Source organism: Onychomys torridus, chromosome 1 (genome assembly GCF_903995425.1).
Source record: "Onychomys torridus chromosome 1, mOncTor1.1, whole genome shotgun sequence".
Taxonomy (NCBI): Eukaryota; Metazoa; Chordata; class Mammalia; order Rodentia; family Cricetidae; genus Onychomys; species Onychomys torridus.
Genome location: NC_050443.1, coordinates 130,095,073 through 130,167,161, shown reverse-complemented (window position 1 = coordinate 130,167,161; position 72,089 = coordinate 130,095,073). Strand labels below are relative to the sequence as shown.

Genomic DNA, 72,089 nt, shown 5'->3' with positions numbered 1-72,089 from the left:
ATCTTGTCAGAATAGTTAGAATCTTGTGAACCTTCTGACTCAATACACAGCTGGTGAGATTTTCATTTTGGCTAAATTTTTTTAAATAATTTATTTATTTGTATTTTGTGTGCATTGGTGTTTTGCCTGTATGTATGTTTATGTGAGGGTATTGGCTTCTGGTGCAAGAGTCACAGACAATTGTGAGCTATCATGTGGGTGCTGGGAATTCAACCTGAATTCCCTGGAAGAGCAGCTAATGCTCTTAGCCATTGAACCATCCCTCTAGCTCTTGGCTAAAATTTTAAAAAACATTTTATTGATTGATTTTATGTTTCAGCTTTTATTATTTTTATTTGACTACCTTTTTAAAGATTTAATTATTTTTAATCATCTGTAGTGTGTGTGTGTGTGTGTGTGTGTGTGTGTGTGTATGTGTGTGTGTGTGTAAGTATATACATATTGAGTTCAGATGCCCTTGGAGGCTGGAGGAGTCAATCTCTCTGGAACTGTAGCTACTGGCAGTTGTGAGACATCTGATATAAGTGCTGAGAACTGGATTTGGGTCCTCTACAATTACAGCAGTCTTAACTGTTAATCCCTTTCTTCTCCAGCCCCTTTATGGTATCATTTTAAAAACATTTGTGTGTGTGTGTGTGTGTGTGTGTGTGTGTGTGTGTGTGTGTGTGTGTGAGAGAGAGAGAGAGAGAGAGAGAGAGAGAGAGAGAGAGAGAGAGAGAGAGAGAGAGAGAGAGAGAGAGAGAGAGAGAACCCTTACAGTTTGGCCAGCCATAAGAGCTGCAGGAATTCTGTTCACTCGGACACCAGCTCTATCATGGCCACTAAGGGAAACTAAATCTCTGACCTTCTATAGAACTTAGGATTCAAAGGTTGAGGTGAAATCCTCCTAGCTCAGAAAGGCTGAAAAGCAAATAGCTAACTTTCTGCCCTTGCTCCTGTCTCCAGAACAGGGGGCATCCTTCTGCTCAGGCCCCACTAAAGAACCCTTGCTACACTTAGTTCCTTTCTATCACTTCCTGTCATCTAGTTGCTGACTTAGCCTCCTGCCCCTAGGTATTTTATTTCATAATAATAATAATAAAAGCAACATCTTTGCATTGTTAACAAAAGCAGCAGAAACAAATGTAACACACCTTTACACAGTTAAAATAATATTTCACAACAGTAGGGATCTGTATGATCTCAATTCCTGAGCTTGGGACAAGCTCAGAGATTGGTTGGATTTTGATTCCTGAGTTGGTTAGGGGTAGGATGTGTTTCCTTGGCTCTGGTTTTAGAGCCAGGGTGTTCTTTCACTGGCTCTTTTAACTGGAGTGAGGGTGAGTTATCAAGGATGCTTTTAAAGTAAATTGAAGCATGATAAATTTTAAGAATTTTATTGTAGTCATGATTTGTGAAGCTCCAAATGAAAGACAGTCAGTGGCCCCATTGAAGGAACATCTGGGACCTTGTAGGGCTTTCACAGGGCAGTCACCGAAGTGAAGGAGGGTTTGGTTATACTTATACAGTTGCCTTATCTTATTTTTTATTATTAGAAAATGCCTATTCTATGGCTGTCTCCAACTCTTGTACTAACTTTTGGAACACTATCCCTTATACTGGGTCACCTTACCCAGCATTAATACATGGGGAGGTGCTTAGTCTTACTGCAACTTGATATGCCATGTTTTGTTGATACTCATGGGAGACCTGCCCATTCCTAGATGGGTACAGAGGGGTTTGGGGGTTGGGAGCGGGGTGGGGGTGGGTAATGAGGAAGCGACTGGGAGGGGATATAAAATAAATAGATGAATTTTTAAAAAAGAAAATGCTATAAGTGTACGTTTGTTAGATACTTAGGGTATATCAGGCCCATTCCCACCCAACCTGGTTCTCAGAAGATATATGTCATGATCAGCAGTGGGGGGGGGGGTGTGTGTCTCAAACTGCATGGCTTAGTCCTACATACCCTAGATTTTTTTCATATACATATATAGAACAATTATAATATGCTGTGGGTGGTTAACATAAATTCTCATTCTGTCTTTCTGTCTCACTTATGGTACAATTTCATCACACTTCAGGGAACAGAAACTTAAAACTAATGAATATTTATTTTTACAGTTACCTATGAACATTTTAAAACACAGTGAACTGTGAGTAAAGAAACCACAGAAAGCAAGACTACAGATTAAGTGTGGGTGCTATCATATGAAATTAAAACAAAACAAACCAAATTAATTTGTGCTTATGTTTGCAACAAAGTCATGCTGAGGGCCCACATAAAGCCTGACCATTGATGGTTTTGTTTGCTCAGAATGTCTTAGAGCCATGGTAACAACAGTTTTAGTTTCTCGTACACTAGCAGTGTATGAACATCCATCGTGGTATTGGTATCTTTGTCTTTCTCTTCATCTCTGCATCATTCTTCTGCCTAGTCAGTCCTCTTTTAGACTAACACAATGGATGTGGTTTGGTTTTCTGTTTATTTGTTTGTGTTTTTAATTATTTTGGGGACTTTTTTATTAAAAATATTTTTATTGAAAACAAAATTTTCTACAATATATTCACTGTTTCCTCTTCTTTTTCTCCCAGATTTCCTCTACCTCCCTACTCATGCAACTCCACATCTTCTTTCTGTCTTTAAAAAACAAACAGATTTAAAAAAAAGAATAAAACAAAGCAAACAGAAGAAATAAAAAAATCATAGGAAACACATGCACGTGCTCACTAGATATTCTTGATCAATTTGGAGTTGACTTTCATGCAGGGTAATAGATCTGGATCTATTTTCATTCTTCTACATGAAGCCATCCAGTTGGATCAGCACCATATATTGAAGATGTTTTTCACACACACACACACACACACACACACACACACACACACACACACACATCTTCTTTGTCAAAAAACATGTGTTCCGTACTTGTGTGGGGTTATGTCTGTGTCTTCAATTCTATTATGTTGATTGAGAAGTCTATTTTCAATCCCATGTTGTTTTATCACTACAGTTATGTAATACAAATTGGAATATGGGGTGGTGATGCCTCTAGCAGTTTTTTTAAATTTGGGATTGTATTAGCTATACTGAGTTGTTTTATGTTTCTATATGAAGTTGAAGAATTGTGCTGGAATTTTGATGGGGATTGCATTGAATCTATAGATTGCCTTTGGTAGGATGGCCATTTTCACAACATTAATGATCCGTGAGCATGGGAGCTCCTTCCATCTTCTGGTGTCTTCTTCCACTTCTTTCTTCTAGAAATGATTACACAAAGAAAATTTTGAAATTCTCTCAAATCCAAATGTACCATTGTTATTAGCAATAATTCCCTTTTATAAACTCTTCCTTTTTTTCTCATTATTTCTGCAACAGCCAGATGGCCGATTTACTAATATCCATCCTTCATTCAGCAGATAAGAAGAAAGACTTAATATAACCAATGTGCTTACTTCAGTCCATATAGAAGCACAGGGGATTATTTCTCATGGAACTCTTTGTTTCATGAAATGGTTTCATTTTGTGTTATTTTCCCAAACCTCAAAACTGAGAAAGGGGAAGGAGAGCAGCTTTTCATTTGCCAACTGCTTGTAACAACCATAAATTCACACCCTGAGTAGTCATGAATACCTTCCGGGGAAAGCACACAGACCGCCTGAGTTTCAAAACTTCTGGAGGAAAGAGCTGGTGGGAGGTTGTGCCTGAGAGCTCCCTGGACCTGAGTGAGCAGGCACAGGAGTCCACAGCACAGGGCTGTGAGGACAGGTAGGTACACTAGGTTGAATTAGAAGCCCTGGGGGAGATTGTGCTTCTGACAGACAGACAGGAAACTGGGTTCTCATCCTGTCTTTTCCATTGACCACCTGGTGCCTTGATTTGGACTGTAACCCCTGGGGGAGATTAAGCTCTGAACAGACAGCCAGAGAACTAGATTAGCATTCTGACCTTTCTATTGACCACCTGCATGAACTGGTGAGTCAGATACCCATTTGGGGGCCTTCACTTACTTACTTGCCAAAAGGCAAACTACCCTTTGATTTCACTTGAGATCTGAAGTGATGACCTTCTAGAATTACCTGCATTTCCTCGCTGTTGCCACTCAGTCTTACAAAAACATGTTCTCAAGGAAGACTGGGATTTGATCAAATGTTGAATTTGAAAACTATAGTTCTAATCTAATATTATAACACAGAAAAGTATTGTGCAGAGCTGTTTGCCTGAATAGTAGGAATTTTTGAACTTTTTCAAATGCTGTGGGCCATTCCCATTCACCTCGTTATAACGAATGCTGAAGGGCAAAGCATCCCCTCTCCATTGCTAGATTTCGAGGTGATGGTGTCAGTTGGCAGACATATGCAACTCAAAAAAACCCACTTCATTTTTTAGAGTTGTCCCTAAAATAATGACACATATCTAAATTTAAATACAATAGTTTAAATTCTATTAAAAAACCCCACCTCTATATGCTATCATAAGAATATAACTTCATAGATAAAATAAACAAATTCTACATTTTAAATGCACAGATGTTCATAGCAGTAAAAAAAATAACCAAAATAATCATGAACATGTATCAGGTTTAATGAATCCAGAAATATGCATTCATTTGGATTTTTTAATTAGAGTTAAACTCTGCTTACATAATTGTAGCATTCTAACCACAGGAACTGTACAGTTCAGTGGCATCAAATCCATTCATGTTGTGACACCCTCACTCCCATCCAACTCCAGAACTTGGTCATCTTTACAAAGTGGAACCATATGCACTAAACAGCTGCTCCTCAGCCCTTCCCCAGTCCATAAGTAGAACAGCACAGAATCTGACTTTCTCTGTCTGACTGACTGCATATTTTGTTTTGCCAGAATCTAGCATTTGGCTTTTATACTTAAGGCTCTTATATAAATTAAGGGTGTCCACCAAAAAATCAGTGGTTCTAAATGGATGGAATGACCATTTGTATGGTGTTATAATTTGGGTAAAATCATATACAAAGAGGAGAGAGAATCGATGAAAGGAAAAAGGAACATAAAGTAAACTGTGAAACTGATGATTTCATATTAATTGTTGGGGAGCTGGAAACATTTAGATTCATGCAAACTTTATTTCTTTTTAGTTGAAATTGTTGTTTGATGTTCTCTAAAAAAAAAAAAAAAAAAACCAAGAAATAACAACCAACTCAGTCAATTTAAGAATAACAGAAAATAAATGCACACAATGTTGACAGGCTAGAGAGAACCAACTAGGCTTCCAGTTCCTAACATAGAGCTTAGAATAACACATAAGATAGAGTTCTTGGATATGAGACCTGACAAACCTAGGAAAGAAATCAGAACCAGAGAGATTAGTTCTTAGACTGGGTAAAAGGGAGTGCGCTGATATATTTAACAACAAAAATCAAGTCAAAATCCAGGTTCCCCAATATGGGAATAGTTCAGGAAAGAGACACCTTTAACACACTTCCCCAGGGTTACTGCCATTCCTACGGGTGCTCCAGTGCCTGGAATTCAACGTGAGTTTTAAAAAACAAAAGTGATGCACATTCTAGATTAGATGTGTTCTTTTTATAGACAGAAAAGCACTCACCTAATCATTTAATGGAGAGAATATGAACAGTGGAGGATTAGACAGCATAAATGTATATGTATAGCTTCAGTATAAGGTTCTGGGAGATGTGACAGAGGATTGTACTATAAAGAAGCAGGGTTACAAGAGGTAGAGAACGGGACCTAAAACTAAAGGCAGGGAAGGCAGTGAGGTGAATACACTCAGGGCTGCAGAGCAAATTCTGTTTGAATTACTAACTCCAAATTGTGGGGTTCCTTGAAATGTTTGCAATTTTCCCCAATAGCATGTTTCTTTTCCATCATGGATGAAGTGCAGCAAACTGACTAGCTCTCCTATGCTCTCCCTGAAACTCAGATCCAGTTCTGTTTGTAGGAAACAAGCCAGTCTATGGCCATCACACCCTACATGTACCCAATTCTCATCTAAAGAAAAGTCATCCTTCTTCACTCCCTGTGGACTCTGGTGCCTGTGAGTGTCTGTCAGTCGAGCCCCAGGAGCTAATGAGTTCTGTGCTTCTTCTAGCCTCGTCAGTATCACACTTGTACGATTTTGGATTTGGGTGCCTGCCTTCCAATGGACATCCTTATTCACAAAAGAGAGAAAGCTGGACACACATACCAAAATGGAGATGACATGCTGGTTGGTGTGCCTAAGGAAGCCACAGTTCTTGGGGTAAGTCCATCTTGTTGGAAGGAGAACACCGAAGAGAGATATACAGAGACTATAGAGGTTTAGTAGGTCTGGGAGCATCCTTGACTTGTTTCTGGCTGACTCCACAAGCTAACCAGAATGTGAAATACAGCTTTTCTGGAAACTATACTCTCCTAGGGGCTTTCATTTAATTAAATAATTAAGTAATTAAACCCACTTGTACTTTTTTTCACCATAACACTGCAAAATTAAGAAATTAGCTTCTTCTCATTTGTCTTTAGTGCAGATTTCTGACTTAGACGCATGATTTTATTTAGTCTGATTAAATTAGGTCTTCTTACTTGAAGTTTGGTTTTCAAACTAGATGACACCATCTAGATCGCCTTTATCCACACATTTCTCTGTGTCCACATGAGCTGCTGTAAGACATCCAAGTATCAACATCATTATCCCTAATAAGCTGGACACTATTCATCATAGGGTTCTAAATATTTCCTTTTAAGACCCAACCTCTATTCCTTCCCATCTTCAGAAACCTTACCAAATGTGTCTTCTGGGATTTGGGTTAAGCAAGGTAGACTAAGTGACTCTCAAAACAATATAGATAATTGATGTAGCCCCTTGGTGCTTCTCAGGGTTTGGGGGAGGGTCCTTACTGCTGAAGACACTGCGGATTTAGGAGACAGGACTCAGGTGATTCAAGCTGGTTCTGAAAGTGTCTTTCCTTTGGTTTAGTTTCCATGGTTCCAGAAAATACTATGCCAAGGAAAGGAAACAAACAGTCCTATCCAACTACAATACTATGATCCACAACTAACCAGCATAACAAGATATGAATAGAGGTGAAATGAATGGCACTCACAAGTCAGTGGCAACCAACAGCCATCTAATTGGACTTAAGGCCAATTCAGCAGGAGGGAAATCACACCTGGTAGGGGAAACCTAGCCAGCCTCCTGAGACGAGTGAGGTTATGGGTCTTAGAAAAATAATCTACTATAGCCACTTAGCCATACCAGCATAATTCCTTACCACATCTTAAATCTTAATCATTAGATTCTTTATCCCTCTTTCTTTTCTCCAAATGCCTCTTCTTTGTTGAGTCAGCAGCACATTGCTTCTAGAAGACACTCTGTCAGCAATTCTCACCCCAAGTCGTTGAAAGGAAGTCAGCACTGTCTTTGCTTCTCAGGACTCTGAGATCAATCCTTTAGCTGTCTTCTCACCCCTGGAAATTCCCACTTTAGAAATTCTTGTCATCCTACTCGGTGATCATTTCACTACCTGCATACCAAGACCTTGGCCCTTATATCACGACCACTGCTTATGATAGATAGATAGACAGACAGACAGATGGATAGGTATATAGACGACAAATATAAAGAGATATATAATGATACATACGTATGTATATATACTTGCCTCCTGACTACATTCCTGATGCTCCCACCCTCTTGGTGGTTTTCTTTCTCTCACAAATATTTTCTCTTTGCTTTTTAACCATGAGCATGTGCAAAAGGGGTGTGTGTGTGTGCGTGTGCGTGTGCGTGTGCGTGTGCGTGTGCATGTGCGTGCGTGTGCGTGTGCGTGTGTGTGTGTGTGTGTGTGTGTGTGCGTGTGCGTGTGTGTGTACATACAGTGCACAACTTCAGATTCTGTATATGAAAGGAGAGTACAGCATTTGTCTTTCTCCTCTCATTGTCTTCTATTATCTCCCACCTCTTGGACCACTTCCTCTCCCCTGGCAGTGATTCTTCTATTCTCATGTTTATGTATATACGCATATATATATATATATATATGTATATTTTTCATAATAGAGAAAAGACATTATTTGTCTTTCTGAGCTTGTCTTATTTTATTTAATATGATGATCCTTTGTTCTACTTATTTCATAATAAACAACATTATTTTATTCTTCTTCATGGTTGAATAAAATCACATTGTGTGTAAAGACCACATTTTGTTTTTCCATTCATCTGCTGATAGACTAAATTGTCCCATGCCTTGGCTATTGTGAGGCAATGAGCTTGGCTGTGCAGGTCTCTCTGTGATATGCTGACTTTGATTCCCTTGGGAACATACCCAGGACTCATCCTCTGGATCATATGCTGGTTCTAATTTAGTTTTACTTGTTCCAGGAACCACCATGTTGATTTCCACAGTAGCCACACCGGTTTATGTTCCTATCAGCAGCATTTAACAGTTCCTCTTTCCTCACATCCTCATCAGATGTGTGGTCATTTGTTTTCTGGATGATAGCCAATCTGACTGGGATGAGAAGAAATCTGAAATCAGCTTTTATTTACATTGCTCTAATTAGTCATTAGGATAATGAGTGTTATTTAAAAATACTTGTAGTCTATCCTTATTTCTTCTTTTGAGAATTGTTTATTCCACTCACGAGCCTATTTGTTGGTTGCTTTGGTTTTCTTGGTGTTTAACTTTTGGGGCTATTCATAGTATATATAGTCGTCAATGGTTTTCCCCCATTTTTCAGAGTGTAATTTCACTCTTCTGTTGGTTTCCACTGCTAGGCAGAAACTTTTCCATCCCATGCAATCTTGTTGATTCTTCCCATTGTTGTCTGAATTTTTGGGCTCCTTTTCATAAAACCCCTTCATCTTGGAGTGTTTTCCTGGTGTTTGCCTCTGGCAGTTTCTGAGCTCCAGATCTTACCTTAACACATTTGTTCTGTTTGGAATTATTTTTGAGCAGGTGAGAGATGGGACTCTAACTTCATTCTTTGACATGTGGGTTTCCAGTTTTCCCAACACCATTTGCAGATCTTCTGTTCTATTACAATGCCTCCCATCTATTTAGCCACCAATCTCTATCCCTGATGGCCCCATCCTTGATAACATGCTCCAGTAACACTTCATCCCAGTTGCCACGAAACTATTTGTCTTTACATGGTGCGTGTAAGAGGTAAGAGTCTACCACAATGACTTTCATTTGTTTCATGCCTGCCTCTTGGTACATGGTTATTCAATGATGAATTGTGGATATTCAATGGTGAACTGTGGTAATAGATGACGTCTCATACTTTTGAGTTACCTTGTTTGTGTGTAAATTACAATATGTACCCAGCGGTGAATTAAAATATGGATTCCCATTCAAACTGGAGAGTCCAAACAACATTGCAGGTCTTTGACATTTGTGCAGTTTTGTACAACTTAACCCCCTCCTGTTCCTCATCTGTAACACAGATGTGCGGAATGCTGCTGAGAATGCAGACACTTCAAACACGTTAACTAGTCTGACACTTGGTTCTGTGACAATCAGAGTGACTCTTAAATGAAAATACAATCAAAATGGAAGAGAGGCGGCCCTGGAAATGCGACGCTCCCCAACTCTCAGCCGAAGCTGAGGCCGGCACCGACTCTCCCGTGGGAAGTCCCTTCTCCGTATTTTCTTTCTTGTGCTCTAGTCCAAACAACTTTTCCCAATGACTTTTCCAAACATGATCACTTTCTGAGTTTAATGAGCCTTTCAAAATATAAAAGAGGTAAATGTTGGATTTTTTTCTCTTAGAATAGGCATATTTGGTACTTGTGGGGTTTACCCCTTTTAATACAGGAAATCATAACATATTTTACACTCCTTATAAGTCAGTGTATATTCAAATAATCCTTTGCATCTACTTAAAAACATGTTCTAGGGGTCCTTGCTTTGTCTGTTGCAGACCATCCAGATACTATGTGCCCTGACGATTGCAGGCTTGGGAGGCATTTTGGTGTCAGTTTCCTACTCTCCCTACTTCCATCCAGCAGCCTCCACCACTTTGATGTCCGGGTACCCATTTGTTGGATCCCTGTGTGTAAGTAAAGTTTGATCTCTGAAAGCATTTATGCCTCCTAAATACATACCAGGCATTCAGTCATAGAATAGCTTCCTCTTCAAGAGGAAAGAATGCAAGAGGGAGCCAGCTCAGCATTCCTATCATCATCTCATGTCCTGTCTCACTTATTCAAAATCAGCACCTCAGGAGGGATCAGATTAGACAGGAGGCCAGAGAAGACAACACACTGTGTATATAAGCACATCCTGTTAGATAAGAGGGATATTATTACAGCCCTCTTTGGGGCTTTGAAGAGGCCATTGGATTCTAGCCATTTTAAGAGTAATTCTCAGGTAGAGAGTGAGAAACACTGGTTAAACAGTAACCTGGGACCTCTATCAGATGTCACAGGTTTGCAGACATTTATCTCAGTAATGACAAAATTCATAGGGAATAGAGGCATTCTTCTGCTTCCAGGTAACCCTGGACATCTGTAGAGTTTTGGGGCTTCTTCTCGTATATGGCTCACGGGCAAGGGCCCTACAGCAGTTTATTTTCAGAGTAGCTAGGCATAATGTGTACCTCCTACCAACGATCATTTCTCCTCATAGAAAATCTTGTAAAAATGAGGGAAAGAGACACATTCTGAGAAGACAAATTATACAAAGGGCTTATACACAGTATGCAAGAAAGTCTGCTCCTGTCCCCAAAGCACATTTTGTCCTGGAGTTCACTGTCCAACCAGTGGTAGTAGCCTCTGTATTTCATTAGTGAATCTACTGCTAGTTCATTTTTGTCTCTTGTTATCTGTGACTACCCAATACTCAAGCCACAGGCATAATCAATGTCTCGGCTTTCCAGAACACCATATCTCTGCCTGCTGGGACCCTAGTACCACTGGGATCAAAAACTGCCTTCTGGGCAGTTATAATAAAGGTTTCATGTTGGATCTTGTCCTCCTGGTTTCCTAAACTAATATTCATTCCACAGACACCAATCACTTCAACTCCACATTTTTCTGTCCCTTGCCATATGAGAGGCTCTTTCTTAGGTGCTTCTGTTGGTTTCCTTATCTCTACATTGTCTCAGGTCATTGATCCCCCAACCTCCTCTTTCAATATTAGCAGCATCTGCCAGGCATCTGCTGCATCTTGCCTGCAGCAACTGCTGCTTTCCAATAACGTAAACTCAACCTCCCTGAGCAGATGCCTGTTCTTTACAGTCAGCATACATAACCATCCCAAGTATATATGAAGCCTCCCTAGCAATATGGACATGTCATTTCTGCAGGATTGTCTCCATAGAGGTTTCCCACTGCTTTCTGTGAGTGGTTTGAAAGCAGTTTAGGCCAACTCTTTCTTTCTTTTCTCTCTTTCCTGAACAGTTTGCCATTGCTGGATCTCTCTCAATTATCTCTGGGAAAACCTCAATCAAACCCTTTGTAAGTACGAAGACCATCAATCTCCAGTTGATTGTATTAGTTGGAACCACATAGGTAATTCTTCCAGTTCCAACCCTCCACTGTACAGTTTAGGGAAACAAAGCTCAGAACAGGTTAGAGGGCATGTATTCTTCCGCTGGCCCACTGACACACTTGGGACGTCACTTCTGAGGTGAATGTGTTCATTTTCCACATGTGATGGGAGAAAAACTGAAACACAGAGTAGAAAGGAGCTTGCTTAGTCACACACAGAGAGATTAGCAACAACAGAGATGGGAGTCTACATTTCTTCACTCCGAGCCTAGAACTATGACCCCATTCAGTGCTGGGAGCTCTTCAACCCAGGACTCCTGGGTTTAGACGGCAGCTTCAGTCATCAGGAACATGTGCCAGCTCCTAAAGCACCTTGTGTTCTCAGCCATAGCTAGCCAGACCCTGTGGCTTCTGGAGTCAGGGTGTGCTTTTCCCACCTGGGTAGATATGTGGCAGGAAGTAGGGAGGGCTGCAACCCACAGGAGCAGCAGTGTTACTGCTTCCTCCTACTGTGTTTTCAAGGCTACTGTCTGCTCATTATGTTGTTTGAGGGTAGACATAGCTAGAACCACAGGAACTAAGCCCACACACCAATACTTCTTTCCCTTTCTTGGAAGGTAAAAGAAGGTGCAAATTTGTCAACTGCTTGTCAGATGAAAGTACATTATCTTCCCTTTGGCCTGATCACCCTGTATGGACTGTATTAAAGGGTCTCAGCATTAGGAAGGTGGAGAACCACTGCTCTAGGGTATTCAACCTCTTCAGGTTGCTTCCATTATTCTCTAAAGCTCCTTTTTACGTGAGGTAAAACTACAGTCTGGGTTCTCCAGAGGGTGCCAAAGGCCATATTATAAGAGGTCTTCAGAAGACAGATCTGAGAGCTTTGGGGAAGTCAGTGGAGATACTGACAGCAGGTTGAGGAGCTCCACCTCAGTGTCCAGTGTCATAGAGAGTCGGGAAGCCAGACTGTGGGGAGCTGCTCACATTCTCCCATTCAAGACACATTTTCTAACTGTCTCATGGGACAAACTGCAGAGCCCTGAGTGATACAATGACAAATTATCCACAGTCTGCCTTATATGAGGCCACAGATTATATTAGAAAAAACTCTGTGGAAGTACCATTGGAGTATAACAGGCAAAGAATGGAGCATCCTGCAAAAATCTGTGATGGGACTGTGATGCAGACTCTGTCTTCCAGGCACTGAGCAGTCTGGCCTCCAATGCTGCAAGCTCTGTTGTTGCTACAACTGGTTTCTTCCTCCTCACCCACGGCCTCATCACCCTGGGGACTGCCTCTCCACACTGTAATTCAGAAAAGAAATTTCTGTCATTATTATCTTCTCCGGAATCCCACCACTGGATGAATGAAGACAAGAACTGTCTCCTTGCTGATGTCAGTATCATGGTAAGTCATTCCAGACTAAATAACTTGTCATGTAAAACCCCAGTTTCTCCCCTTGGGGTAATTTCTGCTTTTTCAGCAATCTCTGGTTTTGTTGGTCTGACTATCTGGGGCAGACAGGAAAAAAAAAAAAAACCAAGTATGACAGAAAGTTAGCAGATTGTGTGTTGGGGATGCATGAAACACAGCAGAAAGGGGAAGGAGGTGAATAGATGAGGAAAATACAATGGAGAGCTTTAAATCACAACAGGCAAAGCTATTCTTTGGTATTTGTGTTGAGCTTGAACTTGGGAAGTTCTTTAGGGTTGTTTCATGGCGCTGGAAAGCTCCACACATTAGAGAGGTTTGCCTTCTGGTCACATGTACTCTGAGACTTGGAACAGACACAAAGTGGCTTTCTGTCCTCAAGTGCCTGTCTGCTCAGGGTCAGCAAAAGGAAGAGAGGGTAGGAAGCAGCTAACCAGTAGATCTGACTCCTATGAAAAACGTCAGTGTTCCTGGGCAGAATTTTCTTGGCACTTTTCACCCAAATGTGACAGCCACCACCTACTGATAATGACAAGCCTGGTTTAGTCCATGTTCTAAATGTAGGGTTAGAGTGTCTAAACCCTAACAACGAGTCTTTTAAAGAAGAAGATTGTTCCTTCATGACTTCTCCTAGTGGGAGACAAAGGCGATATCTTTCATTCCCTTGTGTCCATCTGACTCAGGAGTCTTAGAGAATGTGTGAAAGTTTTTGGACTCACATCCCTCTATGTGTCTGATCATGTGAGTAGATCAAAAGTGTTGACCTGGGAGCTTGAGGAAGTGAAAGAATGGAGTCTTATCTGGTTAGAAGTGAGCATGAGAAAGCCCATGAGGTCATACTGCAAGACAAACAGGTAAAGCTATGTGAGAGACACATCCTTCCACTGGGATACTGGGGGTAGGGGTTGCTTTAATTAGGATTGATTTCAGTATATCAAATTGTCTCCTGTGCTCATACAAGTAGAGTCAGAAAGAACTTCCTCAACTTCAGGAAAGCTGTAGCATGGCAGAGTAAGCCAACTTCAAAGAGATGCTAGTACTTAATAAATATAGCATTAAACTGAATAAAATAAATAATGATGATGTGGGCTGCAGAAGCTAATAAGGACTCTAAAGTCAAATTATCAAAGCAGAAAACTGGGAGTCTACACATAAACAGGGGCTAGAGACAAGGATCCAAAACTGTTAATGCCTGGGTCAAGGTTTAGGGCTATCAGGCTCAGCTGCACACACCAAGAGCCCTGCAGGTGTATTAGAAACAGAGATTGAAAAGCCATTTGACTTGTGATGACTGGACAAGGAAATGGTACTCAATACCACAGGACATCCCTGCCCTCAGCTCACCCAACCTCGTACAGATGACACATGTAAACTCACAGTTCCATAGATGACAGAGATGCTAGGAGGGATTCTAATAAAGGGATTTTAAAACTGCTTCTGTATCCTTAAAAAATCAGACTTAAAGCAACTGTCTAGGGACATATCAATAAATCCCACTTATAAGATTCTTACATATTGAAGACATGCACTAATACCATCACCATCGCATATGCACTTAAACTATATAATGATAAATGTATGGGAAATGTGAGAAAGCTGCTCAACCCTTGTTGAGTGCTATAAAAAAGCAGGCTGAGCAAGCAAATAAGCAATGTTCCTTCATGGCCTCTGCTTCAGTTCCTGCCTCCAGGCTCCTTCCTTGAGTTCCTACCTTGAGTTCCCTCAGTGATGGTCTGTTACCTAGAAGTACAAGCTAAAATTAACCCTTTCCTCTCCAAGGTGTTCTTGGACTTGGTGTTTTATAATAGTAATAGGAACCCTGACTAGGACAAAACCAAAACATAAGAACAGGAAGTATGATCCAGAGGACAGGGGACTTGATAAAGAGGAACTATGACTAGAAATGAAAAAAAATCTTAGAAATTAAAAACTGAGATTGGTGAAAAGCAGATTTCATGCCTCTAAAGAAATATCTTATTAAATCGTATCAAATTTGAAAAACATGAGTGACACAAAGGCTGAAGTTACAAGAAAAGATTGAACATGAATGTAAGTTCTAAGAGGAAAATGTGGGAGAGAGAGAGACTACGAAAAAATAATTATCTAAGAAATTTTCATGAAATTGCACGCTGAAGGAACCCAGTGAAAACCCTACAGGGTGAGTGTGAATCCTCACCTGAAAACAGAATGAATGAAAAGCACCCAGGACAAAAGGAACTGGTGAAAACAAGCAGAGGCAGACGGCCAGTCGTCACTCTTCTCATCTCTGTGTGATCACCAAGAAACCTGAATGAGAAAGCAGAGAAAAGGACTGAGCTATTGCCTCTGCTCCTTCTGGTCTCTATTGCTGAGGGCTTCAGTGCGCACCCTGCCCCACCCTGTCCCACCCCGCCCCGCCCCGCCGCGCCCCGCCCCTATCTCCTCTTAGTAGGGCCCAAAGGCTTTGTGTGTGGTCCCACCCAGGTCTGTGTTCCTTTGCAGAGTGGACTGGTGGTGATGCTCGCCTTCACTGTGCTGGAGCTTTTGCTAGCTGTCTACAGTTCTGTCTTTTGGTGGAATCGAGTCTACTTCAACAAGCCTGGGGTAAGCAAGCTGATCTCTCTGTGACGCCCCCGGTGTCCCCACTCTGAGCTACAATGATTCAGGCCCAAAGGATCAGATGGAAACCGACGTTAATAATGAAAATCAGAGTTCACTGAATGGTCACCTGGGATCAGAGAGTGCCTACAGGGCAGCAGGGCTGAAAGAGAATCCCTCTCCAAGAAACTAGCTGGCTCTAGAAGTTAGCTCATGAAATTTCATGAATGAACCAAAACTTAGATAAAAATACACGGGGAAGAATAAGAGTTTATACAGCCTTGTTCTTATCGTGGACACTGACATCTGTCTCCACAGCCAAGCCCTTGCTAATGTGACTTTACCAAGATTATACTGTTTTGTTTATGTTTTTTGCTCTTCCCCTTGCTTTTTCTTAGCCTCTTACATTATAATTTCAAACTGTTTTCTTTTCTCCTAAATACTACAGCAAAAAAGAAAATGTTATAATTTCAACAAATTATGCTTCAACACCGAGGCTACTATAAATCAACAAGATGAGGAAATGGGGAGTGATATTTGCTTGAATATTCCTCCAACTATATATTATGATAAAGCTGCAAAAGTATTATTATGAAATATTACTATAATGTATAATATATATTATATATCATGTATTTGAGGGAAAGATATGAAAATATTTTAAACCTTATCCCCAAAATCAAAGTGTTAAAATCTATTAATAAATTTTATTCTTCTAGAGCGTATTTTTCATGTTTGAGTCACAAGATCATACCCAACTTAACAAAAGCAGTTTGTTGAGGCCATGAATGTGAAATACAGAAGAAGAAGGAAGAAATCCAGTGCCCGTGGCAGAGCACAGCTAGACATTCCTGAAATCCCAGCCTTGGTAGATCCCAATAAACTTCTGAAGAAAAGTTTTCCTGTGGTTCTTTCAGTATGAGTCACTTCATTTCCATTGAAAATCATTTCCTCAAAGTCTAAGTCAGCAAGATTCTATCATCCAACAGTCCACAATGACCACAGACTTTATAAATGTCTCTGAACAGACAATGTTTCATTTGTCTGATGTTACTTGCCCATTCCTGTTGCTAAAATATCAGACATTATGCATTACAAGAACATTTGAGATCCTTTGAAAATATGGCAGCCTGTGCAAGGACCTGGGTTTGATCCCCAACAATGGAAAGTAATAATAAATCATAGCTAGGCATGATGGTTCACACCTGTAATCCTAGCATTTGAGAGGCTGAAACAGGATTGTCCTGAGTTCAAGGTCAGCTTGGCTGCAGAGTAAGACTCTGTTGCAAGAAAATGACTTATTTCTGTCTCACATGTATTAGGAATGGGGTATTGCATTTAGGACCTTGGACATGCTAAGAAAGTACTCTACCACTGAGTTAGCTCCCCAACACACTGGCTTTATTTTTTATTTGAATTCAAAGACTATAATTAATCATAGTATACTCTCTCATCTAAGTACTAGAAAGAATAAGTCATTGGACATAGATAAGCAATAGCAACTTCAATCCTGGATTGGAAAAAATTAACATTGCTCATCTGTGGTGATATATTTGTACTCTAATAAAATTTGCCTGAAGATCAGAGAACAGAACAAGCCACTAGATTAAACATAGATGCCAGGCAGTGGTGGCACACACCTTTAATGCTAGCACTCGAGAGGCAGAGATCTGTTCGGATCTCTGTGAGTTCAAAGCCACCCTGGACTACATGAAATTGACTCATGGGAGAGGAACAGAGCCAAGCAGTGGTAGCACACACCTTTAATCCCAGCACTTGAGAGCTCATGCCTTTGCTTGGGAAGCACACAGGCCTTTGATCCCAGCACTAAGAAGGAAGTGATATGCTGGGCAGAGAAAGGTGGTGAGGAGAAACCTTTGAGCTAGAAGCCTTATGGCTAAAAAGCTTTTTCAGGCTGAGGAGTGCTAGAGGCGAGACGTGGCAGTGGCTTGTTCCTTTGTCTCTCTGATCTTTCAGCATTTACCCCATTATCTGGCTCTGTTTTTTTTTTTTAAATTAAAAGACCTGTTAGAATTTGTGTTATACTTGCCAAAGAAAGAGAGCTTTCAATATTGCTCCCCACAAAGAAAAGTGCAACTGAAATAAATACATAAGGTTTCCAAACATACAAATGTACTATGGAAATGCAGCAGTACATAGATTAGTCCTCTACATGCCTGAGAACTCTTAAAAAATACAACTAAAATCTATAGAGAACTCAAAAAGCAGGGTGTAAACAGAGTTGGTCTCTTTTTCTTAACTTCATTTTATTTATTTATTTATTTATTTATTTATTTATTTATTTATTTATTTATTGTGTGTGTGTGTGTGTGTGTGTGTGTGTGTGTGTGTGTGTGTACATATGTGTATGTGAATGCATGTGCCTCAAAGGCTAGATGTGTCAGATGTCCCTTACAGACAGTTATGAGGCACTAGATATCAGTGCTAGGAACTGAACTCTAGCCCTCTGAAAGAGCAGTACACACTCTTTCATCATCATCATCATCATCATCATCATCATCATCATCATCATTATCATCAGTTATATATAATGGCATGGGTGATGACAATGAGGGAAAGCTGGTGGGATGACCAATCCAGCTACCACCCAGGCCCAGTACCAGGCTGTGAGTTAGCTCATCCCAACATCCACCTCGTCTATGGACTGCTGGAGGATTGAAGGGGCCAGACCTGCAGATCCAAAGTTGCAGGATCTCCATGATTCAAGACAACAAAAAGATATCCAAGAGGAGTTCCAGTGAGGGTCCAGTGTCAATAGTATAGCAGGACCCAGAGGCCTCGAACCAGACCAATGACTCATTGCAATGAACACTTACAAGTAATGACCTGTGAACTAAAGGGTATGCTGTGTGACTCACTGTGATACACTACAGCTTCCTCATTGATAGCTTGTTTGATTGATTGATTGATTTTGGCCTTTAAATTTTGGTTTATTTGGAGGGGTGAGATTGCAAGGTCAGATGGCAGAATCAAGGGGACAGGAAGATGAGTATGATCAGGATGCATGATGTGAAATTCAGGAAGAATCAATAAAAAGTTTTTAAAAAATATATAATGGCATCACTTCTCTCCTTCCTTTTCTCCCTCCAGCCTCTCCCAAGTCCCCTCCTTTGAACTCCTTCCATGTCTCCTCCCTCCAAAATTGATAGCCTTTGCCTTCCTGATTACCACTGGTATATAGAGCATATATGCACAAATATATTAATACAATTATTATAATAATTGTATATTATTATATATTCATAATAAAAATGGCTGTGTATATATGGTTTCAGGGCTGACCCCTTTGTATTGGACAACCAGTTAGAGGACACATCCCTAGGAGAGGCTAACTCTTCCTATCCTAGCAGCCATTAGTTGCCAGTTGGTCTCTGTCTAGGATTAGGACCACATGAGATTTTCTCCCTCTCACAGTGACATGTCTACTGATACTTCCATTCTTCAGATCTTGTTCATGCAGCCATTTCTATCAATGACTGTTTCAAGCAGATACCCTGGTATTCTGTATCTTACAGTCTTTCTATCCCCCACTCTTAAGATGTTCTCTGAGCAGAGATGCAGGAGCTGTGATTCAGATGTATTCACTGGAGATGGGATTCCTACAATCCACTGATCTCTGTATTGTATCCAGTTTTGGTTTTCTGTGACAGTCGCCACTTGCTGTAAAGAGAAGTTTATTTGATGAGAGGTGATAGCTACACTTATCTGTGAGTAAGATTTACAGTGTGGTTAGGAATTACACTGATCCAGCAAAGTGGAGGTAGTAGTTTTATCCTAATGTCCTGACCTCACTAGCCCTGAAGGGAAAATACATAAATTGTTTGTCTTTCTGGGTCTGAGTTCCTTCACTCAATATAATCTTTCCTAGGTCCATCCATTTATCTGCGAGTTTCATGACTTCATTTTTTAAGGCTAAATAGTATTTCATTTTGTATATGTACCACATTGTCATTATCCATTTTTCTGTTGAAGGACATTCATGTTGTTTCCATTTCTTGGCAATTGTGAATAGGACAGCAATGCACACTGCTGAGTATACGTGGAGTAGGATGCCAACTCCTTTGAGCATATGTCAAGGACTGGTATAGCTAGGTAATAGGGTAGATTTACTTTTTGTTTATTGAAGATTCTCCATAGTGATTTCCAGAATGACTGCACCAATTTGCATTTCCAACAGTGACTGAAGATTCCCCTTCCCCCATGACCTCACTAGCATTTCTTGTCAATTGTTTTTATTGATCATTGCCATTCTTATTGGAATAAGATGAAGTCTTAAGGTTGTTTTAATTTTCATTTCCCTAATTGCTAATAATGATGAACACTTTCTGAGTTATTTCTTAGCCATTTTTACTTCTTCTATTGAGACCTCTCTGTTTTGATCCCTTGCCCATTTTTTTTTTTTAATTCCAAATACTCTCTTTATTGGCTTTCTAAGAAAACAAACAGCTGCTAAATGGCTAAGTCATCAAAAAGGTTGCCTGTATTTACAACTTAAAGAACGGTTCACAGGGTTTTCACAGTGGCAGTATCATAGCCAATGAGGTTTACTCTTGCCCATTTTTAATTTTTTTAATTGGATCATTTGTTTCTATGACTTTCTGTTTTTTGAAATCTTCATGTTGTGGACATTAATCCTCTATCAGACATGTAGCTGGTCAAGATTCCCTCCAACTCTTTTTTTCTTTTTTCTTTCTTTCTTTTTTTTGGGGGCGGGGAGGCTGAGGATCTAAACCGGGGCCTTACTCTTGCTAGGCAAGCGCTCTACCACTGAACTAAATCCCCAACCCCTCCCTCCAACTCTGGATCTCTTCACTCAACTGATTGTTTCCTCAGCTTCTGCACAAACTCTTCACCGCTGAGCTTTCTCTTCAGCCCTGAGCAATGGATCTTTAGTTTCTCACCACAAGAAGGAAAAACAATTAACAATATAAGGTGATGGATACATTAATTGCCATTATTATGGTCATCTTTATGCAGTGTATATGTGTATTAAAACATTACCCTGGGAGTACCTGGGTTATAGTCAGAGAGGCAACTGCGCCTGGGTCCCACCACTGGACACAGGCCACCCTGGGAGGACCTGACCAACTTGGCCCCAGTTTCCTGCCAATCGCGGGCCCTGGAGGAAGGCTCTCCTTTTCCCAAGACTGCAGGCAGACACTGCAGTCTCCACACCCTGCCCCCAAACCCATTTGCCCGAGACCCCAGCCACTTACTGAGACTCAGAGACCAACCCCAGCTCCTGTCTGCCCTGGAACTCCCATCTGGAGCAGAGGTGAGTGCCTGGGGTTATAGCCAGAGAGGCAAATGCCCCTGGGTCACACCTCTGGACATAGGCCACTCCAGGAGGACCTGACCAACTTGGCCCCAGTTTCCTGCCAATTGGTGGGCCCTGTGGGAAGGCTCCCCTTTTCCAAGACTGCAGGCAGACACTGCAGTCTCCACACCCTGCCCCCACACCCATCTGCTGGAGACCCCAGCCACTTCCTGAGAATCAGAGACCAGCTCCCAGCTTCCATCCTGCCCTGGAACTCCCATCTGGACCAGAGACCAGAGCAACTCCCATCTGGACAAGAGGAGCTCCCATCTGGACAAATAAGGAGACATTAGGGACTTCCCGAAACTCAGAGTCCAGCACCCCAGCTCCTATCCAGCCAGCACTCTCATCTGGACCAGCACTCCCATCTGGCCCAGAGCTTCCATCTGGACCAGAGAGAGGCTCCCTAAATCTGTCAACTCTCTCTGGACCAAGGACACTGATAAGACCAAGAACGAACACAAGAGGAGATGGGCAGACGTCAAGGCAGAAGTACATACAACAAAATAAAGAGCAATACAGCATCACCAGAACCTAGCCCTTCTCCAACAGCTAGACCTGAACATCACGGAATGGAAGAAGAAGAAGAAGAAGAAGAAGAAGAAGAAGAAGAAGAAGAAGAAGAAGAAGAAGAAGAAAACAACCTTATAAGTAACATCATGAAGAGGCTAGAGCCTTATATAGAAGAAATCAAAAATAAAGTAGAGGAACAGACAAACAAAAAATGGGAAGAACACTATAAAAAAACCAGAGGAAAAGACAATTAAAGCAGAAGAAAACAATAAATCCTTGAATGAAAATCATGAAAAAGCAAGGGAGACAAACCAAGACCTGAAGAGGGAAATAGAAAAAATGAAGACACTAGCAGAAGGAATGTTGGAAATAGAAAATCTGAGTAAACAAACAGGAACTTCAGAGGCAAGTATAACCAACAGAATGCAAGAGATGGAGGAGAGGATCTCTGATGTTGAAGATACAATAGAAGAAATAGATTCATCAGTCAAAGAAAACACTAAAACCAACAAAGTCATGACCCAAAATGTCTAAGAAATTTGGGCCACCATGTAAAGACCAAACATACGAATAATAGGGATAGAGGAAGGAGAAGAATACCAACTCAAAGGCACAGAGAATATATTTAATAAGATCATACAAGAAAACTTTCCCAACTTAAAGAAGGAAATGCCTATGAAGATACAAGAAGCCTATAGAACACCAAACAGACTAGACCCCCCAAAAAAGTACCCTCGCCACATAATAATTAAACAACTAAACACACAGAATAAAGAAAGAATATTAAGGGCAGCAAAGGAAAAAGACCAAGTGACTTAAAAAGGCAAACCCATCAGAATAACACCCAATTTCTCAATGGAGACTTTGAAAGCCAGAAGGACCTGGACAGATATAATGCAGACACTAAGAGACCATGGATGCCAGCCTAGACTAATATACCCAGCAAAACTTTCAATCATCATAGATGGAGTGAACAAGACCTTCCAAGACAAAACCAGATTTAAACAATACTTATACACAAACCCAGGCCTACAGAAAGCACCAGAAGGAAAATTCCAACCTAAGGAAGGCAGATAAACCCATGAAAACACAGGCAATAGTTCACCACAGCAGTAAATCCCAAAGAAGAGAAGTACACACACACTACCACCAAAAAATAAAAATAACAACAGGAACGAACAATCACTAGTCATTAATATCCCTTAATATCAATGGACTTAATTCACCTATAAAAAGACACAAACTAACAGAATGGATACGAAAACAGGACCCATCTTTCTGCTGCATACAAGAAACACACCTCAAATTCAAAGACAGACACCTCCTAAGAATAAAAGGCTGGGAAAAGACTTTGCAATCAAATGGTCTTAAGAAGCAAGCTGGTGTAGCCATACTAATATCCAGCAAAATAGACTTCAAACTAAAATCAATCAAAAGAAATGATGAAGGACATTACATCCTCATCGCAGGAAAGATCCACCAAGATGAAGTCTCAATTCTGAACATTTATGCCCCAAACACAAGGGCACCCACATATGTAAAAGAAAGATTACTAAAGCTTAAATCACATATAAAACCCCACACATTAATAGTGGGAGACTTTAACACCCCACTTTCACCTCTGGACAGATCGGCCATATTGAAACTTAACACAGACATAATGGACTTAACTGATGTTATGGCTCAAATGGACTTAATCAATATCTACAGAACATTTCACCCAAACAAAAAATAATATACCTTCTTCTCAGAACCCCATGGAACCTTCTCTAAAATCGACCACATAGTTGGCCACAAAGCAAATCTCAACAGATACAAAACAATTGGAATAACCTCCTGTGTTCTATCAGACCACCATGGTTTAAAGTTAGATTTCAACAACAGAAAAAACTACAGAAATCCTACAGTCTCATGGAAACTGAATAATGCTCAACTGAATCACCAATGGGTTAAGGAAGAAATAAAGAAATAAATTAAAGACTTCCTAGAGATCAATGAAAATGAATACACCACATACCCAAACTTACGGCATACTATGAAAGCAGTGCTAAGAGGGAAATTCATAGCACTGAACACCCACATAAAGAAGCTGGAGAAATCTCACTCTAGTGACTTGACAGCACACCTGAAAGCCCTTGAACAGGAAGAAGCAAAGTCTCCCAGGAGGAATAGACACTAGGAAATTATCAAATTGAGAACTGAAATCAATAAAATGGAAATAAAGAGAACAATACAAAGGATTAATGAAACAAAGAGTTGGTTCTTTGAGAAGATCAACAAGATAGACAAGCCCTTATCCAAACTAACCAAAAGACAGAGAGAGCGCATCCAAATTAACAAAATCAGAAATTAAAAGGGGGACATAACAACAGACAAAGAGGAATTCCAGAGAATCATCAGGTCATAGTTCAAAAAACCTCTACTCCACAAAACTGGAAAATCTAAAAGAAATGGATAATTTTCTGGATAGGTGCCACATAACTAAGTTAAATCAAGACCAGATAAACCATTTAAGTAGTCCAATAACCCCTAAGGAAATAGAATCAGTCATTAAAAGTCTCCCAACCAAAAAAACCCCTGGACCAGATGGTTTCACTGCAGAATTTTACCAGATCTTCAAAGAAGACTTAATACCAATACGCTTTAAATTGTTCCACACAATAGAAGCAGAAGATATATTACCAAACTCCTTCTTTGAGGCTATAATTACCCTGATTCCTAAACCAAACAAAGATGCAACAAAGAAAGAGAACTACAGACCAATCTCCCTCATGAACATTGATGCAAAAATACTCAATAAAATCCTGGCAAACAGACTCCAAGAACACATCAAAACAATTATCCGCCATGATCAAGTAGGCTTCATACCAGGGATGCAAGGGTGGCTCAACATACGAAAGTCCGTCAATGTAATACACCATATAAACAAACTCAAAGAAAAAAACCACATGATCATCTCACTAGATGCAGAAAAGGCATTTGACAAAATCCAATACCCCTTCATGATAAAGGTCTTGGAGAGATCAGGAATACAGGGAACATACCTAAACATAATAAAGGCAATCTACAGCAAGCCAACAGCCAACATCAAATTAAATGGAGAGAAACTCAAAGCAATACCACTAAAATCAGGAACAAGGCAAGGCTGTCTCCTCTCCCCCTACTTATTCAATATAGTACTTGAAGTTCTAGCCAGAGTTATAAGACAATATAAAGAGATTAAGGGGATACAAATTAGAAAGGAAGAAGTCAAGCTCTCCCTACTTGCAGATGACATGTTAGTATACATGAGTGACCCAAAAAATTCAACCAAGGAACTGATACAGCTAATAAAAACCTTCAGCAACATTGCAGGATACAAGATCAACTCAAAAAAATCAGTAGCCCTCATATATACAGTAGACAAACAGGCTGAGAAGGAAATCAGAGATACATCACCCTTTACAATAGCCACAAATGATATAAAATACCTTGGGGTTAAGCTAACTAAGCATGTGAAGGACCTATATGACAAGAACTTTAAGTCCCTGAAAAAAGAAATTGAAGATGTCAGAAAATGGAAAGATCTCCCATGCTCATGGATAGGCAAGATTAACATAGTAAAAATGGCGATCTTACCAAAAGCAATCTACAGATTCAATGCAATTCCCATCAAATTACCAACACAATTCTTCACAGATCTGGAAAGAATAATACTCAACTTCATATGGAAAAACAAAAACCCAGGATAGCCAAAAGAATCCCATACAATAAAACAACCTCTGGAGGCATCACAATCCCCAACCTCAAGCTCTACTATAGAACTACTGTAATAAAACCAGCTTGGTATTGGCAAAAAAACCGACATGTGGACCAATGGAATCGAACTGAAGACCCTGATATTAACCCGAACACCTATGAACATATAATTTTTGACAAAGAAGCCAAAAGTGTACAATGGAAAAAAGAAAGCATCTTCAACAAATGGTGCTGGCATAACTGGATGTCAATGTGTAGAAGGCTGCAAATAGATCCATATCTGTCACCGTGCACAAAACTTAAATCCAAGTGGATCAAAGACCTCAACATAAATCCATCTACTCTGAACCTGATAGTAGAGAAAGTAGGAAGTACTCTTGAAAGCATTGGCACTGGAGATCACTTTCTAAATATAACACCAGTAGCACAGACACTGAGAGAAACAGTCAATCAATGGGACCTGTTGAAACTGAGAAGCTTTTGTAGAGCAAAGGACACAGTCAACAAGACAAAGCGACAGCCTACAGAATGGGAAAAGATCTTCACCAACCCCACATCTGACAGAGGGCTGATAGCCAGAATATATAAAGAACTCAAGAAATTAGACATCAAAATGCCCAACAGTCCAATTAAGAAAGTGGCTATAGAACTAAACAGAGAATTCTCAACAGAGGAAGTTCAAATGGCTGAAAGACATTTAAGGAATTGCTCAACATCACTAATTATCTGAGAAATGCAAATCAAAATAACTCTGAGATAACACCTTATACCTGTCAGAATGGCTAAGATCAAAAGCACAGAAGACAGCTTATGCTGGAGAGGATGTGGAGCAAGGGTAACTCTCCTCCACTGCTGGTGGGAATGCAAGCTTGTACAGCCACTTTGGAAATCAATATGGTGCTTCCTTAGAAAATTGGGAATCCATCTCTCCCAAGACCCAGCTCAATCATACCACAAGGGCATTTGCTCAGCTATGTTCATATCAGCACTGTTTGTAATAGCCAGAACCTGGAAACAACTTAGGTGCCCTTCAACTGAAGAATAGATAAAGAAAATATGGTACATATACACAATGGAGTACTACTCAGCAAAGAAAAACAATGACATCATGAGGTTTGCAGGCAAATGGATGCATCTAGAAAAAATTATCCTGAGTGAGGTGACCCAGACTCAGAAGGACAAACATGGTATGTACTCACTCATAGGAGGATACTAGATGTAAAACAAAGATGACTAGACTGCTACACAACTCCAGGGAGGCTACCTAGAAAACGGGACCCTAGGAAAGACCCAGGGATCACCCAATGACAGAGAAATGGATGAGATCTACATGAACCACCTGGACGACAGTGGGAGTAATGAAGGGCAAGATTTGAGGGAAAGAAAGCTTAGGGGAGCAGGAGATCCCAGCTGGATCAAGAACAGAAAGGGAGAACAAGGAATAACAGACCATGATAAATGAAGACCACATGAGAACAGGAATAGGCAGAGTGCTCAAGAGGTCCCCAAAAATCCACAATGATACATCCTCTATAGACTGCTGGCAATGGTCGAGAGAAAGCCTGATCTGACCTAGTCCGGTGATCAGATGGCTAAACACCCTAACTGTCGTGCTGGAACTCTAGTCCAATAACTGATGGAAGTGGATACAGAGATCTTCAGCCAGGCCCCAGGTAGAGCTCCAGGTGTCCAACTGTTGAGAAAGAGGAGGGTCTGCAAGAGCGTGAATTGTTGAATCCAAGATTGCAAAAACACAGGGACAAATAGCCAAAGAATGGAAGCACATGAATTATGAACCAAAGGCTGTGGATCAGGCCCTCTGGATAAGTGAGACAAATGAATAGCTTGATCTGCTTGGGAGGCACCCAGTCTGTGGGACCAGGATCTGTCCTTAGTGCATGAGCTGGCTGTTTGAAACCTTGGGCTTACCCAGAGACACTTTGCTCAGTCTGGAAGGAGGTGACAGGACCTGCCTGTACTGAATCCACCAGGTTTAAATGAATCCCCGGGGGTGCCTTGATCCTGGAGGACATGGGAATGGAGGGGAGGGGCTAGGGGGAAGGTGGGTGTGGGTGTGGGAGGGGGAGGACAGGGGAACCCATGGCTGATGTATAAAATTTAAAACACATAATAATAAAGAAAAGAAACATTACCCTGAACACTGTAAGTATATGCAAGTTTTAAACTTGAAAACGTAATCACAATTTACTGTTTTTATACTATTAAGAGATGTTGCAGCTGGGCAGTGGTGGGGCACGCCTTACTCCCAGCACTCTGGAGGCAGAGGCAGGTGGATCTCTGTGAGTTTGAGGCCAGCCTGGGCTACACAGTGAGTTCCAGGAAAGGCAAAACTACACAGAGAAACCCTGTCTTGAAAAACCAAAGAGAGAGAGAGAGAGAGAGAGAGAGAGAGAGAGAGAAAGATTGTTAAACAAGAACATTTTTCCTAAAAGAAGGAAATTCCATTTGCAAAAGGATGTAAGTACGGTTGAACAGTAAAAACAGAGGCTTTGGAGACAGAAGGACAGCCTCCTTCACCTATTTGTCCCTTGGCAGTCTGGCCTTTCTGCTTCTAGGTTTGAGCCCTGTTCACTGTCAGATGCGCCACTGCAGTGCACATTGAAGTGAAGCGCTTTACATGGTGCCTGGGACACAGCAGATGTGCCGAAGGCTTAGTTCCTTTATGTTTCACAAGTCCATGAAAGTTCAAGAGTTGTAGTGGGTCCAAACAACAGCATGCAACAGTTAAGAAACCCTGGTATTTGTGATTGCTGCAAGCGAGGAAATAGCTGAGATGATTCTTGCATATATTGTTTGGCCTTATTAAATTGCTTACCTCGGTTATTTAGCAGTTGAAATCATGACAAATACATAAATATAGAAGATTGACCTGGAAAAACAAAGTTCTAAACCATGTATAATTATAATTAGTATTTGGTAGATACCAGAGCATAATTGTGAAATATATATGTGCACATATGTATGTATATATGTATGTGTATATATGTATATGTGTGTATATATATATTAATACAGATACAGGCACTTGTTTTGTGGGCACCATCTATCAAATTTTGTGTTTACTACATGCTTTTTAAGCAAGCTGATAACAGTAACTTTTCCAGGTTCTGTGAGAATCGAGAGGGCTGGTACACTCTAGAATTCTCAGATTCTATGACTCAATGACTGGGATTCTGTGGTTCTAGTACTATGTAATTGCTAGGGGCTCATTGCGGAGGACTCCATGTGGCCCTAGGGGGAAATACATCATGATTATGGCTACAATATCCTTTCACTCCTTCCCCTAACAGAGCTCTGCCACTGAATCATGGCGTCACCATCTGAGGAGAAAAGAAGGAGCCATGTCATCACTATAGATCCAGATGAAACTGTCTTGACTGCCTTTCCCTATAGACCTCATAACTCTCTGCTGGATTTCCTGAAGGGGGAGCCAAAAGTTTTGGGGGTGAGTTTTGCCTTATCATGGATCATCCCAGAAGGGAGGAAAGGGGCCGCATCTCCATTTTTTTCTACAGAGGTAGTTCTGTACAATAATATTCAGGGAAGGAGTTGATCTCCCTTCCTTCCTGAAATTTCATCTGCAGCGTAACCTTCTACAGTCAAGGAAGCTCACTAGTCTCTATCCTTCCCAGAGGAGCTATTGACAACTAATGGTTGCTGGGGACAGCAAAGAAATCAGTAATTTTCTTCAAAAAATGTAACTACTAATAAGTTTTGCTCATGCTCTAAAAAATAAGCCCATAGCCCTGCTTATATAAGCAACTCTAATTAAAGTCAGTAAGTCATCAAAAAAAAAAAAAAAAGAGAGAGACCTGAAAATTAAGGACTAGTTGGAAAGAAGAAAGGGTCAGCATGAGAGGAGGATGGGAGGAGGATAAAAGGGTTAATATGATAAATACATTGTATACACATATGAAATATTTTTTAAAAGGCCGCACATCTAAGACAGTTTCTTGTGAAAAAAATGGATCCTCCAGAGAAGAGTCATCACATGCTATTTCCCTGAATTTTGATTAAAAGAGAGAGAGAGAAACAAAAGATCTCTTTAGAAGTGCAACACACAGTTTGCCTTGGGTGTATATTATACATTAACTCGCAGCAGTCAGTGAAGAAATGTTTCTGAGGTGGTGGACTAAGTGAATTAACTGGTCTACTAACTCACCTAACCCCAGGGAAGTCCCATGGCTACTTCATGGGGACCTAGTTCTCATCTTTGATTTCCAACACAGGGGAAGTAGGAAAATATGTAATTTTTCCAAATATCTTCTTGAGGAAGTGACCCAAGGGTATGGCAGTGCCTCTCATGGAACTAAGAAGCCAGTGAAGGTGAGGTCAAAGTCCATCACTGGAGTATAGGTCTAAAGGATGCATAACCACAGGCTAAAACATCATGGAATGAAAATATCTTTTAGTTACTCCTGTACTGAACAAGTACAGCTAGTTTTCTTGTGCCCACTCCACAGACAGTATAATAAAAAGCTACTTCCTGCTTTTACATTCTATTAAGTATTTTGTTCACTCCTAGGCAGATGATGCTAAAAGTTTCTGGTGCTCATATGTATGGTACATTGCATATTACCATCCTAGGAGAACATTTAAAGTGTACAGAAGGAGAAGGATGTGGTGACACAAACGTGTCAACCCAGCTTTGGGAAGGGGAGGCACAAGAGAAGGTAACTACAATCATTCTGTGCTCCATAGTGAGTCTGAGAACAGTTTGGAATGCAGGAGATCCTGAGAAAAAATGTACAAAGAAGAGGATATGTGCAGATTATCTACAAATATTATGATGTAAGAGACTTAAGCATCCTCAGATGGATGGAATCAAGCCTCCTACGCACTTTCCCATGCAAACCAAGGAATGACAACACTTAACACTGATAATGTGGAGGATAATTGTGAGGATAATCCTAAGACTTCAGTACCACGGAGGAGGAAGGGGTGTGAGGAAGTAGTTTGTGGGGCCTACCATTACAAAGTTTGCCATCTAGGTTTAGTCACACGTGAATTCAAATATGTCTGCTACAAGATATACTGGTGACTCTGAGAAATAGTAAAGAACAAGAGTGAAGAATTAAAATTTGGAGGGATTCAGCATGACGGAGACATGGGAGATGTTTATATTGGGGTAGTGGGCAGCCGCAAGTGTGTCTGGGGCAGCCCGCAGGCCGGGGGGCTTCTTATCTCATGGTCATCTCTCTCTTCCCAGGCTATCCAGATTCTTCTTTCTCTGATCATTGCGGGCCTTGGGATTATATTAGCATTTAATTTCATCTTTTTCTCCAAAAAATTTCCAATTGTGATCCTCACAGGATATCCATTCTGGGGAGCATTTATTGTGAGTACCACTTACTAAGAACTTGACAGAAATTGCTATAAAGACTAATGTGAATTGGATTAAGCTCTATGACAATAAATTTCATAATGTGTTCTCATTTGAATACATTATGGGTTTCTGAGTGGGAAATGAATTCAAGGATGACAGCCATCCTGGGGAAATCAATTGGAAAGAAGTTGCAATTACCCAGAGAAGGAAGGTGATTCTGTGTGGCACTGAGAGAAGAGCTTTGAGAGGGACTGGAGGTGGACGGGCCAGGGGGAGCAGAGGAAGATGCCAGCAGTAACTTCCCAATGTCAGTACTGCATCAGAAGGATTTTAGATTCTAAGACCCAAATGTCCCCAAGTACCGACACCTCCAACTCCTATAGATGGAATTTTAAAAAGTACCTTCCTCATTAGCACTCAGGTTAGAAAGACTAGATGCTGGGGCTCGGGGGGGGGGGGGGGGGGTTAGTACTAAAGTTTGAAAACCCAAAGGGGACTGTGTTGTAGACCAATTAGGTGTACCACCTGTTAACCATCGCCTCTTGTCTTCTGAACAGTTTTTCCTGACAGGATTCATCTCAGTGTTCAATGATAAATCAAGACAGATTCTGGTAAGTAGTTGTTATGACTTCTGATTTCAAATCTCTTTTCTTTGTAGCATCTTTGGCCTTGAGCTTCAAGATTTCTTTGGAGGATCAAACCCATTTGTGGATGATTATCCCTGCATTCTTTCCCCTTCTCCCACTTCTCTGGTCAAGCAAACTGAAAGTTACTCTTGGGAACCATCCTATATTGATGTAATTAAATGATTCTTAATTGGGAGTAGATTTTTGCTTCTTCTATTTCCACGGGGAATAGTTCACAATGTCCAAAGATATTTTTGATTGTCATAACTGGGTAGTGTATACTATTGGCAGGTAGAGGGTAAGAACCAGGGTTGCCTCTAAGCATCTTCTTTTCTTTTTAGGTTTATTGCTTTTATTTTATGTGCAGGAGTGTTTTACCTGGTGCCCACAGAGGCCAGAAGAGGGTGTCAGATCCCCTGAAACTAGAGTTCACAGATATTTTGCAAGCCACTATGTGGAACTGAACCTGGGTCCTCTGAAAGAGCAGCTAGTGCTCTTCACTACTGAGCCATCTCTCCAGTCCCCTCTAAACACCCTTTAAAACAACGGAAGCAAGGAAAGGCCTCCTAACAAAAGAAAAATTATCTGACTGAAACATCTACAATCTCAAAGTTGAGAAGCCATACCTCAACCAAAGTTCATCCCAGAACCCTGTCAGCCTCACTTTCTATCTCCAGCCCCACCTCCAATGCCAACAGAGAGACCTGCCCAAGGACCAGACAAGAAGTGTAGCACTGATGCCACACGGTTGTAGGAGTGAGTCAGAGCTGCTTGGCTCTCTTTGCTCTGTCAACTTGAAGGGAGATTACCTAGGAGCTACTTTGAGAATTAAAATATTACTTACAAAAGACATGGTGATGTTTAAATGTTCCTATTCTCATCTAATAATTGCAGAAAACCCTAGAGTTGTGGGCTTCCTCTCAAAGTCACCTAATCCATTTTCATGGCGTTCTGTCAGTTTTGTTGGGGACAGTTACAAACTCTAGTAAAATCCTAGGGAGAGGGATGAATGCTCCATCTGCTCCTCTGGAGATAAATGCTGATGGTTCCTATAAGTGTTCAGCCCTAAACAAACACACGAATGAACAACACTAAATTAACTCTGTAGGTTGTATTATAAATTTATATATACATATATGTAAAAATAATCATGAAATAGTAAGAGGCCATGAATTTGAGGAGTGAAGGGACAGAACATGGGAGAAGTTGGAGTTGGGGTAGGGGGATGATGTAAACCTATTAAATTCTCAAAAAAGAAATAAAATAATTTTAAAAATTAAAAGGAATTAAGCAGATCAATCAGGTTTTTTTATGCCTCCCATGTTGGAGCACTAAGATCAAAACAGGGCAACTTTAAGTCCTAGTCTGAATTTTACCATCTTTAACCATCTGGTTCTGTCGGTCATTATTTGACTCTTCCTGGGGAATATAAGGGAGCCAGATGGTGAGCTGTCAGTTCCCACGTGAATCTGTATATCTGGGGCCTAATGTGGTAATGATACATATTTAGTATACACTAAATTTTTAGAAAATAAATGAACACAACACTAAAGGCATTCTCCTTTTTAAAGGTAGAAATTGAGACTCAGACAGATTAAATAGTTGGTATAAGTTCTAATGAAAGCAGGACTCACAATCAAGGCTGATCTCCACGTTGTGATACTTTCCAAGGCACCATGTCCTTTCAGGGATAAAAGATGGTTTGTGCTGAGATGAGATGGACATTTTCAGGAGCATTAACCACACAGTGTCATTGGCCCATTCTACAGTGGGCTTTGTCTCCTGACTTTGACCAGTCAGAACTGAACTTCTCAAGCCTTCCAATCACCTGGATCTGATGAGGCCTCTAGAACTAAAGAAGTTCTGAGAATTTCCAGCAAGGTATCTTTACCTTCAGGTTTTTATTTACTTTCTCATATTTTAAATCTATTTTCCAGGAACAAGGAATCATGACCATGAATATCTTCAGCTCATTGGTTGCGTTAGCTGGGATGGCCTTGATCTTCATCAGCTTCACACAGCAGCACAAATTCTGTCAGATGCCCTCCCTCGAAGGAACATGTGTTATAGGCAGAACACTTCTCCTTGTGAGTGACCTGATTCTGGATGAGGAGGCTGAGTAACCTTAGCCAGGTTGTGTCCATGACACAATGATGAATTGATTTTTACTCCTGACCTCACATACAGGTGGTTCTGGAACTCTAGACTCTTGATTTTAACCCTAATTTTAGCTCCTGGGAGCTTGTGATTTTGGCATAACATTGTAGAGTCTCCACATCTTGGTTTTTTCCTCTTGAAAAAAACTTAAGATAGTAATATAATAGCTGCCTCACAGACCTGTTGTAAGGATTACTTCAAATAATACCTGGAAAATTATAAATACTCAATAGTTTTGGCTATTACAACTGTTATTACTTCAATTGTATTAAATTTTACCTTTTTACTAATCAAAAGAATTACTCTAGTGGTGTGTGTGAAACAAAGTATGGTGGAAGACAGTACTTAAGTGAGGTGTTTCAATCTTTATTTATATACAAGCCATTTTATATAATTATGTAATTTTTACTCAGTATGGTAAACTTACCAGGAAATATAATCATACATGATGTTTTTATTTTACTTTTGTTAACGTGTGTAGGTGTTTTAGCTGAATGTGGGGCAGTGTACCACACACATGCCTAGTGTTCTCTGAGGTTAAAAGATGGCAATGGATGCTCTGGAACTAGAATTACAGATGTTTATGAGCTGCAGTGTGGGTTCTGGGAATTGAACACAGCTTCTCCAGGAGAAAGAGCCAGTGCTCAAAAATTCTGAGCTATCTCCAGCCCCTAACGATAGTTAAGGTTTTAGAAGTCTATTGTATAAGTAATACATGACATTATAATTATTTTAATTATTTTTTACACTTACTTATTTGAGGTGTGTGTAGTCTGCAATGCCACAGCTTATATGTGGACATTGGAGAACAACTTGCAGGAGTTCTTTATCTCTTTCCAACATGTGGATCCTGAAGCTTAACCTCAGGTTGTCAGGCTTAATAGCAAGTGCCGTCACCCTAGCAGCCCTGACACCATTTTCAGTCATGTCAAAGATTCCAGTGAGTCTTTTCCTCTGGTCCCAAAGCAAACTCCGCGCTTTTAATCTGTTTCTGATAGCAACATCTTGAAGTCTTTGGTCCTAGAACTTGAAAATTTGAACTAGTAAGGACAAAAGTGAAGTAGACTCATGGGAAATGATCTCCCATGATGTAATCCCTGTAACCACATGTTGAAGTGAACTAGAGGACCTCTTTGTGTGTGCTGAAATGAATTTCAGAATTAGGCTCAGGTTCCTAAGGATTGTCTAAAAACAATTATAAGGGATAAAATCCTGTTCTACTTGATCCAAGTGCATATGATGAAAGTTTTGCAAGGACTGGGGCCAATTCTTTCCTGCTATAGGACAGACAGTGTTGAAAGACAGACAGACAGTGCTGGAGGACAGACAGACAGTGGGGAGAACAGACAGTGGGGAGGACAGACAGACAGTGGGGAGGACAGGCAGTGGGGAGCTTCCCACAGCAGAATGTGCACACACTTCAGCTTCAGCAACACGGTAGTCACCTAAGCTTCTGCATGTGCTCAAAGGAAACTGAGAAGTAAAGAGCTGTAGTCACTTTCCTAGTGTGAGTGTGACCTTGGGACCAGTTGTACCCAACTTGTGTTGACTGTGATAGTTAAGCTTTTTTGAATACCACTGCACCATCTTGCTTCTCAATTAAAACATTACCTTAAAGTAGTGCCGGCAAAATGCCGATCTAGATACTAGATCCATCTTGCAGGTTTGTTTTATTTGACACATAGGGGAATACATAGCTGAAACTTACACTTCAAAAAATATGCACTACCAGCTTCCTCAGGGAAGAAAAAGCAGGTGTTGGGGTACTATATTCCCACACTGAAACAAGTTATTTTAATGAAATGGCAGATATTTATAGGAATGCTGTTTCTCTCTACTGTCCCTCTCGTTTCACTCTAGCGACTATCTTAGCTCACTCCTTACCAGAAAGACATTAAAATGATGCAATATTTAATAGCTACAGAACAACATGAATATGAGTTTTCCCAAACTTGGTCATAGGGTGTAAAGTGTTCTTGGCTTCTGTTTTTAAAGTGATGCAGCTTTTGTCCTAAATATGATTTCTTTCTCTTCCTTATTTGCAGGGAATTCTGTCAGTCTTATTAATCATCACTATAGCAGAGTTCAGCATCTCTGTGACTATTGCATCCTTAAGAAGCAGGTGCTGGACCAGTTCAAGAGAGGTGCGCCCAAGGTTGTCACAAGAACTGAGTATCTGCACGTACGTGCACATGTGTGCGTGTATGTATGTGTGTGTGTGTGTGTGTGTGTGTGTGTGTGTGTGTGTGTACATGTTTCTGTGTATGAGGGAGCAGGCACTCTTATGCCACAGTGTGAGTGTGGAGATCAGAGGACAACCTCAGGTGTTGGTCCTCACTTTCTATGTTGTTTTGAGAAAATGTCTCACCTGCTGTTCACTACTGCATACTCCAGGCTAGCTTGCCTACGAGCTTCCAGCAATCCTGATTTTCTCGTCTCCCCCCTCACACTCTCTCTAAGGGTACAAATAACACAGAGGTTGGTACTACTGCATCCACACTGAGAACACCACCCCACATTGACCTCTATTACTGTGCAGAATCAGTATGCTCAGATACCACACTGAAACTCTTAAATTAGGAAGGTCAGAGGGGGTTGAGCTCAAGACTGATGCTCAGTCTACTCTGTCAGGTAACTTGCTTTCCTTTCTTGTCCTATCTACTGTCCTTAGTCATCTCTGTTAATATATAATTCTTTATCTTCCTGGGGGAAAAAAAAGGGAAATACGGGTCTTTGTGGAAAACCCATAGTACTGTGACATTGGGAGTTTATAGCCCTACTGATTGTTTATAATGTCAAATATTATTATAATTGCTTGGTGCCAACTTATAATTATGTTAATATTATATCAACATCCTTATTCTAAATCAAAATGAACTAAAGCTTAACAGAGAGGTTAATTAACATCTCTAGTATAACAGAACACAGGATTTTGACTTGTGTGATAAATAAAATCTGTCCTGAATGTGGGCAGCACCATCCCAGGACAAAGAAATTAAAGAAAATGGGGCCCACAAAAGTGTACATTTTGGGCTTTTAAGTTTGTCCATGGTACTGGGTAAATGTTGTTCATTCTTTGCATGTGGCTATCCAGTGTTCCTGGTGCTGATTGTTAAAAAGACTGTCCTTTCCCATAGAAAGATCCTGGCATCACTGCTGAAACTCAATGAACTATTTACATTATGTTTGCTTCTGGGTTCTCTGTTCATTCTACCTATCCATCTTACCATAACTTTATGGAAGTTTCAAAATTGGCAAATATTATTTCTCCAAATATTTTTCTTCTGTTTAAATGGTTTTGCTATTCTGTACCCCTTAAGATTCCATATAAATTTTAAATGTGTTTTATGCTGAGAATGAGCTTATTTGTATTTTGACTTGGATAGCATTGAATCTGTATATTTTTTGCATAGCATAGATTTTTTTAAACAAGTTTAAGCCTTTTTATAAACAAACATGGAGAAGATCTCCATTTGTCTAGTTCTTCTTCAAATACTTTCAGAAGTATTTTGGAGGATTCAGCATAGAAGTCTTTCATCTCCCTGGGTAGACATTTTTCTTGAATATGTTATTCTTTTAAATGATACCATAAATTAGCTTCTTCCTCAGAACGTAGTAACTATTTCAATAATAGGCATAATGCTGGGTGATTTTTATCATTATCTATGCATATGTTATTCTGGTTATAATTATTATCACTTTAAGGGTAAATTCCAATTGTCTTTGATCACCAACACTCAGTTTATCTAAGTTATTAACAAATCAAATAGTAGGCTTTTGTGTGTGTGAATATTAACTAGATACGTTAAATGTCTTAGAAAACTTAGCATTATTCGGTATAGAAAAAATCCTGAGGCAATTTTGATAAAAATCCCTTTGTTGAGTGTCTAGGACATAAGGATAGTGACATCACCCAAATCTGATGAACAGATAGGAAAGGCTAGAGAGCTTCATCTCCTTTCTTATGTGCACATGACAGAGGAAAGGTAATATGAGAATACAGTAAGGAAATGAGATAAATACAATTCTGGCCTATTAACACTCTTTTCCCCTTGGTATTATAGGCTATATTCTTTTTTCCTTCAGAAGTTCCTCAAAATACTGAACAGACTGTGCCAGAAGAAAATAATCAATTACAATTTGAGTTTCAAGGAAAATCTCCCAGTGGTAATACAGCTTCAAACATAAAAACCATTTTCTTAGGGGGTTATGCTTTCTTCAAGTTAAGAGTCTCAAGCAATCCTTCAGCTCCCACACCTCCCAAAAATATCCCACAGAAAAGTGATAAGGGAACATCTTCTATGCGTGTTCCAGATGAACAGGAGACTCTTCCTCAGTTCCTACAAGAGGATAAAACTAAACTGAATTCTTTACCTCCCCCATTAACACCAAAGTCTTCAGAAAATATTCCTTCTCCAAAAAAGTCTAGAAGTAATAACCTGAAAGACGAGGACCTAGAAGCTATTACAAGTCAAACCTCTGATCTGCAACCCAAATTGCTTGACAACAAAAATGTGTCACTTGCATCTCTTAAAAGTCCATCCTCACATGATTTCCTCCCTTTGTTACCTGACACTTTATCATCCCAAACATTAATGGCAGGTCTGTCAACACAAGTTTTACGATCTAAACCCCCATCATCCCGTATTTCTTATGATTTGACATCTGAAGACTTGCCTTTTGAAGACATGCCATCTCAAGAAACTCCATCCCAAGACACCCCATCCCAAGATATGCAATTCCAAGATATACTAACTCAAGACCTACTATCTCAAGAGACTCCATCCCTAGGGAGTCCATACCAAGAGCTGTCATTCCAAGATATACTAAGTAAAGACATGTCATCCCAAGATACTCCATCCCAAAAGACTCCATCCCAAGGAACCCCATACCAAGATATCCTATCCCAAAAGACTCCATCCCAAGAAACTCCATACCAAGATACCCCATCCCAAAAGACTCCATCCCAAGAAACTCCATTCCAAGATACCCCATCCCAAAAGACTCCATCCGAAGCATACCAAGATATCCTATCCCAAAAGACTCCATCCCAAGAAACTCCATACCAAGATACCCCATCCCAAAAGACTCCATCCGAAGCATACCAAGATATACTATCCCAAAAGACTCCATCCCAGGCAACCCCATACCAAGATACTCTATCCCAAAAGACTCCATCTGAAGCATACCAAGATATCCCATCCCAAAAGACTCCATCCCAAACAACCCCATACCAAGATACCCCATCCCAAAAGACTCCATCTCAAGCATACCAAGATATCCCATCCCAAAAGACTCCATCCCAAGAAACCCTATACCAAGATATCCCATCCCAAAAGACTCCATCTGAAGCATACCAAGATATCCCATCCCAAAAGACTCCATCCCAAGAAACCCTATACCAAGATATCCCATCCCAAAAGACTCCATCCGAAGCATACCAAGATATCCCATCCCCAAAGACTCCATCCCAAGAAACTCCTTACCAAGATACTCTATCCCAAAAGACTTCATCTCAAGAAACTCCATACCAAGATATACTAACTCTAGACATACCATCCCAAGACACTCAAGCTGAAGAGACTCCACCACAAGAGATTCCCTCCCAAGATACTGCATCCCAGGATATGAAATTCCAAGATGTACTATCTCAAGACAAACTATCCCAGAGCATACAAACCCAAGATTCAGCACCCCATGACATGTTATTCTCAGATCTTCAAGTACCAAACACTCAAGTTCAAATCCAGCAATATCCAGAAATAATTTATAGGGACATTCGAACAGAAGTTATGGAGTTGACTCAAGAATGGAAATCTGATATAGGCAAGAAAACCCCAAGAAGACTTTCCTTATCCTTGACAGGCAAACATGAAAAAGTCTCTCCCAAGAGACATTCCCTGGACCTGCAAATCAAAGGTGACAAACCCCCAAGGAGACATTCTATAGACTTACAACGGAAAACTTCAAGACGGAAATCCATAGATCAACAAATCAAAGCCTGGCTAACCCCAAAGAAGCACACCACAGATAAACTAGATGCATATACTCAAACCTCAGAGCAATTCCTACAGCAAGGTCAGCAGCAGGCAAATGAGGACAAGGTCCCAGTACAAGAATCCCAAGATGAGCAAAGCAAAGACCAAAAATCTGTAGAGGAACTATACCCAGAAGAACAGCTTATTAATGAAGAGGAAGATCAGCAGTCTAATAAAGAGCAACCAGATCAGCAGTCTAGTAAAGAGCAACCTCCAGAAGAACAAGCTCAAGTTCAACAAGCTGAAGACCAGCAACCCCAAGAGCAGACAGCCCCAAAGATCCAGCCCTCAAATTGGCAACCAAGACAACAAGTGCTTGTAAAGAGAGTCCCAGTGCAGTCGTGTGAGGACTGGGACTCCCAAAGCTTCCTGTTCACAGAAAAGTCATGTTCATACTGGTCAGCTTCATCCTGGCAGCCTGCTAGCCTGGGATCCCAAGACTGGAGAAGTCAAGGCTGGAGAAACAAAGATTGGAAAGCACAAGAATGGCAGTTCGAAATGCATCCTTCCCTAGAATCCCAAGAGCTATTGGAGAGGGAATCCTTAAGGCAAAGGGCACTATACCAAGAAATCCAACCCCGCAGCACCATAGTCCAGTACACCCAAGATCATCAATTGCATAACTTTATATTTCAAGTAGGTCTGTGTCAAGGTAATGACCAACAAGACTCTGAATCTAGTGTTGTAAGAGGAGATACGTATGCAGACGATGTACAATCGAGAGACAGAGACCCTGGAGACACAGAAGATACATGCCAGAAACCAAAAGATGAGCAGTCAGAAGACATGAGGCCAGATAATTATCCTGCTTCTTGTCAGAGCTTGGTTCCATACACATATGTAACCTGTTTATCCAATATAGCTTCAGAGCAAGAGGTACAGAACAGTTCACCACCCCATTCAAATTCATCCAAAGATCTGAATGCTACTTCTTCCTCGTGGTGTCAGAGAGATCAACCTCAATCTGAAGATTCAGACTAACATGCATATCTAACCAAAAACCACAGATCCCAAAATGGAGCCAGATGAGGATGAGGCAGTTGATTCTTCCCTAACCTGTCTTCTCACCTGCGCTTGCTATCTAATTCACTCACCAGAGTAAAGGGCATATAGGACCTTCAAAGAACTCATTCCTTTTGAAAGCAAAATGACAACAAGCCAAATGTTAACACTATATCAAAACCTTCTGGGAGTGAAGAAATAAATGTCACCTAAACTGTAAAACTTTTGTCATCGATTTTAGTATTTCAATGTATGATCGTTAATTCGTCTCATACCTTATTACTAAATAAATCTATTTCCCCATAACGCTAATATTTTTTTTCTCCCCACATTTGTGTTGAAGATATGTGCCCCGGGTTTGTCCAATACTTGATGAAAGAGAAAGCACAGCTAGAGATGGAAGAATAGAGGTCAGGGAAGGGTGGCCATGTGCATATTATAATAGAAAATATGGCAAAGTGGACTGTACTGAAAGAAGCTGCAGCTCTCTCCCACACACTTGCACTCACAGCCTTGTAAGTACTGGGAGCCAATTGCACCTTCTCTGGCCAAATGAATTGTGTTAAAAACTGTCAGTTACCCTCTGTCTTCCAAGCCAACCACAGTTTTCAATTTTTATAAGTATTTTTTATTTTATAATTAATTCAATTTTATATATCAGCCATGAATTCCCCTGTCCTCTTTCTTCCCACCCCCCAGCCTTCCACCCCAATCCATCCCCCATTCCCACCTCTTCCAAGACAAGGTCTTTCCTGGGAAGTCAGCCCAGCCTGGCGGATTCAGTTGAGGCAGGTCCAGTCTGCTCCTCCCTGCACCAAGGCTGAGCAAATGTCTCAGCATAGGCCCTAGGTTTCAAAAAGCCAGCTCATGCACCAAGAACAGGTCCTGGTCCCACTGCCTGGGGGCCTCCTAAACAGCTCATCAACTGTCTCACTTATCCAGAGGGCCTGGTCCAGTTCCATGAGGGAGGGCTGGCTCCTCAGCTATTGGTTCACAGTTCATGTGTTTCCACTAGTTTGGCTATTTGTCACTGTGCTTTTTCCAGTCATGATCTCAATATCTCTTGCTCATATATTCCCTCCTCTCTCTCATCGATCGGACTCCTTGAATTCTTTTTCTCTTTGATGTCTTTGATAAAATCTTGCTTTTCTGTCAGCTCTGATGTTTTGCATTTTACTTGGCTGCACAATTTCCTTTGCAGGTATGTGTACCTGAACTTTCTAATCTGTAAATACAGAACCCTCAAGAACAAACATGGAAATAGATACTAAGGGTGAGGGCTAATTTTGGAAGCACGTAATGTTGGATCTCAGGTACTATTATATAGTCTAACAAGCTTCCTGAGCCACCATAAAGTTGGGGCCTGTGGTCAGTTAAGTCTAGTTAGAATACAGAAAAAATGACAGTGGGTAGAGTTGTGTCCTGAGGAGAAGGATTGTCTGACACAGCAGCTCCTTCAGAAAAGGTCTTGGTAGTTTTTTCAGGCAAGGGACTATTCACAGAGATAACCAGGCCCCATTGGGAACAAAGAGACCTCCTTTCCTGAAAATTATAGACTCATCAGAATTTAGGGTCCAGTGTTTTCAGATTTGCAGTCTTACTGTACTTAGCCATTCCAACTTTAGAATCCCACTTGCTCTTACCAATGTCCCTGCTTCAGTAGCAGTGTTGCTGAAGGACAGAGAATTCACCTTGCATTGTAATCCAGCCAGTTGCTAAATGAGATTCTGCACTTATTTTTCAGCAACTTCAACTCTGTAGCTACAGATGAGAAGAGGATCCTTCAGAACACACAGCAGTGGGTCTTGTCTATTGTGCTTGATCTAGGAACTCAAATCTCCGAGCTCCTCCCTTTCTTTCCCTACTTTGCCCAGAAAAAAAAAAAAAAGCGGCAGCAATCAACTTCATTATATTTATGCACTCTGAAAAGCGTTTTCAAGTATCATGAGATGAGCAGTGTCACCCAGACTTTTGTATATAAATGCTTAATTAGGAATAGTAGGTGGGGAAATTTTGTAAGATTATGAAGCCAGGTCATGCCATGGACTAATAGTGCTCTATGACTGAAAAGAGACTCATTAGCATCTTTTTCTATGATGAAATTAGAGAGCTTATTTAGAAACTCCAGAAAAACATCTGTAAGAGTCATTCTTTTTAAATAGTGAACATCAGGGAAGTTATTCTGTTCCACAGAAGCTTTTTTTAGACCAAAAATTGTATTGTCATAGATATCTGCATGAACAAATCATCATTAGATAGATGATAGACAAATAGGTGATAGATGTTGCTTTATAGTATTAATCAAATTATCTCTTTGGACTGAAATATCCTACCTCTAAATTCTAATGCAGAAGTCCTAAGTCCTAATGTGATAACATTGCAAATAGAGCTTTTGAAAATACTAGATTCAGATGAAAACAGAAGACTGTGACCCTTGTGGTGGGAATAGTGCCCTTCTACAGCGGTTACATGCCTACAGTTCCAGCATTCAAGAATATGAAGAAGAATTGTGAGTTCAAAGCCAGCCTGGGCTAGTGAGCTTAAAGCCAACTTGGACTATATTGTGAAACTCTTTCACACACACACACACACACACGGACACACACGGACACACACACACGGACGCACACACATGCACGCACACACGCACAGAGTGAGAGAGAGAGAGATAGAGACAGACAGACAGATACATCATAAAAACCTAAGTTTGCAGGTGTAAGAACAATTGTTTATAGACTGTTGTTAAGGATTATGCTGGTTTAGTAAATTAGGGGTCTTAGATAATCCTCCAACAACAATGATTTCACCAGTACTGAAAACTAGATTTCTGGTACCAAGCATGGTTTCTCTCCTGTAGAATGGGTTTCAGTATAACTATGGAGCTTTTGTTTTCCACCAAGATTTGTGTGCCACTATTACACCCTTAGGGTTATCATGCCATGCTGGTTGATGTGCTTCATAGGCATCATGGGTGGGTAGGACTGTGGTTGCCTCCCTCCTTTGGAAGCTTTCATGGTGCCTTCTGGCACCATGAAAACTAGGCCTCAGGGAGGGGACATTCAAGTCAGTTCCAGATTAAAGACAAGTGTAGTCTTCACCCCACATCAAAGAAACTTCTCTTTGCAACAGACTGAGACCACTACAGAAAACCACAATGACTCAAAAGTACAGGTTTGTAGAGCACAGTATTAGTGGAAACATATACAAACCCAAACCACACATAAGGCTCAGGGAACACTGTAGAAGAGGGGGCACAGAGATCATAAGAGCCACAAAATTAAGGAGTTTTCTGTGAGATTGTGTCTTATAATAACATCAGAACATACATCCATAAAGTCTTACCACATGATTGCTCAAACATCAACTGAATGAGGATGACACCAGTTGACATGCCAAACTGGATGAGGAAAAGCCCATGATCCCTCAACCCTACACAAAGACTACAGGCAACTGAGGAAGGCTGAGAGTGGGAGGTCTTTGCCAGACAAGGGCACAACAAATGGTTGTCTAGTGACAATAGTTAGTCAGGAAAGCATATACACACAAATAACCTTATAAAGACTTAACAGGCTATATTTAGAAATATATTTGTATATATTCAAAATTAGTGAAAAAAGAAACCATGAATTTGAAGGAGAGCAAGGAGGGATATATGGAAGAGATTGGAGGGAGTAAAAGGAAGGGAGACATGTTGTAATTGTATTAATCTAAAAAAGTTAAAAATCTAGGTTTGCTGGCACCCAGATTTAATGTTTTCTACTTTCTATAATCATAAATAAAATTATGTTGTTTAAATCCCCCAACCTCAGCCACATGGTTATGGCAGCCCAAACATACTAACACAAACTTTTATATTTCTTCTTAGATGGTAGAAAGAGCAAGGGTATTTTTTAAAAAACCATCTGACATCTATTGGTGAAATTATTAAGGCCACTCCACATAGTTAAAAGGGAGGTTTATTTAGTGGCGTAACTTACAAACGAAGGGAGAGGTTGCAGGGTCTGGCAAAGGTATGGCCATAGTCCGGCAGTGTTCTCTGGAGAACTCTGCTTGGTCTACCTCCAGCGTCCAGGGTCCTGGAACCAAGAGAAGCCTCTCCTTTGGATCCTGGGTCTTCAGCATCCTCTCTCAGCCCCACCTTGTAGGCATGACCATTGCTGAAGCCTCAATGGGGGTTGGAACTTCCAGGCCAAGGCTGGGATGGCTACCCACTACAGATATCATGAATCAAATGCCATTTTGTCTCTGACAGAAAAATCCCTGGTAGTCAGAAAGGGAACACTACAGAGAGAGAGAGGTTGTATGAACATACTGATATGCCAATGAATAGGAATTAGAGAGTGTAAATCAGAAGATACATCCAATGGGAGCTCCCTAGCACCTGCCCTTGTGGGTTCTATAAAAATGTTTGCAATTTTTATTTTAAATAGTCTATACATCTTGAGATGCTGCATCATTACTACTTGAAGGTAATGAGGATTTGGTACAGTGACAATACAGTGGGGAAGAGATTTCCATAAAAGCCAAGACAACATCCCAGGACAACTCACCAAAACAGAAACCCCAGTTGCTTCCTCCCTCTCGTGTCTCCTTGTTACTCCCCAAGATAGCCAAAAAATATTGAGAGAAATAATGGATTTTTCATGGTCCTTCATGGGATAAGGTCTAGAGTCAGTGTTTATAATTTAAATAGCAAATGACACCCAGAAGACTTGCAGGCCCCCAGGCAGAGGACACCTGTCACTGTGCTGCTCTCTGTGGTTGGATATGGGTCTTTAGAAGGAGAACATTTTTCAATATAAAGACAAGATATTTCAAAACAAAGAAAAATAAGTTTCATCTACAGTACGATATAAATGAAAGGACTTGGGAGCCTTTCTTATAACCACCCAGGAAGGGAATCAGAGAAGAAGCCTTGAACTCGGTCACTTGCATGATCATAACTTCCCAAGAATAATTGGAAACAAGATAAAATAAAGGTGTGGTTGTTTGAATGTAATTGTACCCCATAAGCTCATAGAAAATGGCACTATGGGGAGGTGTGGCCTTGTTGAAGGAGGTGTAGCCTTGGAGGAAGTGTGTCACTGTTGGGGCAGGCTTTGAAGTCCCTTTTGCTCAGTGTGACAGAGAGACCATTTCCTGTTGCCCACAAGATATATGATTCTCAGCTACTTCTCCAGCACCATGTCTGACTGCATGCCACCATGTTCCCTGCCATGATGATAATGGACTGAACCTCTGAAACTGTAAGCGAGCCACCCCACCTTGGTCATGGTGTCTTTTCACAGCAATAGAAACCCTAACTATGACAAAAGGTTTGATTTGGGGAAACATTAAGGCCTATAAGGTAGTATCCAATCATTCATAAACCACTTTAAGATTAGAGGGCCTCCCAGCTAAGACTCCTGGCAGTAGTGCATACAGAGCCTGGACTGGCCATCCCCTACGATTGGATTGGTGACTACTCCAGTTATTGTCAGAGTCTTCATTCAGTGACGGATAGAGACAGATTCTGAGACCCAAAACTTGGGCCAAGCTCATAGAGTCCTGCTGATGAGAGGGAAAAGGGATTGTAGGAGCCAGGAGGGTCAAAGACATCACAGGAAAACCCACAGAAATGACTAACCTGGCTCATGGGAACCCACAGAGTCTGAACCAACAACCCAGGAGCCTGCATGGGACTAACTTAGGCCCTCTGCATATATATATATATATGACAGTTGTATAGCTTGGTCTATTTGTAGGACTCCTGGCAATGGGAGCAAGGGCTGTCTCTAGTGCTTTGGTAGGCTCTTGGGAATCTATTCCTCATATTGGATTGCCTTGACCAGCTTGCATACAGGGGGAGGTGCTTGGTCTTACAGCACCTGGATATGTCATGCTTTGTTGATGCCCATGGGAGAACTGCCCCCTTCTGAGAGAGGGGTGGATTGAGGGAGGGCAGAGGGGAGAGGAAGAGGGAGTGGGAGGAGAGGAGGCTGTGGTTGGGATGTAAAATAAATAGATTTATTAAATTTTAAAAAAGATTAGAGGGCCTCTCATGAAAAGATAAGATTTTGTAATGTCAGGAAATAAGAAATGTAAGAATATATGAAGCTCTTTAAGGCTGAGATCAGCTATGCCATCTATGTGTGAATACACCTGAGATGTCTATTAGGAAGCAACTGCCTACAATGGATAAATACAAGACAATAACATTTGCAGTAACTCAGCATGGTACTGCCAAGGTTCTTATGGTTAAGCTCATAAATACACACTCAGCTGATAAAGAAATAGCCAAAATGAGCTATGGAAGTAAAGCAAGACAAAATATTTGACTGTCATGGTTAGAACAGAAATAATATGAGAAGTAATGCTGCCTAATAGTATTTTCTTATTATTGCTAAAATTTGTTTATATACCAAGAACATAATCACTCAAAATAGCCTTATTATATAATCATTATCCAAAATAAGACATGTCATGTTTCACTAAATATATAAACTAATATGAACACAGAAGTTAGTAATTTTATCTTGACCCAAGAACTAGTAAATAAACCTACTTGAGAATGAGATATAGAACTGGTCATTGGATACATGCATGAAATTCTCAAAGAAAAAACAATTTAACTTTTTTAAAAGGCTTAGGATTAGTTCTAGATTTCCATGCTCCAAGGATTGAATTCTGTGGTGCATCATGAGAAGTCACTTGGATAAATTAAAACATAATACACAAGTTATTTCCCCACTTATCAAGCAATTATGAGAATGTTACCATGCTTGGGTGGTGGGGACAGAGAGACTTGAAAAAGCCTAGAACAAAGCTAAAACATGGGCAATGAAGTTCATACAGTCCATTACAATTGGGTCATTACATTACTTAACTCAAAGGAAATGAATCCAATACCTGATGATTTTCATGAAGGTAACCATTAGCAGGAATCCACATTCACTTAAGCTTAATGTGAGAAAGGTCCACTCAAAATAAAGAAACTGTGCTATATAGATATAACTGACTAGTAAGATGCTGGTCTTGACAGAAAAATCAATGAAGAAAGGTATGAGATCAATAGAATAACAGAGCATGAACACACACACACACACACACACACACACACACACACATACACACACGTATGTATGTATATATCCCACAGTGGGGCATCTCTGTAACTGTGCTCATAACTGTAGTTAAGAGTACTCTTACAGGGGATCCACATTGGGTAGCGCAAAATTGCCTCTAGCTCCAACTCCAGGAAATGTGATGACTTCTTCTGACCTCCATAGGTGCCTCCATAAGTGGCATACACACACACACACACACCTTAAAAGTAAACAAATTCCTCTTTTGCTCATTTATGTCCTTGCAGTTTGACATGCCAGATCCACTAATGAAGTAGTCTATTTCTATTTATCACTTGAGTCTAAACTGCCTACAGAATTTGCCTAGGCTAATGAATGGGACACTAGCAAATGACTCAGAAGAAGTCTGAAGAGCAATATTGTCCTGAAAGAAACATAAGTCTCCAACTATCAGATACATGACTGATGCCATCCTCACTCACTTAACCCTACACAATCTACTAGTGGACTACAGATGTGTGAGGAAACTTTGTGAGGATTAAAAGAACAGTGCATAACATAAATTTACTAAAATAATAGTATTTTATTATACTATAATAGCAAAAAAAACTTTCAAATGACAGGCAACATGTATAAGGTGTGTGCTTAAAAAATTGACTAATTAGTTCTAAGGCCTGAAAGGTTTTGTCCTCTCTACATCTGAAATGGAAGAACTGGAAATTTAGGAACTAAAAGATTTCACAGGTTAATATATATGAGGAAGTTGTAAGAACAGAGGACTATGTGACTTGCCCAAGGACACAGTGTTTTCTGACCAAATTAAGACCACTAGTCAGCTGCTCCAATACACAGGTGTGGGCACTTTAACTCATATCTGTGGGCTCTTGACCATTCCTGAGATTCTATGACTCTGTGACTTTATGGTTCTATAATTCTAAGCCAAAGTACAACAATGCCAGTGCTCTAGCTAGCCTCAGTACAGGAAACAAACATGGTCTAAATGGGAGTGCCAGCTACATCCTTTTCTTCCACTTGAAAAGACCAATTGTGCCATCATGGATTCAAACAGTCCTGTGTTACTGGTGCTTCCTCCAGAGGTTACCAGTCAAGAATACCAAACAACAGGACTTACAGCCATAGCCTATGACTCCCAAAAACGAGTGCAGAAAATACTTATTAGAAAATTGAAGATCTTAGGGGTAAGTAAAATGTGTCCCTATGTATATTTACACCAAGTGGAGAGGCCGGGCAGGGAGCGAGGGATAAGAAAGTATCCAGTGGCACACATTCTCCAATACGAATAAACTCCGACTTTCGTTTCCACTAAATTCAGAAAGTGTTGGGTTGGGCTTCTATATAAATTATGCACAAGGTTCTGTGAACAGGATAATACAAGATGAATAAATTCAATGTTCCTGGACTTAAAACCTGCAGCCTCCAAACCATCTTTGAGCTTTTTTTTTAGTCAATTTTGGAGAGAAAAGGGAAAAATGACAATCAAGAAGTTAGGCCAGATTCTCTATCTTAGCATACTGCAACATACACTATTATACCTTCTCAAACAAAGCTCAGGACTCACAGCATTATATGACATGCACATATGTATGCTCATTTATGCATGTAAGTATGAAGATTTTTAGAATAGCCTCTTTTTTATTTTTTAAATTAAAAATATAAGTACATCATCTCCCTCCAAACTAATTTATGGTCCCTCCCTCACTGTTCTCTCTGAAAACTGTGGTCTCTTTTTATTTGTTATTGTTACATATTTGTATAATACACAAATATATAAATACAACCTGCTGGTTCTGATAGTGTTGCTGCCACTTGGACAATCAGTTTACAGAGGTGGGGGGGATGCTTATCCCTAGAAAAGACCAATTCTCCCTTTCTCAGAAGTCCTTAGTTGCCTGTAGTTCTTTGTCTAGAGGTAGGGTCCTGGAAAACATTCATTTCTCCATCAATCAACTCATTCATTCTACAAATACTAATTTTATTTACCAAACCTTTCTTAAGACAATGGTCAGGTAAGAGGTAGTCAGGTATAGTTGAGGTTGTAATGTCACCAATGTCATTGAGACTATGCTGTCCTTTGAACTCCAGCCTCCCATAATGGAAAATAGAAAATAATCTTTTACAGAAAAAAAAAAATAAGAAAGACAGTCCTGTGGCACGTGGAAGACCACTAGTGTACTCTGCTTCAGCATCTCTTCAAATACGATGAAGTCCAATCTCAAATGAAATAGTTTATATTACTTTAACAGAAATGGAACTAGGTGCAAGCAACTATGTTAGCTTCTGTACGCACAGAAACAAATACAAGCTAGATATTCCTCACTGAGGCAAAGAAAGGTGTCATTCAAACACAATAATAGCATGAAAATATTGAGAATAATAGGTCAATGGAGCATCTAGTAAGAGCATAGATGGTGATAATGAGAGTGGGAGCCCCAGAGTTGGAACAGTCATCACCAATGGAAAGGAGATGAGCACATTTCACAATAAAGTGGACACTGAACCCAGACTCTGATGAAATGATGGAAGTTCAAAAACTATACATGAAGGGAGAAAGCAGAAGCACGCTAGCATAGGGAGGGAGGGTAGAGGAGAGCTGGGAGGGGTCAATCTAGGCCTGAAAGATTTAACAAGACTAAAAATAAAAAGAATGAATCTGTCTGATAAATTGGTCATGATATACCCATACAGTAGAACAGTGTTCTGTGGTACAAGAAATGAGATAACAAGCCAAGAGGAAGCATAAAGAATCTCATTTTCATATTGTTAAGTGAAAGAAGCCAACGAGCACTTCAGGAGATGATAGACAATGGAGGACTATCTCTACAAATCCACCAATATGTGGGAAAAACATGAAAGTTATGAAATAAGCACCCCAATGTTTCCTACAGCAGGAAAATGCTATCAAAATCAAATATGTGTGTTTTTGTAATTCCTCTGTCAGATTGCTAGTTTATATTTTACCTGTATTGATTTGTTTGTTGTGCATATATGGTCACATGCATGCCACAGCATATGTGTGGAAGTCAGAAGAAAACTTTCAGGAATCCACTCTCTCCTTCCACCACACAGGTTCCAGGGATCAAACTCAGATTGTCCAGCTTAGTGTCAAGCACCTTTATCTGCTGAGCCATCTTGCTGGCTGAAGTATGCATGATTTCACAAGTAGAGCTAATTGAAAAGTTAGCTACTTTGGGATTGTTGCAATCAGAGAACTTGAAAAGGACAGGCGACCTGATGACCCCAGGCCTAAAAGAATGACAGCATCAACAAAAGAGACAAAGAAGTCAGGAAATCAGGCTTAGAGGGGGAAAGTGAGCCCATTTTAGGACATAAGGAATATGAGGTAGGTTGTGGGACATTCAAGAGGGATAGTCATCCAGATGTGATATGCATACTGTACCTCTTAGGATTCAGCCACCAAATGTTGGTACTGCAGCAAAAGAGCTCACCCAGACTGAGGAAGTACAGCAAAAGGATGACAGAGGACATGACCCCTAGGCTTTTTTTAGCACGCCTGGGCCCCCTGCCTAGCATTCACAGTATGTTCAGAATGTGCCTTACAAGCATAGCATAGGGAGAGTGAAGAACAACCCATGAGGAAACCTCCAGGCCTGGGGATGCAGCTCTGCTTCAGAAGGCTCAAAGGATTTTCCTGAGAGTACCCTTTAGGCCAAGCTGGCTCTGTAATTTAAAGTCGACATTCACATGTATGTGCTGAAGAACTGGGGATTTCGTGAGAAGAGAACAGGGCCTGAGAGCTTCCTCTCAAAGCACCAGCTGACCTTGAGCTTGGGAGTAGTGGGGTAGACTCATTTTCCTCTTAGTAATTATCAGATGAAGGGGTTAAGAAAACATCAAGAGTTATTGAAGAGGGACATCCATTATCCTTTCCTAGACTATAAAGAGAGTGACTGCCAAATCCTGGAAGTAAAGATATAAGCAGAATGGGCTCCACCCTCGCATTTCTTCTGACCTGACTTTCTCCTCTATTTGCAGACCGTCCAGATCCTGTTTGGAATCATGAACTTTTCATTTGGAGTTGTTTTCCTTTTCACCTTGGTAAACCCATACCCAAGGTTTCCTTTTATATTTATCTCAGGATATCCATTTTGGGGCTCTGCTTTGGTGAGTTTAGTGCATTTAGTTCAATTTAAAGGCATGTCAACCAGGCAATGTGTTAGTGAATGAATTCTTAGTTATGAAACAAGATAGGTTTGAGTATATGATCCTGTAGAAAATGCCACAAAGACATTAACCCCATTGCGATTACTTCTATCCTCCACTGAATCACCAGAATTGGTGGTAGTCCATCATTGGGTCTTGAAATTTGGAGGGACTATTCATTTGAGTTTTATGATTGTTTGTTGGTCCATCAATTTGTCCAAAATTACTTTCAACACATGATAAACTGTATTCACAGAGCAAGACAATGAGGATCCAAATTTTAGTACAGTTGTTATCCTCCAATGGACATTCAATCTAATAAGAAAGAAACTGTGCCAAGAGATTAGCATACTTCTTATACCTATGCGATGCTGTTTCTGATGCTGACAAGCAAGTGGTTTGCTCTGCAGAAAGTAAAGAAGCAGGAACAGGGACAGCTCCTGCATGTGCCTTCTGAACCACAAAGAGATTAGTTAATCTTCCGCATTGACTTTGCACCTGCATAGCATCAGAGACTGGGTAGGGTGTGGGATTCAGTAGAAGGCAGTCCCTGGTCACAAGTCCTCACACCAAAGGGTATGACAAGTATTTGGGAGAGGATACAAAAGCGGCTTCTAGAGGAAAGGCATCTGAGTATAAAGGAAACTGGGCAGAGTCATTTCCAGCTGGTCTAGAGCTTAAGGATGAGGGGTTGTTTAATTAGGTGAAAAGCATATACAAAAGATGGGAACAGGGGGTGTCTGGGTAAAAAGGGAGGGAGGTTTCATTATCTGTCTGATGGTCTGGGAGAGCATCCACTACTAATGAGGCTGAAAGAAGAGGCTAAAAATTTAAACATAGCTGGGTTGAACTCAGATATTAAGTTTCTACTGAACAATGAGGCTGCCATATTTGACCCACCTCCACAAAAATGAATGTGTGTGGTATTTCCTTCCTTCCTTCCTTCCTTCCTTTCTTAATTTCTTAATTTCTTTCTTTCTTTCTATAGTCTGTTGGCTGAAATTACACCTTGTGTTCCCTTACAACAGAACATACTGGTTGTACTATAATGACTCTATAACCTTAGTGTTTATAAACTGATGACACTGGTATCATTTGGTAGCTGAGTCATGGTTATCAATAACAGGAGAATGGATGAGGAAATAAAAGTCCAGTAAGGTAGAAACATCCTCTTCTTCAAACAGGCGGCTCAGACTAAAACAGATCCAGTCTTTTTGTTCTCTGTTCTGTGGACAGCCTCCTCACTCCCTTGGGGTTTCTGCAACCTTAGGAGGGAGGCATAGGGAAGAAATGGGCAAAGACCTGACTAAGAAATCCTCCATATCAGCTTCCTGTGTCCATCATTAAAATATTTATTTATTTGTTTGTTTGTGTAGTTTATTAACTCTGGAGCCTTTCTGATTGCACTGAAAAGAAAAACTACGGACACTCTGGTGAGTTCTATTTCTACCTTATAAAAAGTATAATTGCTCAGTAATTTGCCTGGCTTTGGAAATCATCATAGAATCAGAAGCCATTAGTCATCAGGAGACTTTTCCAGGTTATCATGTTCTACATGGAGACACTGAGGGGAAGAACAGTTCAATGACTGGACCATGGTCTCTGGTCATTAATGCAGACTGGGTCTCAGTAATCCAGTCATTCATTCTTTTCATAAGTAGTTTTGGTGCCTACTGCACACCAGATACTTTACCAGGAAAAGCACAATGTAGACAACCTAATTAAATCATAAATGGACTCCAGAGGTAAAGAATACATTGCTGATCTATATAAATTTGTAGGCATAGGATATTCTATCTCACTCAAAGAAACAGAGATATTAGATAGTAATTAATAAGTCGGTAAGTTATTTGGATCAAAGAACATTGGAAAATTTTATAATTTTAAAATGTGCTTACTTTTATTTATCAGGTATGTGTATGGGGGTGCATTCCATGCCACATTGTACCTGTGGAAGTCACAGTGTACCTGTGGAAGTCAGAAGACAGCTATTAGGAGCTGGTTCTCTCCTTCCACGGTGTGGGTTCAAGGATGGAACTCGGGTTGTCAGGTGGCAAGTACCTTTATCTGCTGAGCCATCTCACCAGGCCTAAAAGTTTGTAATTTTAGGAAGATGTAAAAGTGACAGAGAAATTCAGTGTTTGGTTAAATACAGTTTTCAAATGAACATTTAAACAGGCCATAGCTACCTCTATTTGAATGGAAGTTAACCCAGGCACAAAATGTGAGAGATGGAGAGGTTATCAAAGGCTGGCTGACTTCCCCATTCACTGTGGGTGCATGCCTAAAGATGTATTGTGAGTGGCAAATGTTTTAAATGATCACATGGTGGCTTCTTGGTGTTGTGACTAATCCAGCTCTCCAGTACTCACCCACCCCCACTGCTCTGTCTGAGGCACAAAGTAGGCCTGAATCTTATGTTATGCTCTGATTCTATTGCAGATAAAAATGAGCCAGGTGATGAATTTACTTAGTGCCCTGGGAGCTGCATCTGGAATCATTCTCCTCATATTTGGTTTCCTTCTAGATGAAGCATTCATCTGTGGCTATTCTCCAGATGGTATTCAATGTGGTCCTATTACTGTTCTATTCCTTGTAAGTACCCTGTGCCATTTCTAGAGTGAGAAGCAGATGGTTTGAACAAAAATATTAGCACCCAGTCAGCACCATCCAGATAATATTATAGGCACCTGTGTATTTCCTTTTGCTCAAAACATTCAAGAGTCCACTGTACTAGACCAACATTATGTCAGGCATTGTGGAGTAGAACAATAAACAGTCAATAACTTATAAAAGTTATAAAACATGCAAGTAAAATAAGGATAATATAAAGAGCAAGTGACACTAAAAGATAGAGGCATAGTGGTATGCTTGTGGTTCAAAGTTCCCAATATATATTATAATTGTGTCTTTGGTTTTAATATTTAGATTATATTTCTGATAAAGTATGGTAAACTGAAAATAGACATTTCTGCTCTGTCCAAACTATTGCAATAATTGGTGTAAAATAATGCAAAGGGCATGAGTGAATCTATATAGAAATAAAATGATAATCAAGTAGGAACATTAAAGACTGCTAACATGGCTAACTTCATATAGAGTGCATGCTTAGTCGAGATGAGGCAATAGTTTGGATCCCAGTGCCCCCAAAGATTGCTGAAGAAGTTCAAAATTACCTAAGAGAGTGGAGCTCAGGTAAAAGAGGGCTGTTCTAAGATAGTGTGTGGTGTGATTAGGTGCAATAGGACCCCCAAAATCAGGGGAGGGGGGCAGAAAAGGGGGAACTTGTCCTGGTCATGCTGAGCAGAATGTTTTAAATCATCCCTTCTCTGAAAATGAAATACTATATATAAAACAAATAAAACAAAACTCACTCAAAGATATTTTAAAACTTTTGAAGTCTGCTGTTCACAAACTAGAAGTTTGTAAAAGAAAAGTTTAGGACTTGAAATTTCTAAACAGAATGTTAAAGAACACAGAAGCTGCTTATGTGTCACAGCTGTGTGTCAGTGTTGGCCTTCTGCAATCTAATTGTGAGAGAGACATGGAGGCCAGTGTCCACTCAAGGTAGGTCTACAGTGACATAGGCCCTCAATACGCTTCTTAGCCTTCAGGTAAGGATAACACAAAAGTGTCATGCACTAAAGTGGTACAGAGGACTGGCTGAATAATGTGAATACAGAAAAAAAAAGTACTCAAGAAATTGTAGCCACAAACCAAATTTCTGACTTCTTCCCACTCCTTATCCCTGTCCCCACCCCGAGATTTTAACCTTCAGTAGACACCAACTATATTATCCAAGAATGCTCACAACTTGAACATTTGCTAATGCTAAAGGATATATGGGGATAAATGACCAATAGCTTCTAGAAGTCCTATAACTTTTCCAACTCAAACTGAAAACATGTATGAAAAGAAATGACTCTGTGGATGACAGCTAATAGAAACAAGATAGACCATGCTCCTTTGCCAATAATCCAATCCAATCTATCATTGTTCTTTTTTATTTTCAGCAAGAGAATATGCATACATATAATATTGTATATAACATATTTTATATCTATATAACATAGCTATATTCATGTGTGTGTGTGTATTCAGAGAAGATGTATACTGAAACAACAGTGGATAAGATCTTACTAAAACCACCACCCACTGTCACCTGTATACCTCAGGTAGTCTCAAACAGTAGTCCTTAAGAAATTCCAAAGTAGATGTTCTATAAGACATGATAGCTCATAGGCAGTTCAAACTCCCTGAGATTAGCAACTACATCTTTTCCATTTAAGGCTACTGAAGCAAAAGCACCCTCCTTCAAAGTGCCAGTTACCATTAATTGTGGCTTTCTTATCTTCCTATTTTTCCCATGCTAGTTCAAGGTTCAAAATAACTAGCAGACAACCTTACTAACATGACATCACTGTGACAGTGTCTGGCTGTTTGTAAGGCTGAAATTATTACTACAGACCAATATTTCTTATAAATATAGATATAAATATCCCCAGTTGAATACAAGCATGTTGAATTTAGTGATGTGTACACAGGGTCCCCAACTACAACCAGGTATCCTGTATCCTAAGAACAAAATGTATGTTTAAGTAAATCTATGTATTTACTATACTATATCAACAAAACACATGATGAAACTCACATGATATCTGAGTGGACATAGAAAAGAAAACAGACTAAATTCATCATTAAATGATAAAAACACTCAACAAGCCATGAATAGAGGAAGAACTCTTCAGTTCAATTAAGTCCATCTGTAAAATTCAACTTGTTTTCCCTCTGTCAAAAGTCTGGTAATTGATGTATTCAGCACCCACCAGGATTCAATAAGAAGCTCCCAGGCTGCAGTCAAGGATTAATAAGGAAGTAGGATGGCAAGCAGAGACATGATGAAAAGATGCACCATCATCTGAGATGGCACAGTAAGGAGACAGCATCCATTTACATTAAAGGCACACATAGCTTTCAGCCAGTATCTATCTACACTGCAGTTAAGTCACCTGTATACAAACATGTGTTACAACAACACTGCTGCAGCTTTGTTCAGAGTAAAACATAAAATAAAAAAAAACACAGAAAAAGGAAGGAAATGTATCAGCTCCTGTCACAGAAGAGTAAAGTATCGAAATACTTTACACCGTGACATTGTATTAAAAACCAGGTGACCTTAAATAGTTATTCAACCTATCATAAAGATACAATAGACAAATATAGCATAGAATCGTGTTAATCACACGAGCCTTTGCAATGGCCATAGAAGGATCCATTCTTGGAAGAGGGCAGGCTCTGACCAGCTCTGTGCCAGGGTCCAGCCTGTGGACTCCTGGCCAGGTGTGGATGGCTATGTGTGCTCTCTGCTGGCATGGTACAATCTACTTTCAAAGTCTTCTGAGTGGTGCTTCTAGCCTAGCCTTCTCTCCATGTCTCTTTTTCCATGTGTTACTTTTACCTGGGGTAGTAGTTTTCTCTTTCCCCCTCTTTTTCTTGCCTTTTCTATTTTTGTCTCTACCATTTTCCTGTACCTTGGCTTTTTTCTAACTTTGTCCTTCAAGAGACCACTTTTCTGATATGCATTGCTCTGTGGATGCTGTGTCTATGAAATGGAGAATGTCCTGAATATAATTTACCAAATATTCTGTTTGATTTTTTAAGACAATAATGTTATTCTATTCTATTCTGGTATAGCTTATATTCCCATTGTCCTTCACTAATTTGAGAAGTAATGGTTTATTATGTGGTAATGGCTACTTCATTGTGATCAGAAAACCCATCAACTCTCCTAACATCATGACTCCATTGTTTCTTTCTGTTTCAGGGGATTTTGGTTATGTTGATGATCTTCAGCATTGCTGAACTGGTCATTTCCCTCTTTTCCTCATTTTTGGGATACACCACAAAATAATTTGCGGAAGGCTGTTGTTGAATAGCACTGTGCAAATAAAGATGCAATGTGAGACAGCTTAGAGGCCAGTACTGCTTGTGATAAAGATCCAACACAAATACATATTTAAAATTTGTAATTATTTGAAGCAAAAGGGGTTGGGATTGACTCAAGGGAGATCATTTTGGCTGATGAAACTGATCCTGCATCCTGGCAATGCCACTTACTCTCCCAACAGAATGATTACCTTGGTGTAATCACCTTTCTTGTTCTTTGTGGCATGGCCACTCTATTAGTAAAGATAGGAACCAAAGCTCAAACTCAGGTGACCACATCATCTGACTGGAAGTCTACACATGACAGTTTCCTGGTGAGTCCCCTAAGAGATGCCACACAAGGCCTCCCGCTCCATGAAGCAAGAAGATGAATTGAAAGGAAGAATGGGTCAGTCAGAAACTTTTACCTTGAAGCCACAAGACTGTCAATTGTTATTAGCCAGCTACAAGAGTAGTTACAGCATGCTGGTTAGTTTTTATTTTTAACTTGGCACTAACTAAAGATGCCCAGGAAGAGAAATGGCCAATTGAGTAATTGCCCAGATAAAGTGGTCATGTTTGGAGCACTGTGATGCTTGATGTGGCAGGGTCCATGCCAGTATGGGTAGTGACATCCCCCAGCAGGTAGGGGGAGCTGTATACAAAAGCTGGCAGGATGATGGGTCAGAGAGCAGAGTAAGCAGTACCCTTCGTGGTTTCTGCTATAGTATTGACCATAGCAGCAGAGAAGCAAACTAGAATAAATACTCAAATCAATAATCAACAATGGCAAATATGGGTGGAGATACTATGGTACAGATTTTGTACCAAATGGTATAGCTGCTGCTCCTTTGAGCTCACAAAATACTGAGAAAAGAATTGTATTGTTACATCTAAACAAGGAAGCTGAAGCATGAAGAGGGTAAGATCTGCTCGATGTCATAAAGCTTGCAGTGGTAGGTCTGCGTCAACATGCAATCTGGTTCCACAGTCCAAGAGGTCTCACTCCTTATCTGCTGGGATCTCTCTCTCAAGCTCTTATTGGGTCTCTGAACCCTTTTACACCCTTCAAAATTAAAAGTAATTTCATGTTGACAGAAATAATGCTTTCCCAAAACAACCATATTTTCCAAAGTAATGTGAAGAATAGCACTGGCTTTATTTTCAAAATCCCTAAAGAAACAGTTCACAGACTTGGCTGGCTATGCATTCACATCATCTGAGGAACTTCCAGAATCCCTAGTGCACCATGGGCAAACATATCAATTACATCAGAGTATGGTGGGAGCCATGCACTTACTTGATCAGTTTTCTGAGATTTACAGGGGATTCCGATGCAGAGAGTGCCTGGAAGAGGCTGCTGTAAGACAGTATAGTATATATGGGAGGAGGGGGCAACAAGATACTCTCTATGACCCTTCCCTGCAGTCCATCATGTCTCATGCTCTGTAACCTGTGGAATGTACCAGTATCATCTAGTGAAAGAGCTAAATAAGATCTTAATGTGGGTACTGGAAAGACGGCTCAAGTTAAGAGAATTCTCTGCTCTTTCACAGTTTGGTTCCCAGGATCCACACTGGACAGAGCACAGCTGCCTGTAACTCCAGTTCTGAGGTCTCTTACACCCTCTCCAGGCTCCCATGACACCTGCAAGCTTGTGGTATACATACACCCAGGCAGGCACACACGCATATACAAATAAATAAAGTATAAAATGTCTTAAGGTCCTCATGTTGTTTTGAAAACAAATGACATCATGAGGTTTGCAGGCAAATGGATGGAACTAGAAAATATCATCCTGAGTGAGGTAACCCAGACTCAGAAAGACAAACATGGTATGTACTCACTCATAAGTAGATACTAGATGTAAAGCAAAGGATAATCAGACTGCAACCCACAGCTCCAGGGATGCTAGCTAGTAAGGAGGACCCTAGGAAAGACACAAGGATCTCCCAGTGACGGAGAAATGGATGAGATCTACATGAGCAAACTGGGGATGGGATGGGGGTGTGTGTAATGGAGGGCAAAGGTCAGGGGAAAGAGAGCTTAGAGGTGCAGGAGGTTTGAGCTGGATCAGAAATAGAGTGGGAGAACAAGGGAAGAGATACCATGATAAATGAAGACACCATGGGAATAGGGAGAAGCAGAGTGCTAGGGAGGTCCCCAGGAATCCACAAAGATGATTCCACCATAGACTACTGGCAACAGTTGAGAGGGCACCTGAACTGGCCTACTCAGGTGACCGGATGGCTGAATACCCTAACTGTCATGATAGAACCCTCATCCAGTGACTGATGGAAGTAGATACAGAGATTCATGGCCAGGTCCCAGGCAGAGCTCCAGGAGTCCAGTCGACAAAAGAGAGGAGGGATTCTATGAGCTAGAGATATCAAGACCATGATTATAAAAAGTACAGAGATAACTAGCCAAACTAGTAGAAACACTTGAACCATGGACCAATAGCTGAGGAGCCCCCATAGTACTGGATTAGGCCTTCTGGATAAGTAAGACAGTTGTTTAGCTTGAACTGTTTAGGGGGCCCCCAGGCAGTGGGACCGGGACCTGTCCCTAGTGCATGCGCTGGTTTTTGGAACCTAGTGCCTATGGTGAGACACCTCTGCACAGCCTTGGTGCAGGGAGGAGGAGCTTGGACCTGCCTCAGCTGAATGTATCAGGTTCTGCTGACTCCCCATGGGAGACCTTGTCTTGGAGGAGGTAGGAATGGGGGTGGGCTGGGGGAATCTGAGGTTGATATGTAAAATGAATAGAAAATCTCTTAATAAAATTTTAAAAAAGAAATATTTGAACACACATCACAGGACATGATAAAAGTAAGAATCAAAGATGGGAAGAAAAATAAAATTGAGTACCTAAAACAAATGAACAACTTAACAGAAAAAGTAGACCACACTCTTGACTAGACACTTCATAGAATAGAACATCACAAAACCATCCACATATATGAAGATAGGCATTGCCATCAGTGCCATAGGAAGAAAAACCTAAACCACACTGTGTAGTTAGAGTTTCCTGCCTGGCCCAGTCAGGACAAATCTCTCTTACCCACCAGTCGCACAGTCGCTCAGACCCAACCAAGAAAGCACACAGAAACTTACATTGTTTAGAAACTGCATGGCTGTGGCAGGCTTCTTGTTATCTAGTTCTTCTATCTTAAATTAACCCATTTCTGTTAGTCTATACTTTGTCACATGGCTCGTGGCTTACCAGTGTCTTTACATGTTCCTTTTCATGGCGGCGGCAGGCGGTGTCTCCCCCCAGCCTTCTACTTCCCAGAATTCTCTTCTCTCTTGTCCCGCCTATACTTCCTGCCTGGCCACTGGCCAATCAGAACTTTATTTACACAGAGCGATATCCACAGCACTTCCCCTTTTCTGTTTTTTTTAAGGAAGGTTTTAACTTTTACATAGTACAATTACATATAACAAAACAATTATCAAGCAAGAATTACAGTTACAATATTAAAGAAGATATCCTATCTATCTTATTTTTGTGAGTCTAAGGTTTTATATCTAACTTATCTTTTATCATAACTGAAGAAATTATAACTATCTAGTCTTCAACCACATCAAAGACCTCAGAAGGATATAATATTACCTGAGAACCAGGAGAAGGATACAAGCATTTTTCAGGAGTCTTGCAAGAGTAGACAGAGATAGCTGGCAGCCTGGACAGTCACCTAATGTTCCTTTGTAAAGTTGGGGCATTTGTCTTCAGCCCACAGGGCTAGAGTCTCTCGATCACTTCTCTCAGTGTCCTGTAGAATGTCTGGCAGTTTCCTCTGTGAAGCAGGAACCTGAAGGACCATTTTGTCAAGCAAAGTTTAGTGGTTACCTTTCTATGGGTCCTGCATGTCCAGTCGATCAAGCAGTCCACGCAAGAACAGTTTCTTGCCCAAATGGCTATTTTTGCCAAGGTGAAGATAAGATATGAAGTGTCTTCAATGCCCATCCTCCTCTCTGAAGTAAATCGGTGCTGCCAGGAGCAGATATGTCTCACTGTCCAGAAAGTCTAAATTTTAAAAATATTTTAAATGCCATATTCTGTAGGTCTTTGAAGTATTTGAAGATTACCTATCTATCTGAAATATCTCTATGTATACCTAGAAGACTTAACTAACATGGCTATGAGTATGATTATCACAGATGATTAATTATTAATCTATTTTTAATTATCCATTACAATTTTAAATGAGCTGTACAAACATAATACCTTAAACACAATTAGAAATATACACACAGTATAACAAAATTAACTTTAAGTTTGTATCAATAAACTAAAATCTATACCAATGTAAAACATTTTAAACAAGTTGTTGCTCTTTAGAAGTAAGTTCCTTCCTTAATCTACCCTTTCATCCTATTATATCTATATTGGATCCCCTTTTCTTCTTTAGAAAGAGATCGCATTTATAATCAACCTGCTTTAAAGAAAAATACTGGTTTTTCTCTGTCCCACACCAGAGGGCTCTTCTGATTTGGGACATAAAAATCTCTTAACCTTTTCTTTTAGCAATATGTCTGGGTTTAGAGAAGGAGTGAGCCAATTCCATCTCCAAAGCCAGCTTGATAATTTTGGGAAATTGGGCGTAGTTTCTCTTGCTACTTCCTGCTGGAGGGGGGCGCTGTATCTTATGGGGATACAAAGAAAATTTTAGGATTATAGAGTAGTCCATTAGGCTGAACCTCTGAGCCAGTTGCCTTGAAACCATTCTGGATGTCAGATCATCTGGGCCATGGTGTCATCGGAGACCTTTCAGGTGGTCTTGGCTGATCAAACCTGATATATCTTAATCTGGAACAAATCCACAGCCTCTGGATTTCTATGGAAACAAAAGCAGAGACTCTTTTCCAAAGCAACATGTCCTTATGTCCAAATTTTGAAGTCAAGGTACCTTTAAAATTTACATATTTGTTTAACAGCTTTTACAATTAAATCTTTTTCTGCAGTTAAAAATCCCAAAGACAAGACAAACCAGATTCTCTGTGTAATATCCATCTTTGTAAGACTGAAACGCCTATGGCTGTTGGCTCCGCCCACCTCAGCTTTCCAACATGGCGGTGGTACAGTTTACCGCCAGTTCTGGGTCTGGAGCCACATGTACCATCAACTATCAGAAGCACTTCTATCAAAGCAGCGCATAGCCCAGAAACTTTTTTTTTTTTTTTTAACTAGCAAAGGCTAAATCTACCACGCAGCAGAGTAAAGTGCCGCTTGTAGACTCCTCATTCCCGCCACACTGCAGGTCAGACACACATGCCAGGAACCCGCCATAGTAGCTGAAACTGGGGGGTGCCGCTAACTTGAGACAGACAATTAGGAAGCTGTTTTTAGCTCCGTCTTAGAATCTTTTTTCTCAGGTTTTAGGTGGAAACTCTTGCCAACACGTTGGACGCCATTTGTAGTTAGAGTTTCCTGCCTGGCCCAGTCAGGACAAATCTCTCTTACCCACCAGTCCCACAGTCGCTCAGACCCAACCAAGAAAGCACACAGAAACTTACATTGTTTAGAAACTGCATGGCTGTGGCAGGCTTCTTGTTATCTAGTTCTTCTATCTTAAATTAACCCATTTCTGTTAGTCTATACTTTGTCACATGGCTCGTGGCTTACCAGTGTCTTTACATGTTCCTTTTCATGGCGGTGGCAGGCGGTGTCTCCCCCCAGCCTTCTACTTCCCAGAATTCTCTTCTCTCTTGTCCCGCCTATACTTCCTGCCTGGCCACTGGCCAATCAGAACTTTATTTACACAAAGCGATATCCACAGCAACACTGACATGCCATTTCAATAAAATACTTCTATTTATAAATATTTGTCATAGAAAATGATGAGCTACATGTATGAGGGTGTATATATAACATTCACTGTAAAGTATATTCTAAAGATTGAAAACAACCATGACATTTTATTTAAAACAACACAATTTGTTTAGATTAAAAATAAAAAACACATTAGAACCAAAAAACAAAAGAATGAAGCATTGGAATTTATTTCTGGAATCTTCTAGACCCAATAAAGATAATTTTTCCTCTTTAAATACAAAAGAAAACACTTTTGAACTCATGGATCCCAAAAAGGGGCTTGAGGATACCAAAAGATTTCCAATCCTCACTCTGAGAATCACAGCATTGTAGCACATTGCTCTACACTAACTGGATGCCGCCAGCACTGAGACATTGCCTATGTCATTTCAAACTGGCGTGGCTGCCCATTAAGGAAGGTGTGCCTTCAGTCACAGACATGAAAGCGAAACTCAAAGCAGCCAACTTTTTCTGAGAACACAAAGGGCATCTTATTTAAAAACAGGATTTGAATTAAGATTCCTAACTGCAAATCTCATATTTCATGCTGCCTTGGACATAGGAAGAATTGTAGCCTGTTCAAATGAATAAACTAACAAGTTTTCTGAGATTTCTGCTCTAAGCTAGAAGGAGCTGAGGTGTGCTCCAAGCTGGAAGGTACATGAAGGTGAGGAACAAGAGGCATTAGTTTTTATTTCCCAAGGATTGAGGTTCTGGTGAAAGAACATTTGGTAACTGAGTGAGTGATATTCAGGCTTTAGAAGTATTTAAAGGTGAAAACCTGACACATTATGGTAAGAATTTGTAAGTTAGACTAATTATTAGATGTTATTTTATCATGTACAGTCCTGTGACTTAACAGAGTATTTAAACACTATGGGCTTTAAATTCTAAGACTAAAATTCAGTAACACCTACCTAATGCTTTGCTGTGAAACTTCAGCACTTGAAATTTTTAAGTCACTGGGCAAATGGTGTAGATACTTATAATTGAAATTTTTTTGCTTTTAAAACTTTATTTTATCAATTTCTAGCAGTATGCTTGGGGACCAGCTCCTCCATTTCCTAATCCTTGGTTTCTCTAATCATAAAGCAATCAGTTGATATTGTGGGTGTTTTGACATAGGTGGAGGAGCTTGGCATGTGCATGGGCATTTGATAAATGTTACTTTCCTGTGCAAAGTGTGAAGTGTTTCCTCAGGACACAAAGAACTATAATAATGTTAAGTACTTGAACTTATATTGTAAGTACAATATTGGGATCTTCAGGCCTGCAGCCAGATTTGATTTCATTTCAATACTGAGCCTCAGTTCTGAGTGACCTGCTTCTCCCTTACCAATGCTCTGAACCAAAATCCCTCTAAAGGCAGATAATTCTGGGTTCCAGGGCTTTGCTGAGCAGCTGACAACATGCCATCAATTTCCTTCCTAATTCTGAGTAGCCTGCTGGTCCTTACCTTCATGGGAGAAAAAGCCAAACAGAGCCCTTCAGTCCTGTACCATTGCAGAAAGCACAAGACTCAGAAAAAGCCTAGCCCTGCTTTTAAAGGACAGGGCCATCAAAGGCTGAGTAAGGAAAGGACACAAACAATCACGAAGTAGAAGTCAGTCTTCAGAAGGAGGAAGCACAGTACCAAGAGATGGGAGTTGAGAACATATGCGGGTCTGCACATGCTAGCTAGATCAGAGTTACTGGGCTTTTATATGCACTGTCACAGCATCTTTTCCAAACTGGCGGTAGAGGGTCGTGATAAAAGGATAGTTTAAAGGAAAAAGCTGTTAAGTGTGTAACAGCATCAACAAAACATCCAACATGAAATAGAAGAATCAAAAGGCAGGGCGCTTGACAAGCCCTAATTGTGGTGAGCATTTGAGCACACTCATTCCAAACCAGCCAAGGCAACTTCAGTGGATGATATAAACTGAACTCGAGTCAGTTTGGAAGGATTCACACTGAGACAAGGTCATCTCCTTGGCTAGAAAGACAAGAAGAACAAACATCCCAAGACGCAGAAAGTAGGACTTAGAAACAGATATGAAGGCTGGGTTGTGCATCCCTGGGTCAGGGCTCTCAAAGGCCCGACATTTACAGGGCCTTGCCCTGCTCCCACATGCAATGCACGGGAAGGTACATATCTCTAACCCACCCACCAGGCCTGGATAGGAGATTCAGGTCTCACGGTCATCTACAGCCCAGGCCTGGAGAGCTCTGGTTTGAATATACTCCTAAAGATCTTAGAAAAGTTAACTCTCACTGTGACCGTGCTGAGAAGTGGGCCGTAAGTGGTGATTGGTCATAAGGACTCTGTCCTTATAAATGCTAACACTGTCACCATGGAAACTAGCTAGTACCCATCCCTAATCCCCTCCATGAATGTGTGTTCTCTTGCCCTTATGCCTTTCTCCATGGGATATTAGAGCACAAAAGTCCTGTCAGATGTGGGACCCTTGACCTTGAACTTCCCAGACTACTGAAATTGTAATAAGTCTGTTATTTATAAATTTTAAAAGTCTTGGATATTTTAGTGGAGCAGCACAAAACAAAGGTATTATGTCATTATATCCAACCATTGACACTTTTCAACAGATATGCACCTAGAATCTTTAATGGTTGGGGCATCTGCCATCTTCACTCCCCTCCTCACTACATTTCTGACAGGTGGCTGAAAGGCTGTCCTCTCAGTTTTCTGAATGGCAGTGTGTTCTCTACCCAAATAGTAGCCTGTTGCACTAATAAACCACTTCAGCAATATGTTGCACCAAAACCAGCCTCCCAGAAATATTTCTACTCACTGGTCCTAATTATATGTCTCTAAAGCAATTTAAATGAAATAGAGGGGTGTGGGGAATAGAGACGAGAGAGAGGTGAATAGCCTCAGATTAGTTAATATAGTTACTGCATTTCAACTCTTTAGATTAAATGGGCAAAGATACCTATCTATAGCTCTGTACCTCTAATGAAATAAAATGATAGACAATGAAATTGAAAATTAGTAAAAAGCCTAACATATGAGCATACAGGGTGTATATGGAGGAGGGGATAATAATAACCTTGAGAAAAATCTTTTATTCACCTCCCAGATGTTTAGACTTTCCCCATGCCACCAACTTCCTCCACTTACCTACTTGATCTGGCACTGAACTTGGGCATACAGCTCCAGGCATACTGAGGAGACAGGGCAGCAGGAAGGTGGAGAAGGAGGGTAAACTCATATGTGAAAGTGTCGTTTCAATTCATAGAACTCAAAATGGGAGCTGAGTCTTGCCTCACACTTCTGGGCTCATGTTCTATGGAGAACAAATTATATTTGAGGCCATTTCTGCTAAACTTGACACAAGATTTCCGCGGCCCGCTAGAACTGTGTATGAGCAAATGATAGTGCCGTTTGCCGACTAACAAGTACAACGCTCTCAAGTGTCCCTGTTTGGGGCTTCCGATTCTGCACGGGCGCCTCCCCCACCTGCTCAACCCTAGAAGTGAAGCATGAAGGTAAAGTCGGTCCCTAGCAGCCCATCTCTGGAGAATTTCCAGTGCCCTCCTAACCCTTAGGGACCCACCATCCACACCTGCTTACAGGGTGGGGGCTGCAGAACTTCTTCTAATTAAGGTAGCATGAAGCACACCAGACAGTCCCCAGGGTATTTTTCAAGAAGTGAAACCTCCCGGTAAGGCAGAAACTTTTTTGTATATCCTTTCTATCAAAGCAAAGTGATTGGAGCGGATCTCAAGGTAGAAGCTGCTAATTTCCTGTCACCTGGTGTCAATCAGAGGTACCAGCCCCAGGGCCTGGTCTATCTCACTCATCTTCAAGTACTTGAGACAGGAGAAGGAGCCAGCTGATCTCAGCAGTGTCTGAACTGGCCCTTGAGCCTTGAAGCATTGGAGACTCAGGTAAGGCATGAGTTTGCTCTGCTTAAATGTTTAAAAAGAGAGGCCGGATGAGGAGAGGAGTGGTTTTAGGGACTAGAGAATCTTTCAGACTGGGGTGCCCTGGGGAGACTTTCAAATGGCAGCATGATTTAAGCTGTGGTGGCTTCAAGGCTGGATGTGCCACTTTCCTCCTAACGGCTCCTCTCTCAAAAATGACTCTAGGCAGTGGGTGCATAAGCAGATGCCAGCATGGAGGTAAAGTCTCTGGCACGTTGGTTGAGTGGCCAAACCTCTCCATGCCCCAATTTCCTTGTCCATAAAATGGGAGCAATAGCAAGGCCCTCAGCATCATGAAGATCAAACCTAAAATACATAATCTTTTTAGGACTGCCTGAGACCCAAACTAGAAAATAATCTTGGTCGTAAGAGTTTAATTCCGTTCCCCTTGTTTCCGCTGATTTTTATCAAGAAGAAGCTGAGGGTAAGAGTGGGCACTGGAGACAGGCTAGAGGGATTGACTTCAACTAAGTTCTAATGTGTTACCAAAACTAAACTATAAAGGGGTGTGTGTGTGTGTATGAGAGAGAGAGAGAGAGAGAGAGAGAGAGAGAGAGAGACCGAGACCCCGTTTCTCTTATAATGGTTTGGTCTCATCAATGGTCAGGTGAAAGGAGGTTATCATCTTGTGAATGGATAGTACTGAGTATTTGTCTGTAAACCTCCCAGAGGAGGAAGCTGAGCTTGATGATCTGTTTAACACTGAGTGAGATCATAGCATCATAGGAGGCAGGTTCCCTGTATAATCCTGCACACCTCCCTTAGTGGATTAACACTGTTTCAGAAGTTACATGTCACACTAACATGAAAGTTGTTTGTTGGAAAAGTAATAAACATGAATGACTGTGGACTTGGAAGGAGTTCTTACCATCAGGCAAGGAATGGCCTCATGAACATCCTTTTGTGGAGGTTGACAGAATGGGGGGCTGGGGGAAAAGTTTTTGCAGATTCAACAAAGAAGGCAGGAGACATCTATGACTACTGAGGACATGGGTTCTGAAAATCATTAGAGCTGGACTGTGATGAGGAGTCAGAAGGGTGTCTTGAGAAAGCAAAGAAAGTGAATTAAAGGTAGTGAGATAGGCTGGGGAGAGCTGAGGCCCAGGAAGAGCACAACTTAGCAGTGATTTAGGGGATGTATCTCAGTTGCTTTAGGAAGGGTGTATGTAGCACAAATCTTAACAGATCTCATTAATAAAAACAAACCTAGAGCTGGGTATTGGGGTGAATGCTGGAAGATCAGAGAAGCAGAATAAGCCACAGCTTCCTTGCCTCACCAATTCCTCAGCTGATCCTGTTTCCTCAGACTGGAAGCCACTGAGTTCTCATCCAAATGAATCTCAGCTGAACTGCTGCTCAAAATCCTAAAAGCTTAACCAGCTCTAGTTCCTGGTCCTCATGCCTTATATACCTTTCTGCTTCTTGCCATCACTTTCTGGGATTAAAGGTATGAGTCACCATGCCTGGCTGTTTCCAGTGTGGCTTTGAACTCACAGAGATTCAAATGGATCTCTGCCTCTGGAATGCTAGGGTTAAAGGCATATGCTACCACTGTCTAACCTCTATGTTTAATATTATGGCTGTTCTGTTCTCTGACCCCCAGATAAGTTTATTGGGGTGCACAATATATCAACCACAGGTGTATTAGAAAAATTATCAAAAAATAACCACAATATTTCTAACATTTCTGATATTCGTTTATGCATTGTGTGTGTGGGTGTGTACATGTGTGGAAGTCAGAGGACAACCTGCAGGAGTTAGTTCCCCCCTCATACCATGTGAGTCCTGTGGATGAAACCTGGGTCATCAGCCTTGGCAATAAGCCATATAGCTGGCCTCATCACAAGATTTTTTTTCTCATGCTATACCAGGAAAGGAAATCAGAATAAATCTACAGGTGATACTAGATGTAGGGAAAAGGTCCATGTGTATGAGGTATTGCAGATGTAGAAATGGCATGCTTTTGCTATTGCCTGAATATGTGAGAGAGCTAAAGAAGCAGGAATAAATTCTGCTTCCAAGACTGTATGTGTCAGTGCACATCCATGCACACACATGTGGAAGATGGAGGTTAACATGAGATGCCTTCTTCAGTCACAAGACAGGGTCTCTAACCCAATCTGAAACTTAAAATTTTGGCTAGTCTGGCTCGCCAGCAAGCTCCAGGGATCTGACTGTCTACACTTCCCCAACACTGGAGTTACAAGTGCATGCTACCACAGCTGACATTTTATGTGGATGCTGAAATCCATGCTCAGGACCTCACACATGTGATGCATGACCTAAGCCATCTCACAAGCCCCCTGTTTGGGCCTTTTAAGTCTGAGCAATTGACAAAATTAAGTGACCCAAGGCTACAGACTACAGCACAACCTTTGTACAGAGAAGTTTTGGTTGAGTGACAGAAACTAGTTGAAGAATTGTGTGAGTGAGGAGGAAGTTGGGGAAGGGAGAAGGCAAAATCTGAAGAAGGCGAAGCGAAGAAAGGGGAAATGGGGAAGTAACTGGGGACTTTACCAGAATTTTTAAATGGGAGTTTAGAAACTTTTGTTCAAATAAGAAGGCTCAGGAATAATAATTATTCCTTGAGTATTTATTACTTTATCAATCACAGCACATCTTATATTATCCTAATTTTACAGAGATTATGAATGTGCATAATGCCACACACAGAGTGAGTAGGTCCCAGGAAGCAGAGATTTCTGGAAAGAGCAAGCATCTGGGGAAAGGAAATGGACTCAAAGGGCTGAGGAGCAAAGAATGGAAGATTTACCTACAGCCATAAGCACAGGGTGGGAGGGGAGAATAAGTGCGAGGCTATTTTGAGTGGCAAAGGAGGAAGTTGAGGTTGGGGGGCTTCGAGCATCTCAGTAGATGATGGAGTTACTGGACCTAAAAGTCATCATTCAAACCAAAACCACAGAAGAAGCTGTGATGTCTTCAGGGGAATGGACAAGGACATGGTGGTGCTCTAGAAGTCACAAAGGTTTGTGGAAGTTGCGGTAATGATAAAATGGGATGGTGTGTGAGCAAATTAAGTCGGGATTTCAGTATCAGTATTTATTTTCATATTTGTGAAAATAAAGCCCTGTATTGTTGCATTTTGGCCAATGTGGTCAGTAACCCTGCTAATCTACCAGATAATCTTTGCTGTGAGCTGGGGTCTATTGAAGCCATTTCATATAATTTTTTAATGATAAGGCAAAGTTGGAGAAATCTACATTTGTGGGAGTTCATGGACCAGCTCTAGCTTCACAAGTTTCCATTGAATGTAATTTTATTGCACAGTCAATCTAGTGTCCTCATGCGTGTGAGAAAAAGGGAGGGAGGGGAAAGAGATCATTAACATAAAATGGCATGTCAAAGTCATATTTTGTTTATAAAATACCATTTTGCAGTAATATTTATTTAACACTTTATAGAAATACAGTTATTAGAAAGATACTATTCTAACAAAAAGACAATGTTCTTCTCTCCATATTATTACTACCAATAGCCCATACAGACAGCCCCATGAGATTTTGCCTAAATCAAAGGTTTATCTCAGCAACAAGACAGACCCAAGACTTTATGAGCTGCTGGTAACTACAGAAGAATTATAATGATGGTAGCCCAATCATTTCTCCATCACCCTGAATAATTAATGATCTTGCACTTTAAATCAGCATCACTAAAATTAGTCCCCTAGAATGGAGATAAGTGAATTCTAGTTCACTCCATAGTTACCAAAGGATCTTGGGAAAATTAACTTATGGGGTCTTCTATACATCCACCAAAAGGAAATACAGTGCCTACTGAAAAAGAGAGGTATGAGCAAAACTGAAAATAGCATAGCTAATATCCCTGGGAACACAGTACATGCTCAATTAAACAACTACAGTCTAGCCTGGGGGTCCATAGAATGAGCACTGGTGTCAGTGTCTTCAAGTTTGGCTTCCTTACTAAAGTATAAGGTCTTTGCAAAAGCATGCCCCATGTCCAGGGGCAGGATTCTTATTTGTGACAAGAGTAAACTGGTTTCTGAGATTTTTTTCTGGTTCTAGACCAGAATTCATTTGAAAATTCCTTGGTGGGCTATGCAAATAATTTTTATTTTGGTTGGTGTTCTCATGGGATGGTTTGTGGCATGAAACAGATTCCCCTGGGCCAAGTGACATCTGGTAATTTAGAACAGGAAGGCAATCAAGTGAGAAACTCTTCCCTAAAGCCCACGCTGCAGACAGCTCATGCTCTGTATTGCTTTAAGTCATGAAGAGTGTGTATATTTTGAAGGGAAAGGAAGAGAAAGTGAACTGTTTCCCACAGGAGTCAACTCAGTGAGTCATGACCACAGCAGTTGACAAGTTGGAGGCTTCATTTCAGATCATTAGTAATTATATAACTTCAAGTGAGTTGCCTAACTTGACTGTCCTTGCCCCCCCCCACACCTCCACACACACACTCTGTAAAGCCCAGTAGAGGAGATAATGATTCATCCCTTATCTCCTCTACTGGGCTCAGAAGAGATGTCCCCAATGGAATTCCATTGTAATTATAAAATCAGCAGAAGTCTAAGATATTCAGCTTCACAGCTCTCCATGACTTTAATGCAAGACTCAGCAGCCCAAGTAGACAGTCTTAATTCCCAAGGCCTGTTGCACACCTTACAATCAATAAAGATGAGACCAGAGGTATGGCCCTAGAGAATAATATCCAGGGCACAGGAAAATATCAAGAGAATTCATATCTGTGGTTTTGACATGACCAATCAATGAATACCCCTAACAAATGGCACATGAAGAAAGCTTAATGGCCTTAGCCTGTCAGAACTGGAAAGAACGTGGTTCATCATCACTTCAGAAATTACTCATGAGCACTAAGAGAAGTCACTTGCTACCTTCTTCCTCTAGGCACATATGTCCACTCATATTTTCTTAAGATAATTCTATGAGAAGGGCACTATTCTCACTTCACA

General features: G+C 40.6%; 4 protein-coding genes across 4 annotated transcripts in view; all 4 read left to right on the top strand.

The window, feature by feature from the left end:
* The first annotated feature begins 3,683 nt into the window (after positions 1-3,683).
* On the top strand, positions 3,684-16,249 carry Ms4a7 (membrane spanning 4-domains A7). Its single transcript, XM_036178295.1, has 7 exons — positions 3,684-3,748; positions 6,072-6,221; positions 9,884-10,018; positions 11,364-11,420; positions 12,654-12,860; positions 15,366-15,467; positions 16,181-16,249. The coding sequence occupies exons 2-7, from the start codon at positions 6,123-6,125 to the stop codon at positions 16,247-16,249; spliced, it is 669 nt and encodes a 222-aa protein (XP_036034188.1). The 5' UTR covers positions 3,684-3,748; positions 6,072-6,122.
* Positions 16,250-28,378: 12,129 nt separating this feature from the next.
* Ms4a14 (membrane spanning 4-domains A14) lies at positions 28,379-40,199 on the top strand. The gene is made up of 6 exons (XM_036181858.1): positions 28,379-28,516; positions 30,281-30,409; positions 30,955-31,008; positions 32,961-33,110; positions 35,226-35,324; positions 37,245-40,199. Exons 1-6 carry the CDS (start codon positions 28,379-28,381, stop codon positions 40,197-40,199), a joined length of 3,525 nt encoding a protein of 1,174 aa, XP_036037751.1.
* Positions 40,200-48,325: 8,126 nt separating this feature from the next.
* Ms4a5 (membrane spanning 4-domains A5) lies at positions 48,326-57,377 on the top strand. Its single transcript, XM_036178283.1, has 5 exons — positions 48,326-48,483; positions 51,299-51,427; positions 52,843-52,899; positions 53,909-54,061; positions 57,291-57,377. The coding sequence occupies exons 1-5, from the start codon at positions 48,340-48,342 to the stop codon at positions 57,375-57,377; spliced, it is 570 nt and encodes a 189-aa protein (XP_036034176.1). The 5' UTR covers positions 48,326-48,339.
* A 9,658-nt stretch (positions 57,378-67,035) lies between these two features.
* The window catches only part of Ms4a1 (membrane spanning 4-domains A1), a 13,175-nt gene continuing 8,121 nt past the window's right edge, over positions 67,036-72,089 (top strand). Inside the window, exon 1 of the mRNA XM_036180500.1 lies at positions 67,036-67,099. The gene's annotated coding sequence lies outside the window, so the exon portion shown is untranslated. The remainder of the gene's footprint in view (positions 67,100-72,089) is intronic.

What these genes read in the sequence shown, in the direction of transcription:
- Ms4a14 (XM_036181858.1), top strand. Translation starts at nt 28,379, where the DNA reads ATGGCGTCACCATCTGAGGAGAAAAGAAGGAGCCATGTCATCACTATA. An exon ending in GGGAGCCAAAAGTTTTGGGG is followed by an intron (nt 28,517 to 30,280) that starts GTGAGTTTTGCC and finishes CTCTCTTCCCAG; the next exon opens with GCTATCCAGATTCTTCTTTC. An exon ending in TAGGCAGAACACTTCTCCTT is followed by an intron (nt 33,111 to 35,225) that starts GTGAGTGACCTG and finishes CCTTATTTGCAG; the next exon opens with GGAATTCTGTCAGTCTTATT.
- Ms4a5 (XM_036178283.1), top strand. Translation starts at nt 48,340, where the DNA reads ATGGATTCAAACAGTCCTGTGTTACTGGTGCTTCCTCCAGAGGTTACC. An exon ending in GAAAATTGAAGATCTTAGGG is followed by an intron (nt 48,484 to 51,298) that starts GTAAGTAAAATG and finishes CTCTATTTGCAG; the next exon opens with ACCGTCCAGATCCTGTTTGG. An exon ending in GAAAAACTACGGACACTCTG is followed by an intron (nt 52,900 to 53,908) that starts GTGAGTTCTATT and finishes ATTCTATTGCAG; the next exon opens with ATAAAAATGAGCCAGGTGAT.
- Ms4a7 (XM_036178295.1), top strand. Translation starts at nt 6,123, where the DNA reads ATGGACATCCTTATTCACAAAAGAGAGAAAGCTGGACACACATACCAA. An exon ending in CATTTGTTGGATCCCTGTGT is followed by an intron (nt 10,019 to 11,363) that starts GTAAGTAAAGTT and finishes TTTCCTGAACAG; the next exon opens with TTTGCCATTGCTGGATCTCT. An exon ending in TTGCTGATGTCAGTATCATG is followed by an intron (nt 12,861 to 15,365) that starts GTAAGTCATTCC and finishes GTTCCTTTGCAG; the next exon opens with AGTGGACTGGTGGTGATGCT.